Source organism: Humulus lupulus, chromosome 5 (assembly GCF_963169125.1).
Source record: "Humulus lupulus chromosome 5, drHumLupu1.1, whole genome shotgun sequence".
Classification (NCBI taxonomy): Eukaryota; Viridiplantae; Streptophyta; class Magnoliopsida; order Rosales; family Cannabaceae; genus Humulus; species Humulus lupulus.
In genome coordinates this window covers 72,331,682-72,403,770 of record NC_084797.1, presented here as the reverse complement: position 1 = coordinate 72,403,770, position 72,089 = coordinate 72,331,682, and the positions used below count along the sequence as shown (strand labels likewise).

The 72,089-nt window shown below is 40.1% G+C and overlaps 1 protein-coding gene and 1 non-coding gene across 3 annotated transcripts; both read left to right on the top strand.

Moving 5' to 3' along the window:
- The first annotated feature begins 25,098 nt into the window (after positions 1–25,098).
- On the top strand, positions 25,099–25,205 carry LOC133780763 (small nucleolar RNA R71). The gene has a single exon (XR_009869581.1). It is a non-coding gene; the product is annotated as a small nucleolar RNA R71 (small nucleolar RNA).
- Positions 25,206–41,190: 15,985 nt separating this feature from the next.
- On the top strand, positions 41,191–70,260 carry LOC133777438 (uncharacterized). 2 transcript variants are annotated; one of them, XM_062217027.1, is made up of 7 exons: positions 41,191–41,872; positions 41,971–42,051; positions 42,552–42,626; positions 66,651–66,695; positions 66,781–66,870; positions 67,051–67,152; positions 69,761–69,896. In XM_062217027.1, the coding sequence occupies exons 1-7, from the start codon at positions 41,342–41,344 to the stop codon at positions 69,767–69,769; spliced, it is 933 nt and encodes a 310-aa protein (XP_062073011.1). In that variant the 5' UTR covers positions 41,191–41,341; the 3' UTR covers positions 69,770–69,896. The 2 variants fall into 2 exon arrangements, with proteins under 2 accessions (XP_062073011.1, XP_062073010.1); XM_062217026.1 differs by having other exon boundaries at positions 41,194–41,872; positions 69,793–70,260.
- Positions 70,261–72,089: the final 1,829 nt, after the last annotated feature.

The following is a 72,089-nucleotide window of genomic DNA, read 5'->3' as shown; positions in this document are numbered from 1 at the left end:
GGCCTTGGCAACCGCCTTCAGCTTCCTCCTCGACGAGGTGGCAAGTTTAGCTTGAACCTTCTTTGGCTCAGACTGGGTTTTCTCAAGCTCTTTCTCGAGCTCCGGGACCCGGACTGTAAGGCAGTCCCTCTCAGCAGTAGACGCAGAGAGGTTGCTAGACGAGTCGGGAAACCGTAGAGCCACAGTATTGGCCTGCAAAAATAGACCAAAAGGAGGTATTAGTCTCCAAATAGATACCCCAAGAAATTAGCCCATTCTTAAAAAAAAAAAACTATGGAAAAAGTGAGGTGATGAGGGATTGAACCCCTTACCTCTTGAAGAAAGGGTTCTCTAAACCACTAAGCCAAGGAAGTAAGGTGGAAATATTAAGCCACGCATGAAGGCCTACTTATAAGAACTAAGGTGAATAGTCTACAAGAGCACCTAAAGGTGCTCTCCTAGACTGGGGGGGAAGTGTTGATGCTCAAAATCTCACCAAGGGAAAATATGAGATCGATGCCATGAAGCCCCCATTTACATGGCATAGAAGCCATGGCCTCGCTCAGCCACGCTCGGATACCAAGTGGCCTCGCTCAGCCATGCCCGCATGCATCAGGTGGCCTCGCTCGGCCGTGCCCCAAGCGCGAGGCCCTCCTCGCGCGCACACCACCTGGCGTCGCCCGGCCACCGCGCGCGCATCTCCATGGCATCGCTCGGCCGTACCTCGGCGCTCATGGTCCAAGAGTGGCATCGCCCATGCCCACAGAGGGGCCTCACCCAATAGGCCCCATGGTGGCCTCGCCCATGCCCACGGAGGGGCCTCACCAAATAGGCCCCGTGGTGGCCTCGCCCATGCCCACGGAGGGGCCTCGCCCAATAGGCGCCGTGGTGGCCTCGCCCACGCCCACGGAGGGGCCTCGCCAAATAGGCCCCGTGGTGGCCTCGCCCATGCCCACGGAGGGGCCTCGCCCAATAGGCCCCGTTGTGGCCTCGCCCATGCCCACGGAGGGGCCTCGCCCAATAGGCCCCGTGGTGGCCTCGCCCATGCTCACGGAGGGGCCTCGCCAAATAGGCCCCGTGGTGGCCTCGCCCATGCCCACGGAGGGGCCTCGCCCAATAGGCCCCGTGGTGGCCTCGCCCATGCCCACGGAGGGGCCTCGCCAAATAGGCCCCGTGGTGGCCTCGCCCATGCCCACGGGGGGGCCTCGCCAAATAGGCCCCGTGGTGGCCTCGCCCATGGCCTCATGGGGGTCACATCCGCAGCACACTCAGCCTCGTGAGCAGCCAAGAGAGCCACGCCATCAATAAGCCTTCCAAGGGTCCCATTCCTTACACCTAGAGACCCCTATGCTTAGAGGCTCCAGTACGAGTCGAATGGAACACACTTGTACGACCAAGTACTGAGTACGAACACCAGTACCAATGGGACTGCTAGGGTAAGAGTTATGGCCCGTACATCTACGGCCAAGGGTCAGAGTCGACACCACTACCACCTGCACCACTACGCCTGCCGCCACTCATCAGACATGGGTACAGACAAGTAGTGGAGACATCCTCCTGACACCTGCTCCTGTACTGATGTACGACCATAACCTTTGAAGCCACTCCCCTGACATAGTACTTATGTACCATTTGGTCTCCTGGACCACCATGTACCTAAGGCCATTAGAGCCTACTATAAAATGAACTGGAACACCACCTGAAAGGGGGTTGGAAATTTTACTGTAGCAAAGGCTTGAGTGTGAATGAAAGACTGAATTCTCCATTATTGTTCTATCATTGTTCTTGAGTGATTGTTTAAGTGTCTACAGCTTTTCCATTAGAGACCTTGACTTGATAATTTTTCCAACTCAACTTAGTTGACGAGTTCTCACTGTCAACAAATACCATGCTCCAGCAAGAAATCTTTGAATTCAGAATCCAAATATTCACCACCACGATCAGATCGGAGTGTTTTTAAAGATTTGCCTAATTGCTTCTCAGCTAAGGCTTTGAAGTCTTTAAACCTGTCAAAAGTTTCTAACTTCTTAAGCATTTGGTAAACATGACCGTATCTAGAATAGTTGTCAGTAAATGTGACAAAATATTCATAACCACCTCGAGCTTGAATGTTAATTGGACCACATACATCACTATGTATAAGCTTTAGTGGTTCTTTGGCTCTATTTCCCTTCGAAGTGAAAGGTCGTTTAGTCAATTTTCCTTCTAAACAGGATTCACAAACCGGTAGGGTTCCAACTATTAGTTCCCTCAAAGGTCCATCTTTAGTTAACCGGTTTGTCCTATCTAGACTAATATGACCTAATCTTAAGTGCCATAGATACGTGTCATTTTCTTTAGAAACCTTTTGTCTTTTGTTACTTTGTGGAATAGCTACTTTAAATAATTCAGAATTATTGAGCGATTTTTCTATTGGATTAAGCATGTACAGTCCGTCCTTTTGTTTTGCATGACAAATATTGTTCTCATTCCCTGAAATAAAAATCATATTATTATTAAAAGAAATGCCAAATTTTTGTTCATGTAACAAAGATAAAGAAATAATGTTTCTAGTAATTTCAGGAATAAATAGAACATTATTCAAAACTAGAAAATTGTTCCTAAAATTTAAACGAGCTGCTCCACATGCTTTAGCTGAAACAAGCGCTCCACTTCCCACTCTCATAGTCATCTCTCCTTGCTCCAACTGCTTTGCGGACTCAAGCATCTGCAAACAAGAACAAACATGGTTAGTGGAACCAGAATCAACTATCCATGATAATTTATCTTGTTCCACCATACAAGCTCCGAGTACAAGTAAATCTAATTTACCTTTCTTTTTCTCTTTTAGCTCGGCGAGATACTTTGGACAGTTTCTCTTCCAATGACCATCGACATTACAATGGAAACACTTTCCTTTGGGTGCCTTTTGTTTGGGGTCATTATTCTTTTTGTTCTCGAGTGCCTTGGATGACTTCTTTGCCTTTTTCGGATTGTCCTTTTTAGGTTTGCAGTCATTATTATTGCTTTTCCTTTTCTTCTTAGAAGAAGATGGTTTTGCTTCAGCAACATTTGCTTCAGCCTGACTTGAGATCGTCTTGTTCAAAGACTCAAAAGTTTGTAATTCATTCAGCAATTGTGTCATGTTAAATTCCAATTTGTTCATGACATAATTTGTTGTGAATGTAGAAAAGGCAGGAGTTAAAGACTCAAGTATAATGCTTACTTGTGTCTTTTCATCCATGACTACTCCATGCATCTCAGCTCCTTGAAGTACATTGATCATGTTCAAAACATGCTCACGCACAGATTGACCTTTCTTCATCTTAGCATTCATGTAGGTTCTAGTAGCCTCATGACGACTTTGATCAGATAGGCGCCTAAACATTTCCTTAAGAGATTCTAGTATCTCAAAAGTAGTTTCCATGGATTCATGCTTTGTTCGTAAGACATAACTCATGCTTACAAGCATATAGCACTTAGCTTTGTTATTGGATTGAATCCATGCATCAAATTTGTCCCGAACATGTTTCGGGGCATTAGCGCCAGGTTCTTCAGGACAATCCTCATTTAGGACAAACTTGTGGTTTTTGCTAACCAACAACAGATTCATATTTGATTTCCATTTTATGAAGTTATCACCAGTTAATTTTTCTTGTGCGATCAAAGCAGTATTTGGATTTCCAGAGATAGACATATTCTGAATAAAATAAAAAAATACAAATATTATTATTATATTTAGAAAAATAAATATCAAATATTTCGGAAATTAAACATGATGCATGAGCACAATTAAAACATATAAAATAAAGATTAATTTCCATGATAAAATTTTCTAACAATTAAAGTGCCGCCTTAGGGTCGGTCAAATTAATTTTAGAGAATTTATAAGGCATTCTTATCTTTATTGTTTAAAACTTAAAATAACTCTTTATTTTCTCTTTTAAACATTAAAGTGCCGCTTAGTTTGGTCAAGTTATGATTATCCACTACAAAAGCTTAATCATAACTTTGTGAGTGTAACCCATTATTTCGGAGTTCATGACTTAACTTAGGACATGCCGCCTTAGGGTCGGTCAAACCTAAAATACATCATTAGTTCCTATCTTTGTAAGAAATATAACCTTGCTATTGATATGTCTAGACACCTTCCTTAGGGGGACAAAAACAAAGCCGTCGCGAGGCGCTATTCATATCTCACGGTGTTATATTAATAATGGAGACCATGGGTTATGTTGAGTTATCAACCCTCTCCCACTCACTATTTTAAAATAAATGTTTTTAACCTAATTAATTCCAAATTAATTATAGATTCTTTAAACTTTATGAACATAATTAAAATTGGAAAGAAAGCGAATTTCTAGGTCCATATCCAATTTTAAATTACCAATTATGTTCATCTAAACTTTACTAAAAAAAAACAATTTTAAAATAAAGTTGGTTTAAAAAAGATAAGTCATAAAGACTTAAAAATTTGTGTGATATTTTTACCAAGTTTTCAAAAATAAAACTAAGTAATTTATATGCAATTGGAACAATTCATATAAACATATAGGACAATCCTAATAATCATGTTTCTACTAATGAGATGCATGATTATGACTGTGTGGGTTTTTATGTATGGCACAAAATGCATGAACATGTTATCAATCACATTAATCACATGAAAATAATTATTTAAATAAATAAATAAACAATAAATGTTGAACCGGGTGCTTTTGGGTATTTCTAATTTTACAACATCTTTATAAAATAAAAAAATAAAACCGTCTTGATCTCCATCGGGCTTCTTTACTTTACTTTCGGTAGGATATGTGTCATTGTTGGTCCAGAATAATAATAAGAAAACAATTTTCTAATTATTTTGATTAATTAAAACAAACTTTTAAATAATCATTATTTTTATTTTTATTTTTAATTAAAACAACTTTTAATTTAAAACAAGAAACTGAAATATTTAATTAAAATCTGTTATTTTTAAAATTAAATTTTGAAATAAAATTTAAAAAAATTTGTTAGGATAACAAAATTATCACATTATTTAAATATCTAATTTCTAATAAATAGGATATTTAACATTTTAAAAATTAAAAAAATAACAGAATAATTTTAGAAAAAATAAAAAAAATTATGGACCAGCAGGACGGGGACACATGGCATCAAACGGGGCTGCCGGGGCCGTTTTGTACGGAACTGTACGGATTCGTACGACGTCCCCGGCAGCGGCTCGGAGGGCGGCCTCGGAGGAACGGTGGCTGAATTCTGAATCTCGAGCTCCGTTCGGACTTTTGTGTGATCGGAATTACAATTTTATGGTGTCAAAAATCAAATAAAATTACATAAATCCTATGCCCTTTAATAGCTTACACAATGATCTAATCATAAACAAATCCTAACCCAAAAATACCATACAATTAATGATTCAACATTCTCATTTATTCAATCATATTAAGCCATCCATTCATTCATCAAAAATAAATAAATGCATAAAATTAAACCCACACAGATTCAATATATATATATATGTGAACCTGTCTCTGATACCATTTGTTGGTTTTTATAGATCAAATCAGATATTATACGCAGCGAAACAACAATCAAAATTGTTAATTTAATCCCACAAGATTTCTAGATCTACTTCTTCACATGCATATATATATATTGAATCAAAGACATGAATAGAAAATTACCTCAGGTCCTTCCTGCTGCTATCTTTTTGTATGGCAAAATCCTTGAGATCTCACACCAAGATCTTCCAAAATGTTCTCGGCACACAAAGAATGAGTGTGGGCCCGCTATACAAAATAATAGGCAAATTCTATTTATCAGATGTTCTCAACACATGAGATATGATAAAGTTTGGATCTAAGTTTGTGAAGAACAGTGGCCTATACTTGTATCATTGTTCTTTTTCTCTCAGAGAGATTTCACGATATTTTTCTATCCCTGAAAAGTTACGTTCTGAAAAATTGATATCCTATATTTAATATATCCAATATATTAAAAATAAAATATTAGTTATTTTAAACAATTTGAAAATAACTAATCAGTTATCAGATTATGTTTAAATAATAATATTTTAATCATATTACAATATCTCATTATTTATTTAATATTTAAATAACTAAAATTATGGAACCAAGAAACTACTCAGAGTCTCTTATGCGTGTAGCACAGTGACTGTGCACTATGCTACACGTGTACCACATGCCAGGGAAGGCATGTGATTTTTCCCAATTTTTTCTTATTACTTAAATACCAAAAATCCCAAAAATAAATTAATTCAAAATTAATTATATTTTTGTTAAATCAAATAATTAATTAATTACACATAATTATACAATAATTATGTTTGGTGCATAGAAAAATATTTTTACTTATCAAATAAGTCATTTTGCTCATTTTTGTATTTACTTTTGTTAGTGTTTGTTTGAGTCATTTCGGGACCATGGACTTATAACATTAAGCTCCAATAAATTGAAACTAAATAATTAAACTATTTAATTATAATAGTTAATTTATTAATTCTGATATTTCTCCACTATAAATTTAGAATTGCACTCTTTATGTTATAGATATACTTTTACAGAAATCTTATCTTAAGTCGTTCATTGATATAACCATCTTGCAATAGTTTAACCCTCTAATCAATTAGTTCATAAATTAGAATGGATGAATTACCATTTTACCTTTCTAATTTACTTCTTATTCCTTAAGTACCATTAATTCACTAGTGAATAATTAATCTATAATCCAATTACAAAATCATTCAGTTCCAGAATTAACCCTTAAGGGAACTAATATACGATCCGTTAGGAAAGATTAGATTCTGTATTGTTGATGTATGTTCACAGCCATCCATGATATTAAATCTCCAAAACAAAAGTCATTAGCCTCATTCTATGAAGAGACATTAACGAATGAATCAAAAGATTGAATAAACATGAACAGGAGTTCATGAACACTCAGGATTTAGGTTGATCTATAAATGATCATCAGTTATGATATGAATTACAAGTCTTTATTGTTAAATGGTTTTTGGATAAAGAATTTTATTCATATAATTCCATGTCATATATAAAGCATCTTTACCGAGAGGTCTTACCACATCAATAATCTGAATCTAGATTATTTGTATCATTATGATACTTAGCAAACTGTACTTACAACTCCAATTAAAGAATTCCATAACTTTAATTTATTGTTGTTGACTATTTTTTTTCATTCATGTGATCTTAATTATCTCGTACTAATACAAGATCACATCCTCAATAATGAATATGGAATTTTTCTGATATTTACAAAATTATTCAAACAATAATTTAACAATCTAAATATAATAATAATAATAAACCATTGTATTTATTTATTCACAGAAATAACAAATGTATTTTACATGCTTTTAGGACACACTCCTAACATGAGCGATATACATTCCCTACCATACAACATCTCATAAGGTGCCCCTCCAATAATTGGATAACTCCCTCTCATTAACCATTAAACAGAGGATAATAAACTGTACTAAACTCCAACTATATACTCATCGCCTTCTGCAATCTTCCCCGAGACTTGGAAGTAAAAGCAGGGTCCTTATCTAATAAAAGAGACCTTGAATTCCATGAAGGCATACTATCCCTCTCATATAGAGACCTGTATATTGATCAACTACATTGCTCGTCCTTACTAATAAAAGTGAGTTGACTTTTTATACTGGTCCATAATGACCTGAATCGAATCATGCTAGCCCACTATCCTGGGCAGTCCCACTGCGAAATCCATCGTGATGTCCTCTTACTTCCATTATGGTATATACAAAGGTTGTATGGGTCTTACTGATTTCTAATACTCTATCTTGACCTGCTAACAGATTAGGCACTTTGTCACATATTCAGTTACGTCCATCTCCATCCCAGTCCACCAATATAAAGCTTTTAGATTCTGGTACATCTTCATGATGCATGGATGAAGAGAATAAGGGGTAATATGAGATTCATCCAGAATCTCCCATTTAATCTCAATGACCATTGGATTCCAAGTCCAATCTCTATACCTCAATAAACACATACCTGGAACTGCATGATCCTTAGCTAATCCAGCTAAGACATTCCCCTCAATTCTTCTTATTTGTGGTTCTCTCAACTGTTTTCCTTTAATCCTCTCTACAAGAGTAAACTCAAACATATTGTTGACCAACTGGCCCACCAGTAACTATGTTGTAGTTCTAGTCATATCCTTCAACTAACATGCTGCTTAGGCAATCACATTTTTTATCAATGAGATATCATAATAATCTATAAACTGGTTCTAATCTGTAGGAAGACTCAGAACTCTTCCCCAAAGCACATGTAATATCCTGCTCGTCCAAGAAAACTTCTGCCCTCTGAGGCGTTCCTTGACCTTAGTCAATCTCCAACTGAGAATGTACCACAATATCATCAGTCAAGACGATCACAAATCCAATTCAGATAATCTTTGAATACCTTATTCATCTAATCCATCAAAATAACTCGGAATTAATAAAATCCACAAAACATAAATCAACACTCCTAGTGCCCATATCTGATATAAAAGGCAATCTTCTGCTTATCATTCCTCCTGATCTTTAGCTGGTAGTAACCAGATCGAAGATCCACTTTAAGGAATACCGTCTTACTTAATAATTGAGCTTTTAGTTCTTAGAGCTCTGCTAAAGTCGTACAATACAGTGCCCTAAACCTGATTCTGTCTCTGGCACCAACATAATCACCATTCTATCTCTTTGGGTAAAGGTAATCCTGGCAAAACCCCTGGAAACACATCTAGAAACTCGCAGACTAATCCAATCTGTCCTAGTCCCACTGACACGACCTGAGTGGTATCCACCACACTAGCTAAGAGTCCTATGCATCCTCTTGCAATAGATCTCTAGCTCTAAATACAAATGTCATAAGAATATAGGGTCCATGCACAGTGCCAACAAATACAAGGGTTTCTCACCCTTAAGCCCAAGGGTTACCATCCTTTCCTTGCAATCTATCATTGCCCCATACTTTGTTAACCAATCCATATCCAGGATCATATCGAAGTCAGTCATAACCAACTCTATCAAATCAATTGATGAGTCCCTTCTCACCATAACCTAACCCATCTCCTTTAAAATTACCAATAGAGTATTACATTCTCATCACAACATAGCCATGTAATCCGCATATCAAGTCTAGGCCTCTTTAGATGCAACAAAGCAAAGAACAACAAGGCACCAAAACTAGTCAGCATAATACAAAAACTGAAACTAGGAAGTTGACCTACCACTACTGAGGAACCAGCCTCAGTCTCAATCTCAGTCTTTGACTCTGACTGCATCAAAGCGAACACTCGAGTTGGAGTCGAGCTATCCGCCCCCTTTTTCTCATCCTTCCTTCGCCTTGGGAAATCTCTCCCGAAGTGCCCAACCAACCCACATAAGAAACATGCCCTTTCTCGGCATTCTCTCAGATAATGCCTCTTACACCGAGTGCATTTGGGGTAGACTTTCCAATCCTTGTCCTTGCCCGATCCAATAAACGGAGGTATCACTGCTTGAGCTTCGCACTCTCTGGCATTCTCCTTCTCAATCTCATTTCATGCTCCCTCAACAACAAGAGTCTTCCTTACCACCTAAGCGTAGGTAGAGATTTCATGTACTAGGGAAATTTTAATGCCCAAAGCTTTCCTAGGATTCAATCCCTGGATAAACCTTTCTTTTCAAGACACATCCGTAGGTACCATATCAAAAGCAAACTTGGCCAACCCATCGAATCTATTAACATACTCGGTTACTGTTGCATTACCCTGAACCAGGTTCATAAACTCACTTGTCTTAGCAGTCTTGACTGCATCACAGTAATATCTTTCATTAAACAACTGCCTAAATTCTTTCCAGTTCATCGCAGCTATATCTCATGTCTGGGACACTACTTCCCACCACGTTCGAGCATTATCCCACAATACAATGTAACACAGATCACCCTATCGTGACCTACCACCCCCATACTGTCGAGGATGGAACTAATCATGCCATCCATTACTCAGCTCTGAATGGATCTAGGCCTCCCTCAAAAACTGGAACGTAATATTCCTAAAATCTTCCGCAAAGAAATTCCCGCCTGTTCGCAACCCTAGATTAAGCCAAAATCGGTGCCACTCCTGACATAGCAAAGGAATGAGTGTTCCCTCATAGAACCTACTGTTGTTTTAAACACCATATATCTTCCTCTTGCCTCTGCAATTTTGATTCCATATATGTAAACACCTGCTGCAAATTTTGAGGGGCAGATGAAGAACTCAAGCCTTGGTTGTAATTCCCAGCCTCAGTATAACCACCACCGGGTCTCATTAACTGCTTTGGGTACATAACTTCTTATCATTCTGCAGTCAATAACTTGATCCATTAAGCATGATAAGCACATTCAAAAGCCTTCCCCCATGGGAACAATCACACAACACCACATTCATACATCAATCATAACCCCTGCTCTTCCAACATACATACCCTGCTCTCAACTCCAGCATGCAAATAACATGTTTATATATTTTCACTGAGTAGGTAATCATATAATCATATCAATAGTCAAGGGCTAAGCCCTAATAGAATCTCATGCTGCCTAATAAGGCATGCAGGTAAATCATTTACATTCTATTTAAGCAATTAAACACGTAACCACATAAATAGTTACCATACCCTGAGTGAAGCTTGTCTTTAGTAACTGCCTTGGGTACATAACTTCTTATCAGTCTGTAGTCAATAACTTGATCCATTAAGCATGATAAGCACATTCAAAAGCCTTCCCCCATGGGAACAATCACACAACACCACATTCATACATCAATCATAACCCCTGCTCTTCCAACATACATACCCTGCTCTCAACTCCAGCATGCAAATAACACGTTTATATAATTTCACTGAGCAGGTAATCATATAATCATATCAATAGTCAAGGGCTAAGCCCTAATAGAATCTCATGCTACCTAATAAGGCATGCAGGTATATCATTTACATTCTATTTAAGCAATTAAACACGTAACCACATAAATAGTTACCATACCCTGAGTGAAGCTTATCTTTAGTAACGAGTGTACATGCCCAGCTTGTCTACAAGAACCCTTAACCTTGGCTCGCTCTGATACCAAGTTGTAACGGCCTACTACCCAGGACTATTACGTTCTGTATTTTAAACAGTGCTAAACTTGCTAACCGAGTCATTTGGCAATAATCGTGTAACTAAATGTGATTAACGATTTAGGGTTAAAAATTTTGGTCAAAGATACAACGTTTCACTAAAACGTTTACTGTATACATTGGGATCCCAAAATACATTTAAAAGGATAATTATAAAAGATTTACAACCATTCGACCTAAGCGGAAAAATAGGGTTTAACCCTAGTTCCTCTTTAAACCCTCGGTCGTGATGGTCGACCAGCCGCATATGTACACATCGTCACCTAAGCTCTCCAACTCAAGGATGGTTCAGCTTTATTTTACCTTTACCTGCACATGTGAGCCGAGGCTCAGTAAGAAAACTCAAACACATCCTCATAAGCAGTTAATAATATCTCATCGAATCATAATAAGCATGCATAGCAGTAATAACCCTATTCATGAATTCAGGCAAGTACAAATAACTAATTATGGGGTCCTGCGCCCTAAGTATATGACTGTCAAGTCAATCTGGGGTCCCAGGCCTTGAATAGATGACTATTCAATCACTCTGGGGTTCTGTACCCTAAATAGATGACTTATTAAGTTAATCTGGGGTCTTACGCCCTAAATAGATGACCTATTAAGTCTCTCTGGGATCCTGCGCCCTAAATAGATGATTGGGGACATGTGCCCTGATTAAATGACTAGGGTCTTGTGCCCTGGATAAATGACTAGGGTTCTGTGCCCTAGGGGTCCTATGCCCTAAAGGTCCTGCGCCCTAAGCCATGTGACATTCTAGTCACTTGAGCTTTTTAGCCCTGACTCTAAGTAACTAGCCTTGGCTAGCCAAGCGCTTTAGTTTTCTTCGACCAATAGGTCGGTCACGCATTTAATGCTCATGTTGATTAGATCTAGCCATTTCGGCTTGCGGTCAGAACGCTAATGCCGCTCTTGACTCATAAGTCAATTCCATACGACCAGCGCTCAGTATTATTACCGATGGTGACTGATAAGTCAGAGCTTCACGACCAGTACTAAACACCATTATCGTTTCTTAACTAATAAGTCAGTGCTTTCTCAATGAGGTAATGCACACAGGCATATATCATATGTCAAATATCCAGATACAAGGCATTCAACATGCTTAATCAATAATCGCAAGCATAATCATAATCATTCACAATTACAGAGGCTCAAGCTCTGATCAATTCCATATTAAACATTAATGCCATGCCATAACCACATTTATCACATGCATCACATATTGGGTGCAATTTTCTTACCTTTGGTCCAAGCACAGGTCACCAATAAACGACCCTTAAGCACGATCATGTTTCCAAGCCCCTAACGACAACCTAGTCACATCCATAATATAGAATCCCATAAAAAATGAGTAAATAAATACTTCCGGACTAAATCCTAGCCTTTGGGACGTCGAATCCTACCAAATCGGGTAGTAGGATCGATCCTGAGCCTTTAGAGTTAAGTTCCCACGACTAAAAACCAAATCTGGCCAAAAATGCACAGGCGGGTCGTGACTTGCCTCCCTGACAGAGAGCCCTCTGTCTGGGCTTCAGGGTGCGGGCCGCGACTTGGCCCTCTAGAGTCACGACGCGCCCCCCAAGCAGAGCCCTTCTGGTTCTGGATTCATCCAGGTCGCGACTTGCTAGAACAAGGTCGCGACTTGACCACGAACCCAACCATTTCCTACGTTTTCTCCCATTTAAAATCCTCCGAAAACATATCAAAACATATCCAAATCCCAAAAACAAAGTTCCCAAACATCCTAATTTCCCAAAACCACTAAAACCCAAGTCTCAATCAAATCAAAAACTCATCAAACCGTAAAAATCCAATCAAAGCTTAAAAACTTGAAAACTTAAAACTCGGATTACCTCTGATTGAGAAATTTCCCAACTAAATTCTCCGGCTAATTAATCTTCCCTAGAACTGCTATGCCTCGATCCTTGCCTGAATCTGAGTCCTAAAACTCGAATTTCCTTTGAAAATGTGATCAGTGTCAAAAAGGGAATAGGAGAGAGAGAGAGGGAAATAGAACGTTCTTTTTTATAATTCTGACAGGTTACTTCGAGCTTGAGTAACCTCAAGCAAATCCTAATGCTCGGGGTCCCAAAAACGCCCCTCGAGGTAAAATGGTCAAAATTCCCAGAATTCCCTTTTGATCTCACTAACTCTCAATATATCATCAAATAATCATTCCCATGACCCAATATCCCAGTAATGTGTTAAATACCCAATATACCCCTTGACTTACTCCGAGTCAAGTATGGGTCTCGTTGCGACTTTCCCACTAGCTTGCTCCGTAGGATCGTCTCGTGCCGAGTAACCCAAACATAACCATATAATAATGAAGTACCACACACATACCACATATATGCCAAATATACCCATAACGGGCCAAATTATGAAAATTTCCCAATTAAACAGAAATGGGCCCACATGCATATGTAATACACCTAACACATGCATATCAAGTCATATTATAATATTATTCACATAATCACATGATAATACACATAAATATCATATAATCACATAATTCCATAATTTTCCATCTTGGCCCCCTAATCAAGGCCCTAAGCCTTATTAGGAAATTTGGGACGTTACACTATGTGTACTCATGATTTCGCCTCAAATAATTAATCAATGCTTTATAGAGTGACAGGGACTTTAAATTTCCAACATGCAAAAAAAATTTCCAATACAAATAAGAAGTAAAATCAATTGTGTACATAAATTCCAAAGTACAAGCTCAAGCTTAAGTAGCAATCACACATGGGTTAAGCACACAAATCATATAGAAATCATCATTATCTAGCATCACATTCAGTACAATTCATAATTCTCATCATCGACCACTACATTCAACAAGACCAACAAAAAAAACACACAAACAAATAAAAAAAACAGACTAAAAGACACGAAATCAGAAAAAATAAACTCAACAACAAACAAAATGAAAACGAGAAATTGTTCCCTTCCCCCACACTTAAACAACACATTGTCCTCAATGAAAATAAAATGAATGATAAGGAAAAGAAAACTCCCTCAAGCACGCTTTGTTTAACGTCGTTAGCTTGACTAAATGTTGCTCTCAAGATCTTTATGTTGGGTATTTCAATAAAGACTCCTTCCCTTTGATCTTACCAGGAGAATCAAACACATTGAATTTGATAACTTCACCATCAAAATTCCATTGTTAGCGTTCATGCTCTAACATCCAGCTTTGTATTTGTTTTCATCAAGAATGGCTTCCCAAATAAAATCGGTGTCAGATTGGGTATTGATGCATCCCTCATTTCAAGTATATAGAAATATGCTAGAAAGACAAGTCCATCAACCTTTACCAGCACATCTTCAACTACCCCTAAAGGATAATCATTAGTGCGATCGACCAGCTGAACAACAACCCATATCTCCTTTAGTGGCCCAAGATTTAAAGAAGCATATGATGAATATGACATGACATTAATCGATGCTCCTAAATCTATCATACACTGCTTAATCCTTTTATTCCCAATCATACAAGGAATTGTAAAGGTTCCAGGATCCTTGCATTTTGGTGGCAGCTTCTTTTGGAGAACAACAGAGACGTTCTCCCCCACACTTATCTTTTCACCACCCTTCAATTTCTTCTTATTTGTGTACAACTCCTTCAAAAATTTAGCATAACGTGACACTTTTTTAATTGCATCAAGTAATGGAATGTTTACCTTAACTTTGCGAAAAGTCTCAAGAATTTTCTTATCAGCTTCCTCTTTCTTAAACTTTTTAATCTACTTGGAAAAGGCGGACGAGGGACATAGGTTGGCATAGTTGGTTTATATGACTTTTTCTGCATTGATGGTTCATCATGGATGGATTTGTCTACTACTTGCGTTTGCACTTTGCAATGAAGGTTGCAATGAAGGGACATAGGTTGGCAATGAAGGTTGTGTGGGTGTGTAACGCCCTACTGCCTTAGAGCCGTTACTAAGTGAGTTTTAAAATGTGCTTTCAACTCGCTAAACGAGGTTTTAGGTCAAACAGTGTAATTAAACCGTAAACAGAGGAAAAACATTAGAAATAGTAATCTTTCATAGTAAATCATAAAAGTTTGACACCTGGGATCCCAAAAATATAGTTTAGAAATATTTACAACATAACAACTGTACTAAGTCAGCTAAACGAAAAAATTCAAGTTCATTTACAAGCATCTCCCAAAATCCTTTGGCTGTGACAGCCAGGCTGGCCAAACATGTACACGCTGCCTCACGCCTGCTGTACTCATGGTTGGTTGATCTTCTCTTTACCCTTACCTGCACCACAGAGCATCTGTGAGCTGAAGCCCAGCAAGAAAACCCACAAACAAATAACATATGCAACACATAAGTCAAGCGTATAAACAGGCCACCAATGGCTAAACACATACTGCCTAGCCGTCCCAGGCATTTACCAAGCCCTGGGTTCGCGGACCACTCCGTGAGGATATCCCAGGTATCCTTTTAGGGACTCGCCCTGGCAACTCGCACCCCACGTGCTCAACGCTGCTCCCGGCCCCTTGCCATTCTCGGCCTTGCACTCAACGTGCCTGACGCCGCTCCCGACCCCTCGCCATTCTCGGTCTACACCGTTCCCGGCTCTTGCCGATCACTCACATAATATCATACATGATATAACAACAAGTACAGAATTCAAGCATAAACAGATAAAGAGCTACGCTCTGCAGTTCTAGCATATTGGGCTTGGCTCTGCATATCATTTCCATTCAAACACATTGGGCTCAGTCCTGCACACAAGCTCTATGGAAACAGGGGTTTTCTTACCTGAGTTCCGAGCTTCCTGAGCACCGATGCCCCGAGCACAGTCCTCTAACGTGAGCCTCGCCGAAATCCTAGTCACAACACATTAACAACGTCCATCCATCAAATTCTAATCCAATAAATAACTTCGAGCCATAACCCCAACCTCCGGAACCTTGAATTCTACCAATCTAGGTGATAAAATCCATCCCGAGCCTTACCCCTTGAGTTCCCAAGCCTAAAATACCCTAAAAACTCAAACTGGCACTAAGGGTCGCGGCCCCACCCACAAGAGTCGTGGCTAGCCTCGAAACAGAGGCTAGCACCTCACTGACCCCCACACGGGCCGCAGCGCGCCCACCAGGCGCCGCGGCGCACATGAACCTCTCGGCCTCCCATGGCCGCGCGCGCACCTCTCCTAGGGCCGCAGCGCTCCCCACCGAACCCAGATTTTCACACCATTTTCTAAACCTTTCCCAAAGCCAATTCATCCTAAAACTTGACTAACATTCCCAGATATCCAACACAGTTATTCCAGCTCAGAAACAGCATCAAAACCCCATTAAAATATGCTCTAAAACTCAGCTAGAACACCCAAAGATAAATCAAGCTTAGCTAACATGCAATCCCCTATAACCAGCAGAAATTTAAGAACAAACCTTAGTAATTAGAGCTTACCTTGTAGAGCTTAGTCCCTGAGTTTGATCCTCAATCCCCAAGCTTTAAGTTCCTAGAGTATCCCAGCTGAAATCCCTTTAATTCCTAGCCAACTCCTTTGAGTTCCCTTTGAGTTTTGCCTTAGAGAGTGAAAGAGAGAGAGAGAGACAAGAGCTATCTTCAGTTCAAAGGAGATATGTATCAGTTTCCTCAAGTTTCTAAACAATTCTCCTTTTTGTTTTATCTGACTTAAGTCTAAAGGATTACCTCAAGGCTCGGGGTACCAAAGCGTCCCCGAGGGCAAAATGGTAAATTTCCCAAATATTCCCGCCTAGACATTCTATCCTCAAATATATCTCCAAATATTTATTTCTATGTCCCGATAATCCCATAACTCATCTAATAACCAAATTACCCCTCGACTCACGCCGAGTCCAAATCTCAACCCCGCTGTGACTCTCTGGCTGACCGCTCCCCAAGACTGTCTCAGATCGTGCTGTACAGACATATCACACATATACAACATTTATCTCATTTATCACACTTATGCCCCTAATATCCAGACGGGGCCCACATGCACATTTAACTCAATTAAACATGCATCATAATCATATATACACATAAATTCACATATAAGCATATTAAACCACTTATTGCCCTCCAGGCACACTAATCAAGGCCCTAAGCCTGATTAGCAAATTCGGGTCGTTACAACTATCCACTCCTTACAGAAATTTCGTCCTCGAAATTACTTGAACAACTCGAGGTACCACTCCCGCATCTCTGACTCAAGTTCCCACATCGCCTCTTCAACCTTGTTGTTTCTCCACAGCACTTTCACCAAGGCGATGGTCTTGTTCCTCAAGACCTTATCTTTTCGGTCAAGAATCTGAACCGGCCTCTCCTCATAGGATAAATCCTGATCAAGCTCCAAATTCTCAAAACTTAAGACATGCGTTGAATCTGACATATACTTCCAGAGCATAGATATATGGAATACGTCATGAACCCCTGATAAAACTGGAGGCATCGCTAATCTGTAAGCTACCTCTCCAACTCGTTCTAGAATCTCAAAGGGGCCAACATACCTGGAGCTCAACTTACCCCGAACACCAAACCGTTTCACACCCCTCATGGGTGAAACCCTAAGGAACACATGATCACCAACCTGAAACTCCACGCTCCTGCGTCTCAGGTCTGAATAACTTTTCTGTCGACTCTGGGAGGCGAGCATACGCGCTCTAATCTTCTCAACAGCCTCATTGGTCCTCTGAACCATCTCTGGACCCAAATACTTCCTCTCACCTGTCTCATCCCAATGAATAGGTGATCTACACTTTCTTCCATAAAGCATCTCGTACAGAGCCACACCAATGGTCGTCTGATAAATGTTGTTGTACGAGAATTCAATCAAAGGGAGATACCTACTCCACGATCCCCCAAAGTCAAGCACACAGGCTCGCAGCAGATCCTCCAATATCTGAATCGTCCTCTCAGACTGCCCATCCATCTGAGGATGATAAGCGGTACTAAACCGTAACTGCGTGCCCATAGCCTTCTGCAGACTCTCCCAGAACTTGGAAGTGAAGGTGGGGTCTCTGTTTGACACTATCGACCTCGGAGCCCCATGAAGTCGAACAATCTCCTTCACATACAACTCAGTGTATTGCTCCACAGTATAAGTTGTCTTAACAAGCAGAAAGTGGGCAGACTTGGTATACTTATCCACAATCACCCACACTGAGTCATGCTGTCCCACAGTTCTCGATAAACCAACTACGAAATCCATAGTAATATATTCCCACTTCCACTCTGGGATCCCCAAAGGCTGCAATAACCCCACTGGCCTCTGGTGCTCATCCTTAACCTGCTGACAAGTTAAGCACTTAGCCACATAATCCACCACATCCCTCTTCATGCCCGACCACCAATATAGAGCTCTCAAGTCCTGGTACATCTTCATTGTACCCGGGTGCAAAGAATAGGGAGTGGTATGCGATTCATCCAAGATCTCTTGCCGGAGATCAGAATCCATCGGAACATAGATCCGACCCTTATACTTCAGTAATCCCATCTCTGAAATGGAGAAGTACTTTGTCGCTCCGACTAAGGCATTCTCCCTATGACCTCGCAACTGAAAATCCTTCCCCTGTGCTTCCTTGATTCTCTCAAGGAGTGTAGACTGAAGAGTGATGTTGGCCAACTGACCAACCACCAACTCTATACCTGCTCTGGTCATCTCCTCAACTAACTTATCAGATATTTGCCTCGAGCTAAACAACTACCCTGGGCCCTTCCAACTCAATGCATCAGCCACTACATTAGCCTTCCCAGGATGGTAAAGGATATCACAATCATAATCCTTAACCAATTCCAGCCACCGCCTCTGGCGCATATTCAAGTCCTTCTGGGTAAAGAAATACTTTAGGCTCTTTTGGTCGGTGTATATCTCGCACTTCTCACCATAAAGATAATGCCTTCAAATCTTAAGTGCAAACACCACCGCTGCCAACTCCAGGTCATGCGTAGGATATCTCTGCTCACACTCCTTCAACTGTCTCGATGCATAGGCTATCACCTTGCCAGCTTGCATCAACACACACCCCAAACCCTGCCTGGATGCATCACAGAAGACCACAAACTTTTCATTCTCTGTCGGCAAGATAAGTACTGGCGCAGTAATCAATCGTCGCTTTAGTTCCTTAAAACTGTTCTCACATCTGTCCGTCCAGACATACCTAGTCTTTTTCTTTGTCAACTCTGTCAATGGCGTAGCTATTCTGGAGAACCCCTCAACAAATCGCCGATAATACCCTGCTAGACCCAAGAAGCTTCTCACTTCAGGAACATTGCTCGGTCTAGGCCAATCTCTGACCGCCTCAATCTTACTTGGGTCAACCAGAATCCCCTCCTTACTGACAATATGGCCCAGAAATGTAACTTGTGGCAACCAAAACTCACACTTACTGAACTTAGCGTATAACTTATGCACCCTCAACCGCTGTAATACCAACCGTAGATGCTGCTCGTGCTCCATCTCTGACTGAGAGTACACTAAGATGTCATCGATGAATACAATCACAAACTTGTCCAGATAGTCCTTGAAAACTCTATTCATCATGTCCATAAAAGCAGCTGGGGCATTGGTTAATCCAAAGGACATAACCAGGAATTCATAGTGTACATACCTCGTTCAGAAAGTGGTCTTTGGTATGTCCTCCTCTTTAATCCTTAGCTGATGGTAACCTGATCGGAGATCTATCTTGGAAAACACTGTTCTTCCCTGTAGCTGATCAAACAAATCATCGATCCTAGGCAGTGGATACTTGTTCTTAATGGTTAACTTGTTCAGCTCCCTATAATCAATACACATCCTAAGGGACCCATCCTTCTTCTTAACAAACTACACTGGAGCACCCCATGGCGAGAAACTCGGTCTGATGAACCCCAAATCAAGTAACTCCTGCAGCTGAATCTTCAACTCCTTTAATTCCGCTGGAGCCATTCTATAAGGTGTCCTAGATACTGGCTCCGCTCCTGGTACCAACTCTATCACAAAGTCAATCTCCCTTTGAGGCGGCAACCCTGGCAAATCCGCTGGAAACAAATCCGGAAACTCACACACCAACCTTGTTTCACCCGGTCCAACCGACACCACCCTAGAAGTATCCACAACGCTTGCCAGGAATCCTATGCAGCCTTCCTGCATCAGGTCCCTAGTCCTTAGGGCTGAAATCATTGGCACACGCGGTCCACTAACTGACCCCACAAACACAAAGGGTACCTCCCCTTCTGGTTCAAAAGTCACCATTCTGCGCCTGCAGTCAATCGTTGCCCCATACTTGGATAGCCAATCCATTCCCAAGATCATGTCAAAATCATCCATCTCTAGCTTAACCAAATCAACAAACAATTCCCTACCATCTACCTCCACTGGCAACGCCCTAATCCACTTCCTAGAGACTACCAATTCTCCTATTGGCAACAAAGTCTGAAATCCCCTAGCATACACACCACTAGGTCTACAAAGCTGTTCTATCACCCTAGTAGATACAAATGAATGGGTAGCCCCTGAATCAAACAATGCAGTATACAAAGAACCAGCACTAGAGATCTGACCTGTCACCACTGAGGGGCTAGCCTCCGCCTCAGTCTGTGTCAAAGTGAATACCCTGGCAGGAGCAAGACTGTCACTCTGCTTCTGCTCCACCTTCTTAACTTAAGGGCAATCCCTCTTCAGATGGCTGGCACTCCCACAAAAAAAGCAGGCCCTGATTCTGTATTCACCCTGGTGTCGACACCTGCACCGTGGACACATAGGAAAACTCCTCCAATTATCACTGCCACCCTGACGGCCAGTGGATGCGCCTCGCAATCTCCTATCAGAACTAGGAGGAGTAAATGAATCTGGAACCCTTCTTTTCTGCTCACTGGGGCCACTGCTCCGACTAGACCCAACAAAAGGAGGCACCGCCCTCCTGGCATTGCGCCTAACAGCGCTGTCCTTCCATATCTGATCCTCAGCCTTCTCTGCAGCAAGGGCCTTATCCACCGCTTGGCCATAAGTAGTAGTCAATGGATCCAAGGTAATATTCACATCGCAGGCGATCATGACATTCAACCCCCGCACGAACCTATCCCTCCTGGCCGCATCTGTCGGCACTAGATCTGGCGCAAACTTCGCCAATCTATCAAACTTTATTGCATACTCTGTTACTGTCGATCAATTCTAAGTCAGGTTGATAAACTCATCAACCTTCGCAGCTCATACTGCCACACTGTAGTATTTCTCATTAAAGATACCCTTAAATTCCTCCCATGTCATGACTGTGACATTCCTCCGCTAACTCACCACATCCCACCAGATGCGAGCATCAACCCTAAGCATATAGCTCGCACAAGCAACCCTTTCACTTCCTTCGACCCTCATAAAATCTAAGATCAAGGAAATCATGTTCATCCACTGCTCTGCCAGCAGTGGGTCCGAACCACCCTCAAAGGTAGGAGGTTGTTGCTTCCTGAACCTTTCATACAAAGGTTCCCACTTATTCTCCAAAACAGACTGAACTGGCACTGGCGCTGTAGCCTGCTACATTGGCAGCCCAGTAACTTGAGGCAGGGCCTGCTGCCTCATCTATCGCAGCTCTTCCTCTGTTCTCTGCAGTCTAGCCTCCATTTTGGCCAATATCTATTGCCAGTTCTGTGGGGCAGGTGGAGGGTCCTGACCCTGATTGTCATCCTCGGTCCTACTGCCGCGGAGTCTAGCAGATTGTCGAGGAATCTCAACAAATATGCCTACAACCAACGACGTCGCTCATTAGGCATGATAACAACATCCAAAACCACCTCCCAGGCACATCAGTAATCCACACATAATAACTCATATAGCATATAACACACAACGGGTCGTTCCCTAGCATCATGCATATGTTAATCCATTCATCATGTTCTATACAAAATAAGCAGACAAGCAGGGTATACAAACACATATTCGGACATATCAGCCAATCTTACCAACCAACCATGAGTTAAGCCTGTTACTGACTGCGTGTGTACATGTTCGGTTAATCGCCAGAACCAATAACCTTGGCTCGCTCTGATACCAAGTTGTAACGCCCTACTGCCTTAGAGCCGTTACTAAGTGAGTTTTAAAATGTGCTTTCAACTCGCTAAACGAGGTTTTAGGTCAAACAGTGTAATTAAACCGTAAACAGAGGAAAAACATTAGAAATAGTAATCTTTCATAGTAAATCATAAAATTTTAACACTTGGGATCCCAAAAATACAGTTTAGAAATATTTACAACATAAAAACTGTACTAAGTCAGCTAAACAACAAAATTCAAGTTCATTTACAAGCATCTCCCAAAATCCTCTAGCTGTGACAGCCAGGCTGGCCAAACATGTACACGCCGCCTCACGCCTGCTGTACTCATGGTTGGTTGATCTTCTCTTTACCCTTACCTGCACCACAGAGCATCTGTGAGCCAAAGCCCAGCAAGAAAACCCACAAACAAATAACATATGCAACACATAAGTCAAGCGTATAAACAGGCCACCAATGGCTAAACACATACAGCCTAGCCGTCCCAGGCGTTTACCAAGCCCTGGGTTCGCAGACCACATCGTGAGGATATCCCAGGTATCCTTTTAGGGACTCGCCCTGGCAACTCGCACCCCACGTGCTCAACGCTGCTCCCGGCCCCTTGCCGTTCTCGGCTTTGCACTCAACGTGCCTGACGCCATTCCCAGCCCCTCGCCGTTCTCGGTCTACACCGTTCCTGGCTCTTGCCGATCACTCACATAATATCATACATGATATAACAACAAGTACATAATTCAAGCATAAACAGATAAAGAGCTACGCTCTGCAGTTCTAGCATATTGGGCTCGGCCCTGCATATCATTTCCATTCAAACACATTGGGCTCAGTCCTGCACACAAGCTCTATGGAAACAGGGGTTTTCTTACCTGAGTTCCGAGCTTCCTGAGCACCGATGCCCCGAGCACAGTCCTCTAACGTGAGCCTCGCCGAAATCCTAGTCACAACACATTAACAACGTCCATCCATCAAAGTCTAATCCAATAAATAACTTCGAGCCATAAACCCAACCTCTGGGACCTTGAATTCTACCAATCTAGGTGATAAAATCCATCCCGAGCCTTACCCCTTGAGTTCCCAAGCCTAAAATACCCTAAAAACTCAAACTGGCACTAAGGGTCGCGGCCCCACCCACAAGAGTCGCGGCTAGCCTCGAAATAGAGGTTAGCACCTCACTAACCCCTACACGGGCCGCGGCGCACATGAACCTCTCGGCCTCCCATGGCCGCGCGCGCACGCTGGCCATGGCACACCCCTCCTAAGGCCGCGGCGCTCCCCACCGAACCCAGATTTTCACACCATTTTCTAAACCTTTCCCAAAGATAAATCAAGCTTAGCTAACATGCAATCCCCTATAACCAGCAGAGATTTAAGACCAAACCTTAGTAATTAGAGCTTACCTTGTAGAGCTTAGTCCCTGAGTTTGATCCTCAATCCCCAAGCTTCAAGTTCCTAGAGTATCCCAGCTGAAATCCCTTTAATTCTTAGCCAATTCCTTTGAGTTCCCTTTGATTTTTGCCTTAGAGAGTGAAAGAGAGAGAGAGAGACAAGAGCTATCTTCAGTTCAAAGGAGATATGTATCGGTTTCCTCAAGTTTCTAAACAATTCTCCTTTTTGTTTTATCTGACTTAAGTCTAAAGGATTACCTCAAGGCTCGGGGTACCAAAGCGTCCCCGAGGGCAAAATGGTGAATTTCCCAAATATTCCCGCCTAGACATTCTATCCTCAAATATATCTCCAAATATTTATTTCTATGTCCCGATAATCCCATAACTCATCTAATAACCAAATTACCCCTCGACTCGCGCAGAGTCCAAATCTCAACCCCGCTGTGACTCTCTGGCTGACCGCTCCCCAGGACTGTCTCAGATCGTGCTGTACAGACATATCACACATATACAACATTTATCTCATTTATCACACTTATGCCCCTAATATCCAGACGGGGCCCACATGCACATTTAACTCAATTAAACATGCATCATAATCATATATACACATAAATTCACATATAAGCATATTAAACCACTTATTGCCCTCCAGGCACACTAATCAAGGCCCTAAGCCTGATTAGCAAATTCGGGTCGTTACAGGGTGGCTCATATTGTATACCACTTTGCAGTGTTATCGCACTTACATTCTCCTTAGGATTCCTCTCAAGTTGTGAAGACAATTTATTAGAAAGATGAGCTTCCAACCTGTTATATGATGCTGCTAGTTGTCCCACTTGATTCTCCAAACTTTTGATTGGCGCTTGGGTAGTTTCCTGAAACTGAAGCATATTTGTAGAAATTACATTGATTAAATCTTCAGTAGTGGGTTTGACATTGGGTGGTGGAGCAGCTTACGTTGCTTGCAATGGTCTAGGTACAAATTTTGTTGAGATCGTGGTTGAAAAGTGAAACCAGGTGGTCTCGCAGGTGTAGATTGTTGAGCAGCTTGTTATTGATTCCCATAACGAAGATTTGGATGATCACGCCAGCCAGGATGATAAGTTTGTAAAAAGGGTTCATAGTACATCTGACGTAATTGACCAGGGAAATTTCCTACTACATTAACACCCTCAGTCTTTCCCTCAGTAGGCAAGTATCAGTAGCGTGCCCCGCAACTTGACAGATTCCACATGGCCGCACCTATTGGCCTAAAGCAAGTTGTTGTACCACTGCAGTTAATTGAGCCAATTGTTGACCAAGCTGATTAGCATTATAAGTGCTCATTTCATTAGCTAAAGTTGGTGGTGGATTAGGATCTTGGCGAATGCCAAACTGTTGTGAGTTGGTAGCCATATTAGAAATCAAGCTTCTGGCTGCAACATGAGTCTTATCAACTAGTGCACCCCCACTGGCTGCATCAATCATACTCATATCCAGTGATTTTAATCCTTCATAAAAGTACCGGAGTAGGAGTTGTTCGCTTATCCGATGATGAGGACAACTGGCACACAACTACTTGAATCTCTCGCAATACTCATATAATGACTCCCCAGTCTGTTGGCGAATGCCACATATTTCCTTCCTTATACTACCAACCTTAGATGTTGGAAAGTAACGCTCCAAGAACATTGTCTTCATTTCATTCCAGGTATTAACAGTTTCAGGGAGAAAGGAAAAGCTCGCAGCTTAATTTGTTCTTCAGTCACTGCAGCAGATTTCATACTAAAACAGACAATATGAAACTCCTTCAAATGCCTATTCGGGTCCTCACCGGCCAACCCATGGAAAGAGGGCAATAAGTGAATGAGGCCCGACTTTAACTCAAAGTTAACATCCAAAGGTGGATATTGGATGCAAAGCGATTGTTGGTCAAGATCCGGCGCTGCCAACTCTTTCAACATCCTTTGCTGGGCCATTGTTCTATATGATCGAACTAAATCGTCAAAATTAGATTCTTTGTCAGACGGTAATGGCTCTTTAATAGACTATGCACGTTGATAATGACGCTAAAAGAGTGGATTATCAGTGATAATTCTGGAAGAGTGTGACGCGGACGATGCCTCAAGATAATCTTTGATCTTTTGTAGTCGATCTTGTGTATCGTCCTCACCAGACATATACACCTGACAATTTCACAGTAAAAACTAATTAGCTTCAAACAAATAAATTTGAATAATAAAGAGAATAATAATAGTCCCCGGCAACAGCGCCAAAAAATTTGATGCGTGTCGTATACCACAACAAATTTAACAATTATTTTTCTTTCAATACTTCCAATTATTTTAGTATAATAGCAAGCACAGGTCGAACCTATAATGCCCTGGTTACCCCAGAACAATTACGGTGAACGGTGGACCGGAAATTTGACTCGCTACCCGAGTCCTTTGGTCAAAAACGTGCTCTAAGTGTAATTAACAGGTTAAGGTACAAAACTAATAAAAAGGAAATGGATATTTTCATTACAAACTGCTCTGCAGAGCTACTCAAAACATTTACAAGTTGTTCTCAGTACAAAATGGTCTTTACTGTTTTAAATTTACAATCCCGCCGACCTAAGCGGCAAAATAGGGTAAACCCCCTAGTTCCTCTGAGAACTCCTTGGCCGTGGTGGTCAAGCGGCCGCATATGTACACATCACCACCTAAGCTCTCCACTCAAAGCTAGGTGAGCTTTTCTTTTCCTTTACCTGCACCACATAGCACCCATGAGCCAAAGCCTAGCAAGAAAACATAACATTATATGTAAACATTATCAAACGATTATCACTATAATCACACTGAGCATAAAGCTTTCAAACAAATGAGTGAATATCACTTAAGGTTCTGATAAACCATACTGAGTGACTGACAAGCATGTCACTATTTCAAATGGAAGAGTGGCTGCTAGGTAAGCCACTAGCCTTCAACAGGTTCTGGTAACCCATACTGAGTGACTGACAAGCATGTCACTGTTTCAAGTGGGAGAGTGGCTGCTAGGTAAGCCACTAGCCTCCAAGTGCTTATTTCATTTATCGACCTTGAGGTCGGTCTAGCATTAATGCTCTTTGAGTCATTCAATGCAGATAGTCGATTAGATCTAATCTTTGTTGGCTTGCGTTAACACGCTAAGGCCGTTCTGACTAATGAGTCAGCGCAACGTGACCAGTGCCCAGTACCATTGCCGAACCTGACTAATAAGTCACAGCTTCACAGTTGATACTAGCACCTTTGCCAAATCTGACTAATGAGTCGGTACCATGCACAAGTGAGCAACATATGCTAAGCATTCTATATTCAATCCATGTCCATATTTATACAACCAACATGCCTCATGAATATCCATGCATGTCACACTTGGGGTGCAGTTTTCTTACCTCTGGTTTGAGCTAGAATGAACAAAAGAACGACCCTTGAGAACGGTTTTAGCTTTTAGTCCTTTAGTGGTTACCTAATCACAACACATTATAGGATACCATCAATAACATGATAATCAAGGGTTCACAAACCAAGATTTAGCCTCCGAGACATCAATCCTCACTAATCCGGGTAGTAGGAGTGATCCCGAGGCCTAAAACCATGATTCCGGGGTCAAAACATGCAAATGGGCTCAACCTTGCACCTGAGCCGCGGCCCTGGCACCTTGTGCTGCGGCCCCTAGAAATTCCAGAGGCAAGCGCCGCGGTGCCCAGCGCAAACAGAACCCTTCCTTCTTCATCGAGCAAGGGCTGCGGCGCCCAAGAACAAAGCCGCGGCCCCCACCCTTGGGCCATTCTCAAACACGTTTTCAACATCTCAAAACCTCCAAAATCAACCCTAAACCTTCCCCAATCATCAAAGCAAGGTTCCCAAGCTTCCCCATGCATCAAAACCCTCAAAACCCAAGGCTCAAACGAATCAAAAACACAACAATTCACAAAGTCCAATTCAAAGCTTAGAAACTCTGAAAACTCACAACTTTAAACTTAGATTACCTTCGATTGGGTTGTTTTCTGTCGAATCCTTCGGTCAAGAGGCTTCTAATCTTTCCTTGGATCGCTATGCCTCGATCCTCGCTCAATTCCGACTCCTAGAACTCGAGATTTCCTCAAATATGCTTAAACGGTAAAACAGACTTTGAAAAGGGAGAACGGGAGGTTTTTCTTATCGTACGTTCTATCTGACAGCTACTTCAAGCTTAAGTAACCTCAAATAAAACCTAGTGCTCGGGGTCCCAAAAACACCCCCGGGGACATTATAGTCAAAACTTCCAGAATTTCACCCTGATCTCAATAACTCCCAATTTATCATCAAATAAACATTTCTATTACCCCAAAATTGACCCCGTTATGACAAAACCGCTAATCCACTAAAAATAACCATCTCATGCCAAATAGCTCGAATATATCTCCATAATAATGGAATCTCATTCACAAATCACATCATGCACCCAAATACACAAATTTACCCTCAGTAGGCCAAATTATCAAAACAGCATAATATATCAAATGTGGACCCACATGCATGCATATATCATTATATCATAATATAATTCACATAAACATGCATATATTCATTTAATGGCGTAATTAAACAATTACGGCCCTCCCGGCCAACTAAACCGCCATTAAACCACATCGGAGAATTCGGGGCATTACAACTATCCCCTCCTTACTGAAATTTCGTCCTCAAAATTTACCTGAACAGCTCGGGATACTGACTCTGCATGTCTGACTCCAGCTCCCAGGTCGCCTCCTCGACCTTGTTGTTCCTCCACAATACCTTAACCGAAGGTATTGTCTTATTCCTGAGGACCTTGTCCTTTCTGTCAAGTATCTGAACTGGCTGCTCCTCAAAGGAGAGATCTGGCTCAAGCTCCAGATCTTCATAACTCAGAATATGGCCCACATCAGATACATACCTCCGAATAGCTGATACATGGAACACATTATGCACTGCAGACAACGCCGGAGGCAAAGTCAATCTGTAAGCCACCTGACCAATCCTCTCCAGGATCTCAAATGGACCTACAAATCTAGGACTCAGCTTGCCTTTCTTCCCAAACCTTCTCACCCCTTTCCATGGTGAGACTCTGAGGAAAACATAGTCTCCTACCTGGAACTCCACGTTCCTGCGCTTGGGATCTGCATAGCTCTTCTGTCTACTCTGAGAAGCAAGCATTCTAGCTCTAATCTTCTCAATAACCTCACTGGTCCTCTGAACTGCATCAGGACCTAAGTATCTCCTTTCTCCTATCTCATCCCAATGAATGGGAGATCTGCACTTCCTACCATATAGCATCTCATAAGGTGCTACTCCAATGGTAGATTGATAGCTATTATTGTAGGAGAATTCTATCAAAGGCAGATACTTACTCCAAGATCCACCAAAATCCAGCACACATGCTCTCAGCATGTCTTCCAAAATCTGGATCGTCCTTTCAGATTGCCCATCTGTCTGAGGATGATAAGCTGTACTAAACTTCAACCGTGTCCCCATGGCTTTCTGCAAACTTCCCAAAAACTTAGAAGTAAAAGTGGGGTCCCGATCTGACACGATCGACCTAGGTGCACCATGGAGCCGCACGATCTCTCTCACATAGAGATCTGCATACTGATCAACTGTATATGTAGTCTTCACTGGCAGAAAGTGAGCTGACTTGGTGTAGCGATCCACTATCACCCAAATAGAGTCATGCTGACCAATAGTCCTGGGTAAGCCCACCACAAAATCCATCGTGATGTCTTCCCATTTCCACTCTGGGATATCCAGAGGCTACAATGACCCTGTCGGCCTCTGATGCTCAGCCTTGACCTGTTGACATGTCAAGCACTTAGCCACATATTCTACTACATCTCTTTTCATCCCTGGCCACCAATATAACGATCTCACATCCTGGTACATCTTCGTGGTGCCTGGATGCAAAGAGTAAGGTGTAGTATGAGATTCATCCAGAATCTCTCGCCTCAATGCAGTGTCTAACGGAACACATATCCGCCCCTTGTATCTCAACAAGCCTACCTCAAACACTGTATAATCTCTGGACGCTCCAGCCAGAACATCCTCTCTGATCTTGATTAGCTGTGGATCACTCAACTGACCTTCTTTGATTCATTCCAACAACGTAGACTATAGCGTAATGTTAGCCAACTAGCCCACCAGCAACTCTATACCAGCTCTGATCATATCATCTGCTAACTCTCTGGCTATGAGCCTCATACCATGAATCTGCCCCGGACCCTTCCGGCTTAAAGCGTCAGCTACCATGTTGGCTTTCCCTGGGTGATACAAAATCTCACAATCATAATCCTTTACTAACTCCAGCCAATGCCTTTGCCTCATATTCAAGTCTTTCTGGGTGAAGAAGTACTTCAGGCTCTTGTGGTCTGTATAGATCTCACACTTCACTCCATAGAGATAATGCCTCCATATCTTCAAAGCAAAAACCACAGCCGCCAACTCCAAATCATGAGTAGGATATCTCTTTTCATACTCCTTCAACTGACGAAAAGCATAGGCAATAACCTTCTCTGATTGCATCAAAACACAGCCCAAACCCTGATGAGAAGCATCACAGTAAATCAAAAACTTCTTCTGATCTGTTGGAAGACTCAGAATTGGAGCTGTAATCAATCTCTACTTCAGTTCCTGGAAGCTATTCTCACACTTATCTGACCACACAAACTTCTGGCTCTTGCGTGTCAGCTCAGTCAAAGCACTAGCAATCTTCGAGAACCCTTCCACGAACCGCCTATAATAACCTGCCAATCCAAGGAAACTTCTAACCTCAGAAGCATTCTTTGGCCTTGGCCAATCTCTGACCGCTTCAATCTTTGCTGGATCTACCTTAATCCCCTCCTTACTGACAATGTGTCTAAGAAAGGATACCTGAGATAACCAGAATTCACACTTCTTGAACTTTGCAAACAATCTGTGTTCTCTCAGTCTCTGTAGAACCAACCTCAGATGTTGCTCATGCTCTAACTCAGTCTGAGAATATACCAGAATGTCATCGATGAAGACGATCACAAACTGGTCTAAGTAATCCTTGAACACTCTGTTCATCATATCCATGAAAGCAGCAGGGGCATTAGTCAACCCAAATGACATAACTAGAAACTCATAATGCCCATACCTGGTACGAAAGGCAGTCTTCGGTATGTCTCCCTCCTTGACCCTCAACTGATGATAACCAGAACGAAGGTCGATCTTTGAGAATACCTTCTTACCTTGAAACTGATCGAACAGATCATCTATCCTTGGCAAAGGATACTTATTCTTAATTGTCAACTTATTAAGTTCCCTATAATCTATACACATTCTCAGAGAACCATCCTTCTTCTTTACAAACAGAACTGGCGCATCCCAAGGTGAGAAGCTAGGTCTGATAAAACCTAAGTCTAACAGCTCTTGCAACTGTACCTTTAATTCTTTCAACTCAGCTGGGGCCATTCTGTATGGTGCTCTAGACACTGGCTCCATTCCTGGTGCCAGTTCTATAACGAACTCAATCTCTCTGTGTGGTGGCAATCCTGGCAAATCTTCTGGAAACACATCCAGAAACTCACATACAAGTCTAGTATCCTCTGGTCTCACTGGCATGACCTGAGTGGTGTCAACCACACTGGCTAAGAATCCAATGCATCCCCTTTGCAAAAGATCCCTGGCCCTCAATACAAAAATCATAGGAATACGAGGTCCATGCACAGCACCAACAAACACAAAAGGATCCTCACCTTCAGGCTCAAAGGTGACCATCTTCCTTATGCAATCAATAGTTGCCCCATACTTTGCCAACCAATCCATACCCAGTATCATATCAAAGTCAGTCATAACTAACTCTATCAAGTCCACTGACAACTCTCTGCCCTCTACTGTCACTGTAATGCCCCAAATTTCCTAATAAGGATTAGGACCTTGATTAGGAGGCCGGGAGGGCCATAATTGATTTATTATGTTATTTAATGATCATATGCATGTTCATGTGAATTATATTATTATATGATGGTAAATGCATGCATATGGGAGTATTTATTATTATAAGGGTATTTTGGTAATTTGGCCGCTGTGGGCGTAATTGTGTATTTTGGGTGCGTGGTTGTGATTAATTGATAAGGTCACCTTATAAGGTGGATTGGTTCGAGCTATTCGGCATGAAACGATCATGAAATGTAAGTGTTCGGTCTAGTCATAACGGGTTTAAGTTCGAGGCTCGGGGTGAGTCTCGGGGTCATGTTGATGACTAGAACATTACCGAGAATTAAAGGGTAATGGGATATGATTTATTGGTATTTGATAATTTTGAGAATAGCGGGAATTGGAGAGCGTTAATTATAATTAACGAGATAGGCGGGAAAGGACGATTTTGCCCTTGGGGTGGCTTTAGGAACCTTAAGTGACCTAGGGGTATTTAGGTCATTTGGATTGGATTTATATGATTTTAAGGCTGTGGAAAACATAACCAAAACAGATTCTCATCCTCATCCCCTCTTCTTCTTCTCCCGTACATGTTTTCCCCTTCACTTTTCTTTGAATTTTGAGAGCCCAAATTGAGGAGTTAAGCTAGGAGATCAAAGGTAGGAGCTTAGGAACTTGATTCAGCCATTAAAGGGGATTCAAAATCAAGTTTGAGGTAAGTTCCAGCCATTAGTTTCATGGTATACTCTGTTTTGGGTTTAAACTTTCAGCTTGTGATTTCATGGTAAATAGTTGGAATTAATGGAAGTTTAGTTGATGTTTAACTTGGGTTTTGATGTGGGTGAGTTGTTGATAATGTTTAGTGGTTAAATTGGGTGTTAGGTTGAGGTTTGGAACTGGTTTGAAGGGTTGGTTCCGAGGGAAAACGCAGGGGAAAGCAAGCTGGTGCTTGCTGGTTTTGGTAATGGGCCGCGGCACGGCTATGGTGAGCCGCGGCCTACGTGCATTTTTGTGAGGGGTTTGGCTCTGTCAGGAGGGTGAGCCGCGGCCCATAGAGGCAGATTTGGCCAGAATAGGGTTTTTGACTTAGGGATGCTTGCCATAGGCCTCGGGGTTGATCCTACTACTTGGTTAAGTGTGGATTGATGTTCCGGAGGCTAGATAATGGTTTGGGAACTTTTATTGATCATTTTTATTAATGGTATCCTATATGTTTGGTTATGACTAGGTGACCGCTAAAGGATTAAAAGTTGATCGTTCTCAAGGGTCGTTCTTTAAATCATTCTAGCTCGACTTTGAGGTAAGAAAACTGCACCCTGTGTATATGTATGACATGCATGGCTATTCTTGATGCATGATGGTTGGTTATTAAATGTGACATGCATGGCTGTTATTGGTGCATGTTGGATTGTTGAATATTATACATATGATGCATGAGAAACATGTGATTAGGACATGCTTTGTATATTGAGTATGATATCGTTCGGAGCTTGAGCCTCTGTGTTTATGCATGATCCTAATTGTACTAGTACCTGTTTAGTAAGCATGAAGAATACCTTGTTTATGGATATTGAACATGTGTTATATGTTTGGTGGCATGGCTTACATGTGCATGGCACTGACTAGTCAAGGACCGACCCTAAAGTCGATGAACATGCATTGAATGGCTCTATGGCATTAATGCTGGGCCGACCCTAAGGTCGAAGAACTTATAAGCGCTTGCCTGGTCTAAGACTAGATGTTTATAGCCTGGGCATATGGCCCCGGTGACTGTTTGTCACGTGGCTAGGGGACACTGTCCATAGTTACGACTCTAGAGTCGGGAGATTAGATCTAATCAATATCAGCATTGAATGGCTCTATGGCATTAATGCTGGACTGACCCTAAGGTTGATGAACTTAAAAGCGCTTAACTAGTCTAAGACTAGCACTCAGAGCCAGGGCATAGGGCCCCGGTGACTGTCTGTCACATGGCTAGGGAACGCTGTTCCATAGTTACGACTCTAGAGTCGGGAGGAAGGTTATGTTGGTGACCAATCACCATGCACCTATCCTGCTAAAGCTAGTGAGATGCTCACTTATCTATTAAGCCTGGTGATCCTATCATCACATGGCTAATGGGTGCTGTCCCCAGGCTATGACTCTATGGTCATGAGGAAGGTTATGTTGGTGACCATTCACCATACACCTATCCTGATTAAACTTATGAAAGGTTCTCGTATCAGTAAGCCCTGGTGACCCTATCGTCACATGGCAAGAAGGATTTGTACCCACTTTTGTGGCTTTTGCTACAGTCACCTATCTATTTTGGACTGGTAGTCTTGGATGATTATTATGATCATTGTTGATATTATATCATGTTTTATTGTGTTTTCTTGCTGGGCTTCGGCTCACGGGTGCTATGTGGTGCAGGTAACGGCAAAAGGAGGCTGGACCATCCTTGAGTTGGAGAGCTTAGGTGATGATGTGTACATATGCAGCTGCTCGTCCGCCACGGCCGAGGTTTAAAGAGGAACTAGGGTTGAACCTTGTTTTGCCGCTTAGATCGGCGTGTTGTAAATAGTTTTCTGTAATAGACTTTGAAATTAGATTTTTGGGATCCCAATGTATATACTAAACGTTCTAGTGAAACGTTACATCTTATCCAAAGTTTTTAATCCCTAAATCGCCAATCATACTTAGTTCACGATTTTGGCCAAATGACTCGATTAGCGAGTTTAGCACTGTTTACAAGGCACACCGTAACGGTCCCTGGAGTTGGGGCGTTACAGTCACTGGCAAAGATCTGACCCACCTCCTGGATACCACTAACTCTCCAGTGGGTAACAAAGTACCAAACCCCACAGCATAGAAATCACAAGGTCTACACAACCTATCAATAATGCTACTAGCAACAAAGGAATGTGTAGCACCAGAATCAATTAACACATTATAGGGGATTCCAGCACTAAGAAGCTGACCTGTAACAACTGAGGGGGAAGCCTCAGCTTCTGCTTGAGTCAACGTGAACACTCGAGCTGGGGCCGAGCTGTCCACCTTTATGGGTTCCTCTTTCCCTATCTAAGGGTAATCTTTCTTAAAATGACCCACCGCTCCACACAAGTAGCAGGCCTTTGCCCTACACTCTCCCAAATGGCGCCTCTTGCACCTAGGGCATTTAGGACGAGTCTTCCAGGCTTCACTACCCCCAGGACGACCCATTGTAATACCACGGGGTCTTCTATTAGGACCTGGAACTGGGAAGGTATCAGGAACCTTCCTCTTCTGATCACTGGGGCCAACACCCCTACCAGAACCAGCAAATGGAGGAACTGTCCTCCTGAAATCCTTTCTGGCTGCACTGTCATGCCAGATCTTGGTCTCTGCACTCTCAGCTGTGAGTGCCTTCTCCACCACCATTGCATAAGTAGTGACTCCTGCCACAGTGGTGATGCGAACGTCACGGGCTAACCTAGGTTGTAGCCCCTGGAGGAATCTCTCTCTCCTGGTCCCATCAATGGGCACCAGTTCCTTGGCAAACTTTGCCAAACGGTCAAACTTTAAGGCATACTCTGTAACTGATAAGCTTCCCTGGAGTAGCTTGATAAATTCCTCAGCTTTAGCTGCCCTGATGGCATCATTGTAATACTTTTCATTAAACAAGGTCTGGAACTCCTCCCAGCTCAAGGTATTAACATTCTTGGTCTAGGCAATCACTTCCCACCAAATCCGAGCATCATCCCGAAACATATAGGTAGCACAGGCCACCCTCTCACTACCAGCTACCCTCTTAAAGTCAAGGATAGTGGTAATCATGCTCATCCATTGTTCAACCTTGGCAGGATCAGCGCTGCCTTCAAAAACTGGAGGTTGTTGCTTTCTGAACCTTTCATAAAGAGGTTCCCATTTGTTTCCTTCCTCAGGCAGCTGCCCTGCTGCTGGCACTGACACAGAAGGTGCCTCTGATACATTAACCACTGTAGGCACTTGTTGCTGTCTCAGGAGGCGAAGCTCCTCTCCCTGTTTCAACACTATAGCCTGCAAATCATTAAACAACTGCTGCCAGTTTGCAGGAGCTGGCTGTGGAATCTGAGACTGGTCATTCTCTTGACCCTGGCTGTTATCATTATTCTGGCCCTGATCACTTTGGCCAGCTGTAGTATCTGTCTGTTCTGGATTCATTCTTATATGTTACCTTGCTGAAACATTGATCAATACGGCCAGACAGGTAGTAATAACTAAACCTCTTGCCGCCTCACGGTCCAAGAACAAGCAGACAATTATCATATTCCACAATCATTCAATATTCACAAACAGATACATGTTTATGGCACTCAACATGTATCACATAATAGTTCATAATATTTCAGGGGCACAAGGTCAACACAGTGTCTCATGCATACAGGTAAAGCATTTGCACCACATTTAGGCAGTTATGCACATAACTACATAAATAGTTACCAAACCATGAGTCGAGCTTGACTTCAGTGATGTGTGTACATGCCCAGCCAGTCTACAGGAACCTTAACCTTAGCACAGCTCTGATACCAAGTTGTAACGCCCTGGTTACCCCAGAACAGTTACGGTGAACGGTGGACCGGAAATTTGACTCGCTACCCGAGTCCTTTGGTCAAAAACGTGCTCTAAGTGTAATTAACAGGTTAAGGTACAAAACTAATAAAAAGGAAATGGATATTTTCATTACAAATTGCTCTGCAGAGCTACTCAAAACATTTACAAGTTGTTCTCAGTACAAAATGGTCTTTACTGTTTTAAATTTACAATCCCGCCGACCTAAGCGGAAAAAATAGGGTAAACCCCCTAGTTCCTCTGAGAACTCCTTGGCCGTGGTGGTCAAGCGGTCGCATATGTACCATCACCACCTAAGCTCTCCACTCAAGGCTAGGTGAGCTTTTCTTTTCCTTTACCTGCACCACATAGCACCCATGAGCCAAAGCCCAGCAAGAAAACATAACATTATATGTAAACATTATCAAACGATTATCATTATAATCACACTGAGCATAAAGCTTTCAAACAAATGAGTGAATATCACTTGAGGTTTTGATAAACCATACTGAGTGACTAACAAGCATGTCACTATTTCAAATGGAAGAGTGGCTGCTAGGTAAGCCACTAGCCTTCAACAGGTTCTGGTAACCCATATTGAGTGACTGACAAGCATGTCACTGTTTCAAGTGGGAGAGTGGCTGCTAGGTAAGCCACTAGCCTCCAAGCGCTTATTTCATTTATTGACCTTGAGGTCGGTCTGGCATTAATGCTCTTTGATTCATTCAATGCAGATAGTCGATTAGATCTAATATTTGTTGGCTTGCGTTAACACACTAAGGCCGTTCTGACTAATGAGTCAGCGCAACGTGACCAGTGCCCAGTACCACTGCCGAACCTGACTAATAAGTCACAGCTTCACAGTTGATACTAGCACCCTTGCCAAATCTGACTAATGAGTCGGTACCATGCACAAGTGAGCAACATATGCTAAGCATTCTATATTCAATCCATGTCCATATTTATACAACCAACATGCCTCATGAATATCCATGCATGTCATACTTGGGGTGCAGTTTTCTTACCTCTGGTTCGAGCTAGAATGAACAAAATAACGACCCTTGAGAATGATTTAGCTTTTAGTCCTTCAGCGGTTACCTAATCACAACACGTTATAGGATACCATCAATAACATGATAATCAAGGGTTCACAAACCAAGATTTAGCCTCCGAGACATCAATCCTCACTAATCCGGGTAGTAGGAGTGATCCCGAGGCCTAAAACCATGATTCCGGGGTCAAAACATGCAAATGGGCTCAACCCTGCACCTGAGCCGCGGCCCCCAGAAATTCCAGAGGCAAGCGCCGCGGCGCCCAACCCAAGGGCTGCGGCGCCCAGCGCAAACAGAACCCTTCCTTCTTCATCGAGCAAGGGCCGCGGCGCCCAAGAACAGAGCCGCGGCCCCCACCCCTGGGCCATTCTCAAACACGTTTTCAACATCTCAAAACCTCTAAAATCAACCCTAAACCTTCCCCAATCATCAAAGTAAGGTTCCCAAGCTTCCCCATGCATCAAAACCCTCAAAACCCAAGGCTCAAACGAATCGAAAACACAATAATTCACAAAGTCCAATTCAAAGCTTAGAAACTCTAAAAACTCAAAACTTTAAACTTCGATTACCTTCGATTGGGTTGTTTTCTGTCGAATCCTTCAGTCAAGAGGCTTCTAATCTTTCCTAGGATCGCTATGCCTCGATCCTCGCTCGATTCCGACTCCTAGAACTCGAGATGTCCTCAAATATGCTTAAACGGTAAAACGAACTTTGAAAAGGGAGAACGGGAGGTTTTTCTTATCGTACGTTCTATCTGACAGCTACTTCAAGCTTAAGTAACCTCAAATAAAACCTAGTGCTCGGGGTCCCGAAAACACCCCCGAGGACATTATAGTCAAAACTTCCAGAATTTCACCCTGATCTCAATAACTCCCAATTTATCATCAAATAAACATTTCTATTACCCCAAAATTGACCCCGTTATGACAAAACCGCTAATCCATTAAAAATAACCATCTCATGCCAAATAGCTCGAATATATCTCCATAATAATGGAATCTCATTCACAAATCACATCATGCACCCAAATACACAAATTTACCCTCAGTAGGCCAAATTATCAAAACAGCATAATATATCAAATGTGGACCCACATGCATGCATATATCATTATATCATAATATAATTCACATAAACATGCATATATTCATTAATGGCGTAATTAAACAATTACGGCCCTCCCGGCCAACTAAACCGCCACTAAACCATATCGGAGAATTCGGGGCATTACAGAACCCACAAGGACTATTGTTCACTTTATTATTCAATAATTAGCACTAAGACTTAAAAGGAGATTTAGATTTTGAACTCAAAATTAAATAACATAAACTAGAAAGCAAATAAAGATTGATATTAGGATAATAAGAAACAATTAAAGGTTAATCTCCACCCTCAAAAATCATTCCAAATCACTAATAATAAATATTATTCAAATTTCTCAATTAAACTATTAACCCCGTAGATAACGCTGAAGCAGACAATTATCTCAGTCTCCCTATTACAAGTAATCAAGGCGAAGCGCTCAATAATTAACTCTTTTAGCCAAGCAATAAATCTATGAAGCATACATTCTATTTAACTTAAGTAAAATATTAAGTCCTATGGAGACAAGTTAATCTAGACAATAAATTAATGAAGCATATAATCCATTTAACCTAGGTTCTATTTTTCATCACAATCAACAATTCTTTTGACATTACTATTAATTGTAATTTATCACACACACTTAGAATCCTAAATTATTAGGTGAGCAGTAATTCTAAGATTACAATTGAGCAATGTACAACCTTAATTAGTTGGCCACCTAACAAGAAATCACAAAATTCACAACATTCAATTAGAAAAAATATAAACAATTTAATATCGAGAGAAATTAAAGAATAATACTCATTATCAACAATCAAGAATTCATGTCTTGGGTTTTGAATTAACCCTTAACCTAAAAAGAACATGCTCTATAATAGTAATCATAATTAACATTAAAGAGATTAAGGGAAGAAAAGAAACTAGATTGATGAACAATGGTGTTGTAGTGTTATAGTCTTCTCTCCAGCCCTTTCTGAGTCTTTTTCTCTCCAAAAAACCGTCATAAAAACTTACTCTCAAATTAATCCTAATAATGTTTTATAGTCTCCTTTAAATTATTTTTAAAATGTAATTAAAAATCTAAAAACAACGTCACATGCCGCAACCTGAATTTCTACGTGCTGCGACCTAAAACAGAATGCGTAATGATATGTGCACCCAAAATATACACCAAAACATCACACACAGTGATGTGGCAGGTTGGACTAGCCAATCATATTAATTAAAACTGGGACCCACTGTTTTAAAAAGCAGTGACACGTCACTGTGTGTAATGTTTGGGTGCATATTTTGGGTGCACATATCATTACTCAAACATAATATAGGCAAAACTGATCACGTAGGGCGCGACCTGAAAAATCTGGGCAGCAGCCCAACTTCACTTTTCTTCACAGTAGGCAGCGTCTTGAAAAATCTGGGCAGCGGCTTGTCTGGAACATGAAATGTGAAATGTCAATTCCAATTAAAGTGTCGCGTCCTGAATTTTTTCGGGCTGCAGCCTATCTTCAATTTTTTCAATTCTCGAACTTAGAGAGCTTGTATACTTCCGCCACTTCAACACTTTAATCCCAAAAGCTTGAAATGCTCCTAAAACTTCATTTTAACCTCATCTCAGCGAGTCTTTTTCAACCTATGATTCATAAACTACACTCGCCATCAAAATGTCAGATTTATTATCATAAAATGCAATGTAGAATATATGTTGTAGAGTCACGAAACTAAGTTAAAACTACTAAAAATGCTATCAATACACCATCTAAGCATAGAAAAACTTATCAAATATTAATACAAAAATGACCTTATCACCACGTCAGCATACACATACTGGATTTTGAAAAAAAATGGGAAATCCTGCTTTCCTAATTTTTTTTGTTTTTCTAGGTTGTAAGAAATTATATTTTGTTTGCTTACAATACTGATAAGATACAAATTTGTCACTTTTTTTAGGTCATATTATTCCAGTACCTTTTGGTTACCTCCAAAACTTATTTGTAGACATCTTAATATATCAATTAGTTATTTTTAGGTTATATCATGGTATCTTATTATTTAAGATACATTTTGCTAACCTTCAAATTTATTTCAGAAACTAATGAGTTGTCATATAGTATAATAAGTTACCATATAATTTATTAATAAATATTAATTTAGTAAACTACATAGTAACTTTTAAATGAAAACTTCTAATATACTTTTTTAGCCACTCATGTAATTTACATGTCTTATTATTTAATATACTCTTACATTACCTTCAAGTCTATTTAGAAATTAATTAATTATCATACAGAATAAAAGTTATTCCTGTAAGTCCAAGTTACCATGAATAACTTATTAGAAAATGATACTATTTAGTATACTGCATAATTATTTTTAAAAGCTACATTTTCGTTGCTTTTAAAATAATTTAAGATAATAATTGGTTACCTTTTGATATATGACTAAATTTTTGGGTATGCTATAAATTTAAAGCAACCAACAAACTTAGTGAGTTACCAAAAAGAGTATTCTCCTGTTCAATTTAAAAGTTACCAAATAATATCTTATTTAAAAAAAAAGTTACTTGAAATGTTTCTAAAATATTTTTAAAATTGTTTAGAATAGTATATGATATATTTTAAATGTAAAATAAAAATACAAATTTTGGTATATTAAATTTTGTTTAATTTTAAAATTTAGATACTTTTGGTTAACAAAATATAAAAATAAACTAAAATATTGTTTTGTATTCTGGTCATTTTGTCAGGCAAGGACAAAAATTAGGTTGCGATGATACTATATTTTTTAGCCCAACCTACGACTAGTGCTGCCATAAAAGATTTTTGAAGTTAAGGATAAAAAAAAATAAAAAAAAAAAATAAAATTGGAAAAAAAAACCAAAAAAATTTGAAAAAAACGGTATACCATAAACGGTAAAGTTGTAAATTAAACAGGATAGGGTATTTTTGTAAATAAGATGCAAAATAAATATTGTCATGCACAATTATAATCTCTTCTTTAAGACATAATTTTGAACTCATCATCTTCCCCTCCTTGATCTATTAACGAAACGCATAGTTTCACCGTGTTGCCTCTGTTTGTCAACGTAATCCTAATTCCTAATCCATAGTAACAATATCGGCGAGAGCCATAACATATAGCCAGCCAGTCACAGAAGCAGAAGCACAAAACCATGTGTGCCTGCCTTCCTTCCTCCCCGATCTCAGTTTCCGTCACTAATATTAGTGAATTAGCTCTTTCAACCAGACCCATTGCCAAATCCTTTCATTCTTCAAACCCTTGGAAGAAGCTATACAATGCTACTAGAAACGACATCTCGTTTTTGTGCATTCGCAGTGTAGGGTCTATTTACAAGACGAAGGTGTTAGGCTCGGAGAATTATCATGGGTTTACTGGGGACGAAGACGAGGAGGACTATTTCGATTTCGAGACGCCTCGAAGACAAGAAAAGCAGATTTCTTCGGAGTTTTTGGAGTTGAAGGGTGGGGTGGTAGATGAGAAGGAAATTGGAAAGCGTAAGGTGAAATTGGAGGATGAGAATGGTGATGGTGAGGAGAAGTTGACTATGGCTAGTGGAAGATTTGGGATTAAGAATGGCAGACAAGTGATAAGGAGGTCGAACTTGCTAGCGAAGCAAGTCATCAGCATACGAAATGCTTTGGCTTTAGGCTTCGTTTCTCAGCTTTGGGTTGACACCACTTCTGTAAGCATTCTAGTACTGTAAATATTTTTAATTTGTGTTTTTTGGGGATTTTTTAATATATATATATACATAATATACATATATGTGCGTGTTTCCAGTGGATTGTATTGTTCGTAGAAGTGAGGCCAAGCTTGCTCTCTGGGGAGTCTGAACGTTTTCTTTTCGAGGATGTTAGACAAGTAAGTTTATGTATTCTATTTCACATCCTTCTGGCTCGGTACGGTGTTGTGACAAGTCCTAGCAAACCTATTATGAATGTTGTATTGTATAGATATCTCATATAATTCTTTGTTTCATTTGTTCCAAACTCCATTGATGTTTGTTAGCTTAGTTGATTTAGGTTCTTTCATTTGAAACCATGTAGGTTTTGGTTTAATTTCAGCTTATTTATGTCTATGTAATCGGATATTTTCCCTCTGATTCTTGCTATCTTTTCTTTTATATAAAAATAGAAGAAAATGTAACTTGGGCTAGATGGATAGATGAGCATTAAGTAAAATTATAACAGGGTTGTAATTTATTTATAAAATATTTTCCTTTTATGCATCCTCTTTTTTTTAATCTGTATTATTCTACCGTTATGAGAAGCAATGTTAGTATTCTTGACTCTTTTCTTTTTTTGCTCAAATTAAAAGTGTTCCTATAGAGTATTCATTACTCAATATGTTACTTTCTGCAGGTTGGTGATGTTGTGCTTGTTGAGGACGAGACAGTGATCGAAAATGAATTTAAAATGGTTGGACTGGAAACATTGGTATGTTATGATTCATTTCATCAGTGTTGCTGAAAGACCCTAGTATCCAAAGATAGGGTAGAATAGAATCTTTATTGAAACCAACACTGAGTTACAAAACTTCCAAGTCTTCTTCGAGCACTTGGATATCTCCCAAGAGTTATACTCTTACACCAATTCACAAATAATCAGATGCCTTTCCTAGAGAGGTTCATCTAATATTTACGCTAAGCCAGACCCTCTTGGACTAACGAAATATAATGATCCCAACTAATTAAGTGCAACTCAGCCACTAAGGGAAATACAAATAATTACAACTCAGCACATTAAGCCTAACTCACTCTATTATATTGCAACTAATATATTAGGCATATTTGAACAGTTGCTAAAGATGTTTGGTGTTGGTGTTTAAGAGTTTTAGTGTTTCATTTAAACTTTCAGTTAGGAATAAGATTTTGTCTATTCCTTTTATGATGTGGGGATCACATGATTCTGGACCTCTTTTCTATAAGGTTGTAGGTTCATTTTGCTGCTGAAAACTTTTGTTTCACATATGTTTACAAATTAGTATTTTGCTTTGTTTGCATTCGTCTTTGATCAGCGTGGTTAGTTTTTCCACCCCCTCTTAATTAAAGCTTCTTTCTCTACCTCTCTCTCCCTCAGTAAATATCTCTTCAATATGGTAATGTGTTAGAACATGAATTTTTATTTTTATTTTTTTATTTAATTCTGTTGTTGAGCAACATGCATACTGTGTTTGATAGACCAATTACTAAATACTCCTATGTTAGACGTAAAAAGAGAGATGGTGACATGGACATATCAACTTTGGTTGTCTAAAAGGGTTCGTTACGTAGTTTTTATTGAAGTTTTGGGTGGCTGATTATTATAGGAAAGACAACGCGCTACAGAAGTGATTATTGAGATTTTGGACGTGAGTTGGAGAGAGACTAGGCTCTCGAATTCCTTGAGGTTTTTGGACAAGTTGAACGTTTTTTTATTGGATATGTGTGTGCGCGCGTGTGTTTCCTTATCAATTGGTATATTGAGATTTTGGGAGTGAGTTGGGGAGAGACTAGGCTCTCAAATTCCTTGAGGTTTTTGGACAGGTCTATGTATTGGAGCTATTTTAGGTCTGAAGTAAATTAAATGCCAGCAAATTTAGCAACAACTTCACCAATATAGAGAAGATGATGGGATAAATGATGGCTCATTTGGAACTATTAGTCCAGCAAGGAGTGAGTTCAGCTTCACGGGCAGTTGGTGATTGTTGAAGCAATGGTAGTGACAAATGGAACAATGTGTGAAGTGGTTGAAGCCAGACCCTATCAGAGATTAGAGTTGCTCGTTTTCAATGGACTTGACCTAGATGGATGGGTATTTAGGGCTGATAGATATTTCTTGATCAACTAAATAACTGAAGGGGAGAAGATGGAGACAGTAACACTGAGCATGGAAGGGAAAACTTTGGCTTGGTTGGTTCCAATACATTGAAGTCAAGGAATTTTTTGAGTTTGGCAGAATTTAAATCAACGTTCTTGACTAGATTCTGTTCAAGCTTGGAAGGAACACTTCATGAAAAGTTCTTGGCAATCTTTCTAGAAACAACAATAGAAGATTACCAATATAGATTGGAAATCTTGGCTTCACCATTAAATAATCTCTTGGAAGAAGTATTGGAAAGCACTTACCTTAAAGGGTTGAAGTCTTCCATTAGTGATTAGGTTAAAATAATTAAGCTGAAGTCCTTGATTGAAATGATGGAGACGACACAATTAGTCTGGAAAAAAGTAGGGTATTACAAGCCACATGGGTCGGATCTAATTCCAATGGATCATGGAGCAAGAGTAATGGGCATGGTCTCGCTTATACCAGCCCTAGATTTAACGAAAATATATTATGTACAACATCCACATTAGCAACAACGAGAAAACGATATGAAATATAAAACATGATCTTGGTGCCAAGGAAGATATTGATGACACGTCGGACAATGGAGTACTGCCGCTACTTGTTATGATAGGGGATGTGGATTGTATTAGCCATGGCAGCTGGCTGAATTGTATAGTTTAGGTGGCGAGGGGATTGAGATGGTTCTAGAATGTGTTAGGAATACTCTAGTTGTGGAGAGTGTATAAATAGAAGAAGAAAGGTTTGTAGTGGGGTGTGAAATTATTCTGTAATTGTGGGAATTCCTTGGAATTCATAGGGAGGCTTAGGGGATCCTTGAATTTCCCCTACTATCTTCCTTTATCTTGTATTTCTGAGATTGAATATCAATAGTTAAGGCTTAATAGCCATTTTCACATCTAAATTCCTATCAAAGTGGTATCAGAGACTTCGATCCTCAATGGGCCCAAAGAAAAGTGATGTGCAAGTATGACAAAAGAACCAGGCACCAGTAGGAGAATTGGATGATCGTTTGGAGTCGATTCAATCTGATTTTCGTCGAGTGATCTTGGAAATCAGATTTGAGTTTCAACAATTTCCAAAGGAAATGGACATGATCAAATCGGATGTTCATAGACTCTATAAGAAGCTCGATTTCACTATTGGTCACCTAACTCACCTGCTTCAATGCAAGGGACTCGAATCGCTGCAGCAATCAGTGGCGCTAGAGGAAGGAGTCGATCAAGTGACGACCATTGGGAACACGAATGACGACTACGAACACGCTAAGGGAATAGTACATGTTGGGGCAACAGTGAATTCAACTACCAGTATGGTGTCCGCGAGACACGTGAAACCATTTGGGTCATCCGACACAGTCAAGGAAATGGTCATTGCTGCTTCTGGACTTATCGTGGATCGACGAGGTGAGTGCAATGATTGATCGTCGAAGTCGAATCTCAGTGTACCGGGATTGGAGAAGGCACTCTTCGCTCCATTAGATACCACTTGCGTGGGAGACTCTCTTAGATTACCTTCTCTGAGTTGGGTTGAAGTTCTTAGCTGGCAGGGTCAATTTCGGGCACGACGTTCCTTCGACTTGGTCTACGTGGGGGACACTCACAAGAGTCGCAACTCATTTCCGAAGGAGCTGCATGGTTGGTCGTTCTCGGAGAGGTCAGGGGCGCCATTGTTTCCGTCTAAGTGGAGTGGGCATGAATGCAGGGTTGGGCACGTCACATACCCTACTGATGCCCAAGATACGACCCATCTAATTTTTTCCTATCTTGGTACAAAGTCCAACATCATGGGCCTAAGTAGGTTTCAGGCCTAATATTTAGGGCTAAGTTTACAGGCCTGTGCATCATTTGTTTTGAGTCAAGGGAGAGACAATCGTATTCAACAACCTAATCGTGCTCTTGCAGCCTTACTTCGCCTATTCTTTTCCACTCACCTATGCCAAGTGCCAAACTAGGAGCGACTACGGTGTTGGGCCTTTGACAGGGGACGATAGATTCAAGAGCTTCGCGATGGGAAGGGATTTTTTTTCCACCATATGGGCTCTCTTTCAGTGAGCTACGTTTGCACTTCCTTCCATTTAATTGTTCTTTGTCCACTCAGCAGCTGCCAAAGTGGACATTAATGTGGGAGTTTCTCCTTTGGTTAACCACTGGATTTTTGATAGAGGAAGATGCCTTTGTGAGAATTTCTTACAGAGCCAAGTTTTTAAAATATGAGTTGCACAAACAGGTATTTCGTATGGCATAGGGCCAATTATACTGCTCATTTCATGTTTTCAATTTGGCTTGGGCAACTAATTAATGATATCTGGGACTGCTATTATTGGGCATCGCTAGACTAATGGAGTAGAGAAAGCATTTATTTTCAATTTATGGTGCTATTTGTGCTATGACTTCAACGATCGAGTCCAATGGAATTACGGGTAAATATGAGTCATTTTGGTTACGGGATTTATTCTTTGGAATCAATCATTTTTGCCTACATGTGTTGTTGTGTCTTGGTCCTCATATGGTGGCTCCACAAATGTTACATGCTTTTGGTTGGCTTCAGTTGGTGTCTGGGTTGGGGCAATTCCTAGAGTGGTATCAAGGTACTTGATTTTTGGGGGTAACAACATGCCTAGCACTAATTGTTGTACTGATGCACTAATTTTGAGACATGCTCATGGTTTTAGTGGGTTTACTATTTTTGACTATATGTGTTGTCAATTGGTGAGACCTACAACAATTACAATGGGTTGTGGTACTAGGCTGTACAAGCATAGCAGTCATTTCTTGTTCCTTGTTCTTTTCCTATGGCAGAGAATTCAAAATTTGCAGCATTCCTCAACATATCTTTGGGCGGCAATGACTGCAGCCCCTACAATCCCTTGTACTAGAGAATATGTTGTTAATCACTTCCATCATCTTGAGGACAAGGTGACTTTTGGGGAGGGGAGTAGTGTTAGGATAGGGGATATGGATTGTATTAGCCATGACAGCTGGATGAGTTGTATAGTTTAGGTGGCAAAAGGGAGGGGATTGAGATGGTTCTAGAATGTGTTAGGAATACTTTAGTTGTGGAGAGTTTTTAAATAGAAGAAGACAGGTTTGTAGTGGAGTGTGAAATTATTTTGTAATTGCGGGAATTCCTTGAAATTCATTGGGAGGCTTAGGGGCTCCTCGAATTTTCCCTACTATCTTCCTTTATCTTGTATTTCTAAGATTGAATATCAATAGTCAAGGCTTAATAGCCATTTTCACATCTAAATTCCTATCATTACTCATCCCGAATAGCAAAGCTGACGAAGACTTTGTTTCCGATGTGAAGAAAAAATCTCCAACCAATGGGGTACCACTACGACATAGATGCATAATATTAAAGTCGACGAGAGAAAGGATTGTGTTTCCGATGTGAAGAAAAATGCTCTCTAGGCCATGTTTGCAATTGAAAGTTACAGGTTCTTATTATCATTGACAATTGTCTACCTGAAGAACTAAAAGATGATGCATTAGAGGAAGAAGTAAATGAAGAACCAAAATGTATAAAAGTTTCCGTGAACACTGTTGTGGGGTTTACTTACTAAATGTACAATGAAAATATGAGGGGAAATCGAACAGCAAATGGTCATGATAGAACAAGAACTTGGTGCCAAGGAAGATATCAATGACACGTCGGACAATAAGGTACTGTCGCTACTCAAATGCTGAATAGCAAAGCTGACAAGGAGGATTGTGTTTTCGATGTGAAGAAAAAATCTCCAACCAATGGGGTACCACTGCTCCACAGATGCATAATAGCAAAGCTGACGAGAGAAAGAATTGTGTTTCCGATGTGAAGAAAAATACTCTCTAGGCCATGTTTGCAATTGAAAGTTACAGGTTCTTATTATCGACGACAATTGTCCACCTGAAGAACTAAAAGATAATGAAAGAGGAAAAAGAAGCAAATGAAGAAACAAAATGTATAAAAGTTCCCACGAACTCTGTTGTGGGGGTTGCTGACCAATGTACAATGAAAATATGAGGGGAAATTGAGTAGCAAATGGTCATGTTATTGGTGGATTGCGGAGTAACACAATTTTCTCTGTAAAGAAGTTGTTCAATTCTCAAACTTACCAATCACGACAACCATATACAAAGTCCTTATGGGCACTGGTGCAACAGTTAGCACATTGGGAATTTGTAAAGAAGTTATGTTTTCACTTTCAAAGATCGAAGTAGTCAAAAACTTTATACCATTGAAGTTGAGCATCGAAGATGTCATATTGGGAATGTAATGGCTATTTAAATTAGGAGTCATGAAAGTCAATTGGCAAGTGTTGGCTATAAAGTCTACTTTAGGGAGGATAACAATAATCTTGATAGGAGAACTAGGACTTTGTAAAACTAAAGTGTCACTCAGAGCCATGAGGCAAAGAGTGCACCATGAAGGGTGGAGATTGCTACTAGAGTTTGGAGCAGTAGATGTAGAAAATATATATTAATTTTTATTATTTCAGTATCCTCTAGAATAAGTAACCAAGCTGTATATAATAGTTTGTTTCCTTATTTATGTGATTTTAGGTTTGTTAAATTTACCCTAGAATATTCGGTATTCAATACCAAATTTGTCTATAGGTTGTACAATGTCTACTTAAATGGCATAGCTCTTAAGAAATAAAATATCAAAAGCTATTTTCTACATGGTACTTGAGCCATAGAAATCGCACCTGCCTTCTTTTCTAGTACTAGAAATCCCAGCCTCCTTATGTCCCTATTGAAGCTTTCTCTTATTTCTCATGGCCACCTTACCTGATTTCACCAAACAACCTACCACGGCCTCCATCACTGATGATAACTCAGCCGACTCCACCATCAGCAAGGGTTCTTCCGATGCCTCTCCCTCTCCATTTGATCACCAAAACTTTCTACAAATCACTATCCACAAGTTGAACGATCAGAACTTCTTGCAATGGTCGAATCTGTGAAGATGTACCTACGTGGACGTGGACGTGGACGCTTGGGATATCTGAATGGTGCTATTGCTGCTCCTGCACTTGCACCTTCTCGGATTTGGAGAATTCTACTCAAGTCTAGTCTTCGGGACCAGCGACAATGCACTATTATGGTAACTCATTATTATATTATGGTGTTCTTTGTAATCTTTGGCAAGAGATTGATCTATTTAATGTTCCTGAATGGAAATGTTCTATTGATGCTTTTTATCAAAAAATTCTTGGTAAAGAGATTTTTTTATTTTCTTCATGGACTTAATCGAGACCTAGATGAGGTACGTGGTCATCTCTTGGGGAAAAATCCTCTTTCCACCATTCGTGAAGCTTTTGCAGAGGTTTGTAGGGAGGAGAGTCGGAAAAGAGTCATGCTGGGTTCTCCTATTTCTACTGAAATTGAATAATTTTCCCTTGCTGCCCAACGTTCTAGTGATGGTGATAACTCTCGAGGGACTCATCGTGATCGTCCCTCGTGTACCCACTGTAGTAAAGTTGGTCATACCAAGGAGACATGTTGGAAGATTCATGGGAAACTTGCTGATTGGAAGCCTTGTTCCTCTTCTTGGAACTATTCTGACAGCCAGGCCATGACAGTTGCACCATCCGAGGCTTTCCCTTTCTCTCCTGCCCAAATCACTCAACTCCATCAGCTATTGAACACGGCAACCAATGCTTCCACATCTGATCCTTTGTCTAGTTCCACTCAAGGTACCTCCGCTGCCGTCAATGCTAAAAAATCTGCCTGGATAGTAGACTCAGGGGCTTCGGACCACATGGCTGGTCAGTCTAGTCACTTTACAACTTATGCTCCTTGCCTACTCACAAAATTAAAATTGCTGATGGTTCTCTTTCTCCTGTGGCTGGTAAAGGATCTATACAGTTATCATCTTCCATTATACTACATGATGTTCTTCATGTTCCCAATCTTTCTTGTAATCTTCTTTCGGTCAATAAAATAACCCATGATCAGCAATGTTTTGCCTCTTTCTCATCACTTGGATGTAATTTTTCAGGATATGTCCTCAGGGAAGATGATTGGGAATGCAGAGGCATGTAGCGAGCTGTATTACTTTGATCTGTCTCCTCTTGCTCAAGTTGATAAAGCTTTTATTTCTAGTTGTATTTCCTCACATATTCGGTGGCATTATAGGCTAAGCCACCCTAGTTTTTCATATTTGAAACATTTATTTCGTAAGTTGTTTCGGAATAAAGACTTGAGCTTATTTCATTGTGACATTTGTCAATTGGCAAAACATACACGTGCTGTTTTTCGTTCTATACCTTACAAATCAACTCAACATTTTAATCTCATTCATAGTGATATATGGGGTCCATCTAGAAAATGGTTTATTACTTTTATTAATGATCACACACGTGTTAGTTAAATATTTTTGCTTAAATCCAAATATGATGAGGCCATGACTTTTAAAAGTTTTCACTCTATGATCAAAAATCAATTCAATGCAAATATCTAAGTCTTACACATAGACAATGACACTGAATATTTTAACTCAATATTAGGTGATTATCTTCTTTCTCGTGACATCATTCACAAAAGTTCATGTGCAGGCACACCCCAACATAATGGGGTTGCTGAACGCTAAAATAGACATATTAGAAATTGCTAGAGCAATTATGTTCACAACCTCAGTTCTGAAACACTTTTGGGATGAAGCTGTTCTTACAGCTGTCTATCTTATCAAATTGAATGCCCTTTCAAGTGTTGAAATTTCACACTCTTCTATCCATACTTCTCAAAGTATATCCTAATACACTGCTGGTGTCTAATCTCCCCTTGAAAATGTTTGGTTGTGTCTCTTTGTTCATGTTCTTGGCCCAAACCGATCCAAGTTTGATCCCAGAGCCCTTAAATGCGTTTTTTTGGGTTACTCATCTACTAACAAAGGATACAAGTGTTATCACCCCCCTACTCGTCATATGTATGTCTCAGTAGATGTTGCATTCCATGAAGAACAACCCTTTTATCCCAACCTTTCACTTCAGGGAGGGACAGTGAGTGAAGTTTCTAGTTGGGTTACTTGTCTTCCAACAACTATTCCTAAAATTTCAGAGTTTCAAAACTCTTCTGAGTAGCAACAATCTCAGCCACCTAAGACTAAGGAACTCTTAGTCTACTCTCTGCGATAAAACACCCATCAAGTAATACAGTCAACTAATGCTCCAACATCTCATGAATTTGATCCATGTACTCCTGATGTAAGTAATGTTGAGTCTTCCAGCATGGTTGAACCTGAGTCTGAGCTACCTATTGTCAAAAGAAAGGGAATTTGAAGCTGTACTTAACACCCAATGTCTAGATATGTCTGTTATAGTAAACTCACTCCTCATTACAAAACTTTCCTATCAAAAGTTGAGCAAGTGGCAATTCCTAAGGATATTATTGAGGCTCTTGCACAGATTGAGTGGAAGCAAGCAGTGTATGAGGAAATTGAGGCATTAGAAGCCAACACCACATGGACAGTTGTCAATCGACCTAGAGATAAGCATGTAGTGGAGTGTAAATGGGTGTTTACAATTAAACACAAAGCTGATGGAACAGTAGACTGGTACAAAGCAAGATTAGTTGCAAAAGGGTTCACTCAGACATATGGCGTGGATTACAATGAGACATTCACTCTTGTTGTGAAGTTAAACACTGCAAAAGTTCTATTATCTATTGCTGCCAACCTAGATTGGCCCTTAAAACAACTAGACATCAAAAATATTTTTCTTAATAGACATTTAAAGGAAGAAGTTTTTATGAAAATTCCTCCAGGATTCGAAGATAGATATGGAATAGAGAATGTATGTCATCTGAAAAAATCTTTATATGGCCTAAAACAATCTCCAAGAGCGTGGTTTGAAATATTTAATCAAGTGATACAAAGGCATAGATACAGACAAACTCAATCAGATCATACCCTGTTTTTCAAACACTCACAAGGGTAAGGTGATTGTCCTCATTGTTTATGACGATGACATGATAATAACAAGTGATGATTATGGAGAGCAAGACGAACTTAAAGGTATGCTAGCACAGGAATTTGAAGTAAAAGATTTGTTGATAGATAAGAGAATCAAAGAAAATCAAATCTCACGATTTGGTTGTAATTGTAAAATATTAGTTTTCCTATTTTAGATGATTTGTAGCTATTTTTGTGATTTGTTGATTATCATGTAATTAAGAGGATTAAGTAAAAATTGTATAAATAGGGTTGTGTTCACCGATTGTAATAATACACAAAAATAAGAAAACATATTTCTCTTATAGACTTTGATATGCTTTCAGAGCTGTAAGGCTCTTTCCTTCTTTTTTTTTTCGATCGGGTCCATCACCCCTGTCCAGTCCGATCATTCTGTTAGGGTTCCGGCGACCTCTTCGGCTCCAGGCGACATCTGCAACTCTATTCCGGCGTACCTCCGTTTGTCGTCCTTGTCCAGACCAGCATCACTCTCAGGCGCAGGCTCTCTAACCCTCTGTTCATCAGCTTCGTTCGACGTCCTCGTCCAGACCGGCATCACTCTTAGGCGCAGGCGTAGCTCTCCGACCTCTGTTCGTCGTTCCCAATCTTTTCCTCTCAGTTCGGCGACATCTTTTCTTCTCCAGCGAAGTTCCAAGCCCTCAGACCTGTTTGCATTCACCCAGTCTTCTGTTCGGCTTCCTTGATGCCCTCGTTCGACTTGTCCTCATTTTTCCTTGGCCCACGTTTTTTTTTCAAAAAAAATAAAATAAATAAAAAACTTGTTCAACCCATTATCTCCAATAATGTCAAGCAATGAAGAGGTTTCCTCCCAATCTAGTGGGCCCACTCAACTTACAGTCCAAACTCAAGCCCACAATCAGTCCTCTAGCTCCATGGGCCAGATTTACAGTCATGGCAACAACGCTCTGCACATAACAACTCACAAACTTGATGGTAGGAATTATCTACAATGGGCACAGTCGGTAAAATTGGTTATTTGTGGGCGTGACAAACTTGGGTACCTCACCGGTGACCTTCCTGCCACTCCTCTGACCGACTCTACTTATAAGGTATGGCAGATTTAGAATTCTATTATCCTTGTATGGCTTATTAATTCGATGGATCCAAAATTCAGTCTCAGGTATTTATTTTTTAAGACTGCTAAGGAGATCTGGGATGCTGCTAAGAAGATGCACTCTGACCTTGGGAATGCCTCCCAGATTTTTGAGATTCGTACAAAACTCAAAGAAATCAAGCAAGGTACTCACATTATAACCCAATATTTCTCAGATTTACAAGACCTGTGGCAGAAACTCGATTTGTATCTGGATACCACTCCTTTATGTGCTACTTGCACCACATTCCAGCGCCAACAATGAGAAAACGAGCGGGTCTTTGAATTCCTTATTGGGTTGAACAGTAATCTTGATAAAGTTTGGGGTCGTTTGGTTAGTCGTTCTCTATTTCCTGACACTGAAGAAGCCTTCTCTGAGGTCAGACGGGAAGAAGCACGTTGTCGCATCATGCTCACCACTCCAGAATTGCCCACTGTTGAAAGCTCTGCCTTGTCTCTAAGTCTGGCCCACCACCATTTGGTAGATCCAAGCCTGACCCTTGACCTAATCGTAAGGGGGAACGACATTGGTGTGATCACTGTCAACGTCATGGCCACACTCGCTCCACTTGTTGAGAAATTCATGGAAAACCATCAAATTGGACTCGTAGTCGCCAGAATGACAAAAAGGCCTATCAAACTCGGACTGCGGATGGTACCAATCCGAGCACTCCTGCTGCCCCGTCGTTCAGTCAGGAACAACTTGCACAAATATACACGCTCCTCAGTCAATCCTCCATGAAACCCAAGTTTGGTCCCGAATCTCATAGTGCGTCTGTTGCACACTCTGGTAATTCTTCTTCTGCTTTCCATACACCATGGATCATCGATTCTGGCGCAACTGATCACATGACAGGTTTACCTATTGTCCCTGCTCTACTACCTCTAGTGTTAAAATTGTAGATGGAACTCACTCACCTATTGCAGGAATTGGCACCAAGAAATTGTCTTATGATTTACTTCTTAATTCAGTACTTCACGTTCCTTCATTAAAATGCAATTTAATCTCAGTTCAGAAATTGACCTATGATAATCACTATCTTGCTAAATTTCTCTCAAATTCTTGTCAATTTCAAGATCTATCATTGGGGAGGATGATTGGCAGTGCTAGGATTCGTTACAGACTTTATTTCTTTCAACATCCGCCTAAAGAGCAACCTCCTTTGCATTGTTTGGCTTCAAGTTTTATGTCTAATTTTGTTTATTCTTCAAATTCTCGAGCAATTATGTTGTGACATTGTCGACTTGGACATCTAAGTTTTTTATATTTAAAACACTTATTTCCGTCTTTGTTTATCAATAAAAAGGTTGCTGATTTTCAACATGATGTCTACCAAATTTCTAAACATACTTGCGTTTTGTTTCCTCACAAACTATATCCAGCCTCTTTTCTCTTGTTCACACTAACTTGTGGGGTCCGTCAAAGGTCACTACCTCCTCTGGTAAGTGTTGGTTTATCACATTCATTGATGATCATACACGAATCATTTGGGTTTATCTACTTAGGCACAAATCCGAAACCTACCAAGTCTTCCAAAATTTCCACAAAATGATCGAAACACAATACCAAACGTCTATTCGGACGCTTCGTACTGATAATGGTACTGAATATTTCAATTCCACCCTCGGTCCCTATCTTCTACAGAATGAGATTGTTCATCAAAGCCCATGTGTAGATACTCCACAACAGAATGGAGTGGCCAAAAGAAAAAATCGCCATCTCTTAGAAGTAGCTATGCCATTATGTTCAATATGCATGTTCCAAAATATCTTTGGGGTGACGCTGTCTTTACTGCTACTTATCTCATTAATCGCCTTCTCAGTAGGCCCCTTCAGTTCAAAACACCATACTCCATTTTTTGATCTCTCTACCCTCACACTTCCACCAATACTCTCCCAGTCAAAGTTTTTGGCTGCACTGCCTTTGTCCACGTACACTCCAAACACTGGAGTAAACTAGATCCTAGAGCCATAAAAATAGTTTTCCTAGGATATTCCCCAACAAAGAACGGTTACCGTTGTTATTGTCCCCTCACCAAGAAATCCTACACCTCCAGGGATGTCACCTTTTTCGAAAATTCTCCTTATTTTACTCCCACCTCACTTCAGGGGGAGCACATCCATCCCGAGCAAGAAGCTCGGTGGTCATGGAGTTTAGAATTACCCCTAGACACTTCATTCTCTCCAGAGCTAGAGTTCACTCCTGCTTCTCAAGATTTTTTTTGAAAAAGAGACAGAGGTCAAAGACTGACCTCAACTCAAATTAATGAAAACCCTCACTTGTGGCGGAGGAAAACCGTGGTTACAAATAAAACAACACAACAGCCCAAAAAAACCACAACTAAACCCAAACAACAAAAATTAAATCCAGAAGTTGCTCCAATCTCTAATTAGGTCAGAAAAGATAACCCCCTCAAAAAATTTGTTTCTATACACCCAAGTAGCCACCCAAAATTTTATCTTATCCCAAATAGTCTCTACAGAATTAGACATATCTTCAAATAGTCTATTATTTCTCTCTAGCCATAAGGCCCAAAAAGTTGCTAACACGGTAGTTTGCCAAAGACGTGAAACTCGCTTGCCGCCCCCTAACTTAGTGAGAAACAATTGAGAACAGTTAGAGGGCATGCACCAAAGAATACCAAACTCAGCTAAGACTTTTCCCCACACTTTTCTTGAGAAATGACACTCCAAGAATAAATGGCTAGAGGACTCCCCTGCCTGCTTACAACAAACGCACCAAGCAGGGGACAAACAATGATAGGGTCTTCTTCTTTCAAGTTGTCTTGAACATTAAGTTTATCATTGAAAACCAGCCAACCAAACACTTTAACTCTTGAAGGAGAGACACTTTTCCACAAAGACTTCCCCCACTCCCGAACAGAACCCAACTGAATATAGCTTAACCTCCAAAAGGCCGATTTGCAAGAGAAAACTTCATTACCATCGGGTAACCACGCCCTCCGATCTTCTAAAACTACTGGTAAAGCCACCCTTTCTAACAAAAGTAATAACTGAGAGAGGCTGGTGACCTCCCTATCGAACAGATTCCTTCTAAAACGCAAATCCCAACCCTGACTTTGGAGGCCCGAACCCCTTCCTAAAACCACCATGTCCCTAATAAAAAAATTTCTGGCCATCGAAATCAAAAATAAATCTAGGAACTGATCCTCTAAGGGAACACCGTTAATCCAAATATCTTCCCAAAAGCGGATTCGATCCCCCTTCCCCACCCTGAAACTAACAAACTGAAGATATTCCTCATAAAGGGAGGAAATATCTTTCCACGGGCCACGAACAGACAACCTCCTCCCTCTACTAGTGTCCCAAAAACCTCCATCCCCACCATACCTACTCAGCACCTCTCTATGCCACAAGGTGTTCCTTTCCATCGGAAAACGCCACAACCACTTCATAAGAAAAGCCTTATTCCTTGCATCTAAATTGCCAATCCCAAGACCCCCGTGATCCCGAGATTTACAAACTTCTTTCCACGAGACCAGATGATCCGACTTAGAATGATCAGCCCCTTCCCAAAGAAAGTCCCGCATCAGCTTTTCCAACACATCCACGACCCCTTTAGGAATACGAAATAGCGACAGATAATACACCGGAATAGAAGAAAGAACCGATTGGATAAGTGTCAATCTGCCTCCCCTAGAAAGGAAGGCACACTTCCACCTATTCAACCTCTTAGCACAACTTGAAACCACGGACTCCCAGAAACCTTTGTTACGGGGTGAATCCCCCAAAGGAAGACCCAAATACTTCATAGGCCACTGACCCACCTCACACCCAATCTCCCTAGCACGAAGCTTCACTATCTCCTCCTCCAAGTTAATCCCTAATAACTGGCACTTCTGCAGGTTAATTGAAAGACCAGAAACTTCGCTAAAAACTTTTAGAATATCCAACAGGGCTGACAAGGAATCATTATCGTCCACAAAAAAAATCGTGTCGTCTGCGAACTGAAGATGGCTGACTTCTACCAAATCTTTCCCTACTTTGAAATCTCGCAAGGCTGAGACGCTCTTGGCCTTATCCACCATCCTGTCCAAAACATCAACCACCAAGGTAAACAAGAAAGGTGAGAGGGAGTCACCTTGGCGAAGACCTCTAGAACCTTTAAATTTCCCCCTCGGTCTCCCATTTAAAAACACGGAGAAAGAAGTAGTAGACAAACACCCTAGAATCCACTTCCTCCAAACTACACCAAAACCTTTCTTATCCAGAACGAATCCCAGGAAATCCCAGTCAACACAATCATAAGCCTTAGCAAAATCAATTTTGAAAACCCAACCCTTCTTGCCTTTACTCCGATACTCCTCCACTGCCTCATTAGCCACCAACACTGTATCCAAGATCTGCCTGCCCTCTACAAAAGCTCCTTGAGTCTCAGCTATTGTATCCGGGAGAACCCCTCTAAGACGACCGGCCAGCACCTTAGAAATAATCTTGTAAAGGCTAGTGACCAAACTAATTGGCCTGAAGTCACGCACCCGACAACTATCCAGCTTCTTCGGAATTAGGCAAATGTAAGTTTCGTTGGTCCTCTGATGAATAACCCCATCCTTAAAGAAACCATCGAACACTGCTTGGAGATCACTCTTAACCGTGTCCCAGTTATCCTGATAGAAAGCTAAAGAGAATCCATCGGGACCCGGAGCCTTAGACCCCTCACAATCGAAAACTGAACGACGAATTTCCTCTTCCGAGAACGGCTTCTCAAGGAGAGAGGATAAGAAAGAGGGAATAGGCTCCCAAGAAATTCCTTCGACACCATTCCACCTCCTAGGGGCAGAAGAATACAACGAGGAGTAAAAATCAACAATTGTCTTTTCTATATCAACCTCTTTGTTAAGGATAGTCCCATCCTCTTCCTTAATTCGAGAGATGAAATTTCTAGCTTTACGAGCGCTGAGGATACTATGAAAGAGCTTGGAATTAGAATCTCCTTGTTTGGCCCATTGACATTTCGACTTAAACCAAACTTCTCTCTCTTCTTCAAATACAACTTGGTGCCATTCTTCCTTAATCTTCCTTCGCTCCGTAAGAAGTTGTTCATTCCACTGTCCACCTTCCTCTAACCTAACTTTGTCTTTAACCAATGAAAGCTTTTCCATGAACCCATATCCCGGCCACTCCATCATCTTAGACGAGTTCCACCACTTCTGACAAAACACCTTGAAATCCTTATGCTCAAGCCAGGAATTATCAAATCTGAAAGGGCTGGGACCCCAAGAAGGAGGATTTGAATCCAACACAATCGGACAATGATCTGAGACAATGCGAACCAATACTTCCTGACGAATGAAAGGATAGAGCTATGTCCACGAAGGCGAAAATAAAAATCTATCGAGCCTGCTGCAAATAGGCCTTTGTCTGAAGTTAGACCAAGTGTAACGGCCATTCTGGAGCTTAGGATCCACCAAGTTCATCTCTCTAATCAACGCATCAAAATTCTTCATACTTCTAGTGTTGGACACGCTATTCAGTTTTTCATCTCCTCTCCTAACCACATTAAAATCTCCCCCTAAGCACCATTGACTGCCACAAATGACCTGTAAACCAGCCAACTCATCCCAAAAACTCTCCCTTCTACCATAAGCCACGGGCCCATAAACACCGGTAAACCACCAAGGGTTCTTACCCTCAGCTTCAATACGAATGGAAACGGTGAACTCCCCAACCAAAGAGTCCGAAACAGAAACACTACGAGTATCCCAAACAACTAATGTCCTGCCTGACCTATCCAAAGGCTGCTGATAAATCCAAGCTTTAAATCTGGACCTCCAAATACTACCTACGAAACTTCTGTCTATTTTAACCTTTTTCACCTCTTGAAGCACAATAAGGTCAGGATTGACCTTGCAAATAGATTCTTTTATCGCCCTCCGCTTCTCTCTATTACCACTTCCCCTTACATTCCATGATAAAATCTTCATGAGAACTTACGACGCCCAAACATTCTCCTATTCTCATAATTCACATTAAACTCAAGTTTCTTGAGTTCACGTGCTAAAAACTAATCAAACTTACAAACAACATCACATTCATTACTCTTTTCACGAAAAATCAAGTTTAAAGTTAATAAAAATAACTCTTTACCATAGAGTTATCAATCATCGCTTGAGTCCGGATTTGATGACGAAGAAGCAAGTGCAGGACATGAAATAGGAGGTGGACTCCTAGAGTACACATTAATAGAAGGCGGAGGCATGTCAGGAGCTGTAGCTGAGGCAGGTTGAGAATCAGGAGACTTGTTGTGTTGTGTCTGAGATAGGTGGAGAAATAGGAGACTCGTTAGAACATGTGTTAGGGTCAGAAGATGTGGTAGAATACACCAGCAAATCATCATTCTCCCCCTGATGAGGAGTAGATGAAGACAAAAAATAAGGTGTATTTTCCATGAAGGTAACATCAATGGAGAAAAAATATTTGTTAAGATTGGGACAGTAACATCAATATCTTTTTTGAAGACGAGAATAATTGAGAAAGACACTTTAGTGATTTATGATTTAATTTGGTGACATGTGGACGAATATCTCGAACAAAACAAACACTACCAAATATCCTAGGTCAACAGGAAACAATGACTTATTAGGAAAAAGAACTTTATATCGGATCTCACCATTAAGAACAGAAGATGACATGCAATTAATAAGAAAACATGCAGTGGAAATGGCATCGGCCCAAAAAGGTTTAGGAACATGCATTTGAATCAAGAGGGCTCGTGCAGTTTCAAGTAGATGTCTGTTTTTACGTTCTGCTACACCATTTTGAGATGCAGTATCAGCGCAAGAAGTATCATGAAACATGCCATTAGAGACCATATAAGACTGAAAAAGAGCAGATGTATATTTTTTGGTATTATTACTTTGCAAAGTACGAACAGAAATATTAAATTGATTTATGATCTCAACACAAAATGCACAAAATATAAAAAATAACTCGGAACGATTTTTCATTAAATGTAACCAAGTTACATGAGAATAATCATCCACAAAAGTAACAAAATACCTGAATCCAGGTTTAGACAAAGTAGGAGGACCCCAAACATCAGAATGAACTAATTCAAAAGGAACAGTAACACGTTTATTGACTCGATGACTTGAACTAAGACGATGATATTGAGCAAACTGACACAACTCACAATCTAATGAGGACATCTTATTAAATTGGGGACAAAATTTCTTAAACAAAGGAAGGGATGGATGACCCAACCGACAATGAGCCCCAAAAGCAGAAGCGACACTCGAACAAGCAATAGAAGTTGGTGGCAGTGGATCAAGAACATACAGGCCGCCAGATTCATGTCATTTACCAATAATCTTCTTCGTCATAAGATCCTGAAATAAACAATGATTGGGAAAGAATGAGATGCAACAATTTAGATTACGAGTGAGTTGGTTAACAGAAAGCAAATTAAATGATAAATTAGGTTAGTGTAAGGATGATGACAAAGTAAGCAGAGGTGTATGAGTAATGGTGCAAATCCAAGAACAGAAGATGATGATCCATCAGCTAAGGTAACAGTAGAAGTGGAACTATGAGATTGAAAAGTAGAAAAGAGACTGGAATTACCTGTCATGTGATTTGTGACTCCAGAATCAATGACCCATTTTGAGAATGTAGAAATAAGGCATGCATTAGAGTTACCTGAATCAGCATTAGTAGTGACAGAAGGAGATGAAGACTTAAGTAATTCCTGGTACCGTGAGTACTTGGCAAATTCATCAGCAGAAATAACGACCGATTTGTCAGATGCATTGCTAGTGCTTGCAACATTAGCGAACTGTCTTTGCTGATTTTTAAATTGCAACTTTCTACACTCAAATTTTGTGTGACCAGGCTTTTTACAATAGTTACAAAATTGCCTCCAGAATCCAATGTTCGATTGCCAGACCCTTGTGGATATCCCCCTTTCTGTTCACTTGAGGTAGAAGATCTTCCAGGTGCATTACTATTACTGCGACTAACCAAAGCACTAGTAAGTGGAGCAGATGGAGTAGTTTTAGTGCGGAGAACACGACTAAAGACATCTGGCAAAGATGAGATGTTAGACCCAGAAAGAACTTGTGTTTTTGCAGAATCAAATTCAGGGGAGAGCCTCGCTAGAAAGCTCATTATAGCCATCTGTTCCCGCTGACGTTGTTGAACCTTCACATTAGGACTAAAGGGCAACAACGTATTAAGTTCCTCATATGCCTACTTGAATGCCGTAAAATAGCTTATGAGGGATTGATCTTGTTTTTTCGCACGATAAAATGCTTTGCACACGTCATACATTTTCCAAAGTACAAAAATTCCAAATAATCTATTAGTTCTTTAACAAATTCACAGTGATTGATCAAACCAATTACCTCATTATCAATAGAATTTCGAATCTGAAGGAATAAGCGAGCATCATCCCTAAGCCATGTCAGATCAGCTTTCTCCTTCGAATCTGATTTTGGAGGATCACTAGTCAAGTGATCATCTTTGTTAATACTCCGTAGATAGGCGAATAGTCTTGCTCCAATTCAAATAGTTTGAACCATTGAGTTTATGGTCGATAATTTTAGACATTATCGGCACCATATCCGTCACAATAGCTAACTTATTTTCTGCCATAATCCTAAAACAGCGAAGCAAGAGCAAAGAGACAGAACGAAGAATCACACCAAAGGATGACAGACAAACCTCAACGATCACAAAAAGAAGAAAGCGATGGTAGAAACAGATGCACCATAGGGTCAGAAACACCGAAAAAGTCAACCGGCAGAGAAACAGCCGGAAAAGGGGAGCTCATGCGTGCCGGTGCATGGGTGTTGTCGCAGAAACTTCAGGCGGTGCATGTGGCTCATGCGCTACGATTCCGACCACCAAACTCCGGGGTTCTGCAGATCGGTAGCTGGGCAGTCCGTTGGTGCCGGCGATGAGAGTTCAGGAGCTCTCTAAATGGGTTTTCTGAAAAATGAACCCTAAGGAAGATGAACAAACCCTAATTGCAAATCCCAATTTTGTGATAAACCCTAATTTTGAATTTCAGCTCTGATACCATGTAAACAATAGTGAAGAGAATAATTGTCTTGTTTATTTCATTGAGAAAATAACATATTTATACACAACTTAAGGAAGCTATTCTAGGAAACTAAGAGAATAAAGAAAGCTAATTAGCCTAATTTCTAGCTAATTTTACAACTAGTATTCATATCTAACAGCAGTAAACCCAGGAAAACTCCAATCAAGCTCGGAGACAAGAAAAAAATGTTTGAAGGGAGTTTAGTTGACAAAGAAGGTACCGACAACTAGTAGGGAAGCTCATCTACCTCTCACATACCAGACCTGATATTGCCTTTGCGATATGCATGATCCATGTCAAGGATATCTCAATGCAGTATACAGAATTCTTAGGTATCTCAAGCAAATAGCAGGAAAATGTCTTTTCTTCAAAAAAGACAACCGAAAGGAAGGTTGAAGTATATACAGATGCAGATTGGGCTGAGTCAGTTGATGATAGAAAGTCTACATCTGGGTACTGTACAATTGTATGGGGGAAATGTAGTGACATGGCGAAGTAAAAGCAAACAGTTGTTGCAAGAAGTAGCATAGAAGCCGAGTATAGAGCCATGATCCATGGAGTGTGCGAAGCAATGTGGATTAAACGCCTATTAGAAGAATGAAAATTGAATATGAATCTCCCATTCAGCTCTACTATGATAATCAATCTACCATCAGTATTGCACAGTATTGCACATAACCCTGTACATCATGACAGAACTAAAGACGTCGAAGTGGATCATCACTTTATTAAAGAAAAGATTAGTAAACAAGTTTGGACTCATCAATATTTACAGTCCAGCTTGAGGGAAATATTGACAAATAAGAGAATCAAAGAAAATCAAATCTCACGATTTGGTTGTTATTGTAAAATATTAGTTTTCCTGTTTTAGATGATTTGTAGCTATTTTTGTAATTTGTTGATTATCACGTAATTAAGAGGATTAAGTGTGAAAATTGTATAAATAGGGTTGTGTTCACTGATTGTAATAATACACAGAAATAAGAAAACAAATTTCTTAGCACGGTATATAGAATATTGTTTCCCTATTTTGGTGATTTTAAGTTTATTATAATTACCCTAGAATATACGGTATTCGATACCAAATCTGTCTATAGGTTGTACAATATCTATCTAAATGGCATTGCTCTTCAGAACAAAAATATCAGAAGCTATTTTCCACAATAGATCTTGTAAAGAGAGATGGTGAAATGGAAGAAAAAGTACTACCAACAATCCGAGAAGTGATCAGCCTCCTCAAAAAGCCATGGATCACTACTATATTTTGAAGGAAGGGATGCAACTATTAAGTATGACACCTTGTCGATAACCACTAGCCCAAAAAAATGAGGTAGAACAACTTGTAGGAGAAATAGTATGACACCTTATCAATATCTGTGCAAAAGGATGAGATAGTGCAAAGGGATGCAACTATGAAGTGATTGCGTGAATTATTCAACATAGTCACAACTTATTGATTATACTATTTTAGTACCTTTGCTTTCAATACAAGTTTAAAAACTGAAATTCTAATAAAAAATTAATAATTTTGTTTATGTGTTTTCCTCTTTAAGCTTTTTTTAAAGAATTCCTCTTAAGCTTTTAATTAATTGAAATATTAATAATTTATAAAAAATTTCAAACTTTTTAGAAAATCAACTGTTTTAGTGTCAATTAGTAGTATGTCAATTAATTAAAATCTAAGAAGAAAAAAATGAAACAAAATTATTAATGTTTTAAATTTTAAGGTTTTTTAATTAATCAAAATTGTTAAAGTTTAATCTTTTTAATATATTTTATAGGCACAACTACAATGATGCTCGCTTTTTATGCACTACCATGGTGAATCATACATTTATATGCACGTGTATAAGTTATGATCCACTGTGTTGAACAAATTTCCCATAAATGAACAATTAGATCAATTTATGGGGCACACCTATTTACCAAGATAGAGTTGAAACTGGAATACCACCAAATAAGAGTGACACTAAGACTGTATCTCGAACACGGAGGCCATTACAAGTTCCTAGTGATGCCTTTCAAATTGACAAATGTACCCGCAACCTTTCAAGCCCTGATTAAAGATGTATTTGAAAAAATACTCACAAATGTGTCCTAGTAATTTTTGATGACAGACAAACAAATTGGACTCTTGCAGGTCATCATAAACATTTTGAGGCAATATTCCTTGGTAATCAATGTCAAGACATTTGGACAAGAAAAACTTGTGTACGTAGGATAGGATATATTGTATAGGCCAAAGGAGTGGCAGTCGACCCAAAAAATATACAAGCCATGGTTGAATGGCCAACACCAACCACCTTGAAGGCTTTGAGAGGGCTTTTGGGTTTTGACATAATACCATCGAAAGTTTGTGAGAAACCATGGGCATATTGTGGCACCACTCAAATGAAGAAGCACAGACTGCGTTTGACACTCTAAGGTTGGCAATTGCATCAATTCTAGTTTTGGCTCCCTCCAATTTTCATCAACCCTTTGTGATAGAGACAAATGTCTTGGGTTTTGGTATCCCTATCTCTTGGGCCTCAAGTTCGTGGTACACAGTGACCAAAAAAGCCTTAAATACATGTTGAAACAAAGGCAGGATGGTAGTATATGAGCACCAAAATGTATCTCAAAGCTGCTGGGATACAACTTTGTGATAGAACATAAACCGGGGATAGAAAACAAAGCTGCTGATGCCTTATCTAAAAGAGAAAGGGATAGTGAACTAGTTGTTTTAGCAGTTTCTTAGCACGCCCATGGAGACAACATACATGCTAAATAGTTAATGGCCCTTTTTATGGACCAATAAAGAGACAAGTATTACAAGACCCTGATTTATTCCCTAACTATAAGGTGCAGCAAGGAAAATTGTACGAGGGCAGATTGGTTCTCTCTGTGCATTCAGTTATGATTCCTCAACTTTTGGAGGAGTACCACAGTGGAAAAGCGGGACACATTCTGGGGTATATAGTAAGAGGTATCAGCAATTATATTGGATGTTTTTTGGTGAGGAATGAGGAGACAAGTGCAACACTTTGTGGCTGAATGTTTTATATGTCAACAGAACAAAAATGTAGCCTTATCACCAGCCAGACTACTGCAACCTCTACATATTCCGGACCAGGATTTGATGACTTTGAGGATGGGCTGCCTATGTTAGACTGGTTTGATTGCCTTTTTTGGTTGTAGACCGCCTCACCAGGTACCCCCATTTCATCCCACACAATCTCTCATACAATGCACAAGTGGTGGCAGCCACATCTGTGAAGGAAGTGGTGAGGTTACGTGGGATTCCACTGTCTATTGTTTCAAACCAAGACAAATTATTTCTCAGCAAGCTTTGGACTAAAATTTTCAGATTTGCAAGACACCACACTTAAACTTAGCTCCGCATACCACCCATAAATAGATGGACAAACGGAGGTGGTAAATCGAGGAATTGAAACATATTTGAGGTGTTTTGCGGGGGACAAACCAAAATGGTGGATATAGGCTGCCATGGGCAGAATATTGGTACAATACTTTAACCCATACAACCCCATTTTGAGCCCTTTATAAAAGAGATCCACCCCACTGCTACAGCTTGAGGAAGGCTTTGCTCCTATTTGTAATGTTGATTTACAACTACGGGATAAAATTTTGGAAGAAATCAGATGTCATTTGAATTGTTCCCAAAAGAGGATGAAGGATTACGCTGATAAAAAGAGATGAGAAGTAGTATTTGTGGAAGGAGACATTGTGTATATGAAGTTGAGACTATTGCCACAAGTCACTTGCAAGACAGATAGTTAAAAAGTTATCCCCAAGATTTTTTGACTCTTACCAAGTGATCTCTAGGATCGGCGCAGTCATACAAGCTGGACCTACCTCCTATGATTTTCACACATCATGCGTCCGTGTTCAAGAAGGCTGCGGGAATGACAACAAAAATCCAACCACTATTACTATACTCACTAAAGAGCTGGACTGGCAGGTAGAACCTGAATGAGTAAAAGGACTGTGACGAAACTCACAAGGGGAGCCGGAAATCCTCATCGAATGGAAGCAATTGCTGGAATTTGAAGTAACATGGGAAGATTTTGAAAGCCGGAATATCCAATTTCCTGATTTTCATCCCAAGTGCAAGGTGAGAGTACGAGGTGGGTGGGTGGGGGAATCGATTGATCAATTACTAAATACACCTATGTTAGGCATAAAAAGAGAGAAAGTGACTTGGAAGTCTGTGTGGCTGATTAGTATAGATTGGAAAGACAGTTTGGATGTTAGGGAGGGAATCGATAGTGAATTGGGGAGAGAGACCAGGCTCTTGAATTCGTAGAGGTTCTTGGACAGTGTGTGTGTGCGTGCGTGTGTGTGTGTGTAGTATATAGATTTTTTTTCCATCAATGATAAAACTAGGTTTATATCCAATTTCAAGTTATTCCTTCCTATTCCCTGCTTTGTGAATTAGCATTGAGTTACCATACTATGTTGGGTTCTATATGATTCAATTCTGCCTTTATACTTTGAGGTTTTAAGTTTTGATATTTGGTAGGTAGGGTACAAAGTTGTAACACCAGATCGGCAGAATATTGGCAAGGTGTGTCACCTTTTATTTTCTGGTGGCTTCTTTCATTTATTTGCCTATTCAGTTGACTAATATTTAGTTATTACTACAATTACAGGTGCGTGGATATACTTTTAATATTAATTCAGGGGCTATTGAATCACTAGAGCTTGATTCTTATGGAATCTCAATAATTCCCTCAAGTTTGGTATGTGGACGCAAAATTATAATCTTATAGCATTGCCAAAAATAGAAACTTTTGCTGTTTTTTGATTGGATAATTTGGATTTATATTTTGGCTAATTTTACACGCTCTTGTTATACTTATAATTGTCTTGCACAAATACTAAATTCTCTGATCTCTGCTGTTTGTCACACTTGGGTTTAGGTTAGTACATATGCCTTGCTTGTTGAGGATGTGCTGGGAGTTCTCTCTGATGCTGTTGTGGTACATGAAGCTGCAGCTACACGAATACATAGATTGACCAAGGTACCTTTTTCTCCCATGAGTTCGGACCTACAGAATTCTTTTTAGTTTGATTTTTATCCGTATGTGAATGAAAGATTTCCCCTCCTAGAAAAGTTTTCCATTTAAATGCTCTATATAATAAGTGATGGTTACAAAGCATCTGAGCACCTGAAGTGAAGCACATAACTTGAAACCTTGTCTGCTTCTTGTTATAAGCATATATAATCTATAGTACTCAGCATACAATACAAGCGTGGAGGCATTTAGAATGCTGTACACATAATTGTTGAATTTTGAAATACCATAATAGTTTCGTGGATTTGATCAAAACTGTCATTTATCCCCATGTTTTGAAAAACATAGAATACATCTCCATATTTTTAAAAGTAGATACTTCTATCAAAACTAAGGTAGGGTATATGTTGTATTTTTTTTTTTAAAGACACAAAGGTCACATGTCCATGAGCAATCTCCTCTCAAGTTTATTAAGAACCCTCACTTATGGCAGTGGAAAACCATGGCAACAATCAAGAAAAAATATAACTAACAAAAAAAAAAAACTAACAAAACTAATCAAACTAGTACAGAAAACTTGTCCAATCTCTACTAAGATCAAAAAAAGATAAACCCTCAAGACTTTTAACTCGATAAACCCAAGTTGCTATCCAAAACTATAGCTTCTCCCAAATCCCTTCTACTGACTCCTCTTTATTTTCAAAAATTCTATTATTCCTTTCCAACCAAACAGCCCAGAAAACAGCAAGAATGGCTACTGTCCACAATGTGGAAATCCTCCTTCCCCCATATAGTTTAACTGAGCACAAGATTGAAGCATACATCACTAAATATTAAATTCAGTGAGCAATTTACTCCACAAATCTTTAACAAACTCACAATCCAGGAAAAGATGAGAGATATTCACTCCATTTCTCTTGCAACATATACACCATCCTGGAGACAACATTTGGTATGGCCGTTTCTCGTGAACGTTCTGTTTTTCCAATGCTAATAACCAAGCAATCACTTTAACTTTTGATGGTGCACAACTCTTCCAAATGGCTTTGGCCCACCTTTCCTCAGAGTTCAAATGATGCAAACTAAGAGTACCGAAAGCTGATTTACAAGAGAATACTTCATTTGTAGTAGCAGAAACCCACACTCTCCTATCCTCCATCATAGACTGAATCGATGCATGTTCCAAACTCTGCATCATGACCAGAAAATTGGGGATCTCCCTTTTCATGCAAATTCCTCCTAAAATGGAAATTCCAGCCCTCTACATAAATTGAATTCTCTTCACTGTTGACCACCAAATCTTTAATACTCCTATTCTTAGCTGTAGAAACTGATTTTTAAGTGCCTCATTTTGTATTGAGTCTGCAAATAAAACCTTTACTCATTTTTTCCTGAATTACACAAATCACTTTTGGTTTTTGAAATGATGATGGACCCCCTAATTGGTTCACATACACCAGGAGTAGTAAGAAGACCAACTAGGCAGTGAGCTGTGAGGGTAGTGTTGATATACATAGGCAGGTTGTCAGTAGAGTGAGTCATGGGATTGTTGAGTTAGTTGGAAAATATTCTGTTAGGAGAATATAGAGGTGCATATGGGGTAGTATGGGGGATATGTAATTTGTCTTGTATTGAGCATTGCTCTTAGATAATCAGGTGTTTTCTTTTGGTTGATTGATAGGCCTCAAATAAGGTTCACTTATTCTAGGTGCAGAAATAACCAGCAGACCAATTAAAACGACTTTAATTGGCCCAGTTTTGTAATAATAGGTACTTAGAGTTATCTGGGCTCCTTTCTTTTGTCTAGTAGGCTTGGCCGATTGTGTGTATAAGTTCCTAGTCTCTTTTGGGGGGATATCAGATTAGAACTTTTTGTAAAAGAGAGTAAAATACTTTCTTGGGAGACAACAAACTATCTCGAAGAGTTTGGAAATCTGTATTTTCTATTGACATCAATAAAGATACTAAGATCAGAGGATTATTTCAGATTGTTCTTTGTTCCTAAGCCTTTCATTGATTGAATAATAACATATCCATTTTGCCCTATTCTCTTGTTTTTAATCTGTTTGTGAGATAGAACCAGTGAGTTCTATCAAGTGACAAAATTCTCTCAAGTTTCACTTTATACACAAATCCACTCATATGACACTTATTAAGGAACAAAATCAAACTAAAAAATTAATGCACAAAAAAGGATTTGAACTTTTCATAAAAATAAAAGTTAACCTTTTTCTGCATTTTTATTATTATTTAAATTTTAAGCTTATGCTTTAACAAGGGTGTTTTTATCTATCTTGTTTTAATGTTGACTGAAGTTTAACGTGTAAATTTGTTTAGAAATCAAATTTGAAGGGAGGCATATATTATTTTCAAAAATCAAAGATGCATTATTTAATTTAACCAAAAGTTAGGGTAGGTTTTTCTCATTATCTTTTTTGTATTTCCCAAACTGAAGGAAATGCACTATTTTATACAGGTATAAATGTAGTTCTTTCACTTTTATTTTCATGTTAATTGTTTTACATTGTTTCATCTGATGAGGAACATCATAGGCAGATCCTTGTGTCTTATAATTGGAGAAGATGATGTCAATGATATTTTCCCTGTTACCCAGGGGTACTAAATTTATTTATTTGCTTCTACAAGGGTTTTTTGGATTCACATAATGGCAGTTCTTCGATAGATAATCTGGATGAATACTCCAATTTTGATAGACCTTTAAGAGGCCCTAAAAGTAAGTTTCATAAATTGAATAAAGAGATGGAGGATGATTGGGAGCTTCCAATGGATTACTTGTGACCTATCTTCTGTCCAAACAGAGCTGACACAATAGATACAAAGAATGGGCCCTCGTTTTCTTCTCTTCTGTGCCTCTGTTATTTTTCTTTTTTGGCGGACTGAGTTGTTATGGTACGAATACAATTACAAAAACTTGTTTGTAAATTGTACTGTTATTTGCTCTAATTTGGATGTACCATTGCCAACTTTCTGCAGCAAGAGCTTTGTATATATAATTAATTGTAAATGGAATATTAGTTAAAAAGGATGTTAGCTCGAGGAAATGCAAAAGGGCTGTACAAATATATGTACATTTAAAAAAATTTATTCCGTCTTTTTCTTTTTGGTATAATTTACGAGCTTATACTTTGGTGTAGCTACTTTTTATTTTCTACATTTGGACAGTGATAATTATAATTTTTTTTTACTGTGCCAAAATTAAGATTCAAATGGTTCAATTTTTCCCACCTAACAAAATAGGGATAAGTGCGACAAGTTGTTTGAATCTTATTTTTTTTACTGTAAATTATTTAATTTTTTTTTAAAATTTTGCATTATGTCATAAATGACTATAATGTATTGTATTTAGATACCAAATTGAAAAACAAAAAGTGGCTGTATCAGCCTAGCTAAAAAAGGCTGCACCAATGTATATTTTTTAACATAATTTAGGAGAATTACCAAGTGTGCAGACTTATTTACACCAAGGGGAAGAAGAGAACCGACAAGATAAAGAGAGAGAGAGTTGTCTTGTTTCCCTCTGTTTTCCTTCTACAGACTTCTAGTGACTGTGGTATCCCAAGGGTAAGTCTATCCTCTTGACCCTAAAAGACTTAACTGCCCCTAGACAAAATCTTAGTCCTTAATGCCCCTAAGGGCATACTCGCCATTTACCACATTTCCCGCTAATCCTCAAATAGCACTATACATTCCCAATTAATCCTGACGTGCCCAAATAATCACCCATTATCCGGTAAATCCCAAGTATATGCTAAGTTCCCAAAATACCCATAGGCTCACCCCGAGCTAGGCATTTGACTCCATTGTGACTATTCCGCTAGTCCACTCCCTAGGATCGCCTCGGACCACGCATCTCAAATACATCCACATAATAATGTGGCTTCAATCATTTAACGCATATAATCACATTTATGTCATTAACAGATCAAAATTACAAATATGCCCATCTTGACAAGAGCGGGCCCACATGCATATTTAATACACATAAACATGCACATATAATCATATCACCATATAAATCACGTATGCCACGTAGTCACACATTTATTCGATTAATTGTGTATATAAATCCAACTATGCCCTCCAGGCACAGTAATCAAGGCACTCAGCCTTAATAACTAATTCGGGACGTTACAAGGACCCTCAAGAACACATCCTAAACAGCACAAGCAACCCGAAATCTAAGTCAAATCCTTAACCCAACTCAAAACCCAACCTAGAGCTAAACTCACCCAAAACCTAACTTAATCATATAAATTCACAAGGAAAACAGGTTATAAACCTCCCTTATTAGTAATTTCAACCTGAGCTGAACCCCAAGTAATCCTAGCCTCCACCCTCTGAGAGTGATTTCTTCTTTTTCCTTCGGTTTTTCGTAAGGTTCTAGGGTTCTCTAACAACTAAGTCTATCCAAAGCTTAGAGAATGACCAAAATGCCCCTAGTCTTATCCTTAGCCCTTTAGTGCCTCCAAGGGCAAACCCATCATTTATCACATTTCTCGCTAATCCTCAAGTAGTCCTATAAATTCTCAATTAATCCTGACATACCCAATTTATCACCAAATAACTATATGTTACCCGGTAAATCCTGAATACCACTACTTTCCCAAAATACCCCTAGGTTCACCCCGAGCCGAGTATTTAACCCCGTTGTGACTATTCCGCTAATCCGCTCACTAGGATCACCTCGAGTCGAATATCGCAAATATATCCACATAATAATGTGGCCTCAATCTTTTAACACATACAATCACATTTATACCCTCAACGGGTCAAAATTACAAATATGCCCTTATTGACAAGAACATGCCCACATGCATATTTAATACACATAAACATGCCTATATATTCATATTACCATATAAATCATGTATGCCACTTAGTCACACATATATCCAATTAATTCCACATATATAAATCCAATT

Excerpts from the sequence above, each read along its gene's own strand:
- LOC133777438 (XM_062217026.1), top strand. The coding sequence starts at position 41,342 with ATGTGTGCCTGCCTTCCTTCCTCCCCGATCTCAGTTTCCGTCACTAAT. Across the intron at positions 41,873-41,970 it reads TTTGGGTTGACACCACTTCT|TGGATTGTATTGTTCGTAGA; the intron begins GTAAGCATTCTA and ends GCGTGTTTCCAG. Across the intron at positions 67,153-69,792 it reads GAATACATAGATTGACCAAG|GGTTTTTTGGATTCACATAA; the intron begins GTACCTTTTTCT and ends TGCTTCTACAAG.